The 71,160-nt window shown below is 47.3% G+C and overlaps 1 protein-coding gene and 2 long non-coding RNA genes across 7 annotated transcripts; 1 reads left to right on the top strand and 2 right to left on the bottom strand.

Annotated features, from left to right (window-relative positions):
* Positions 1-13,962: 13,962 nt before the first annotated feature.
* LOC139356733 (uncharacterized) lies at positions 13,963-17,666 on the bottom strand. The gene is made up of 3 exons (XR_011609104.1): positions 17,511-17,666; positions 16,786-16,946; positions 13,963-14,399 (listed from the first exon to the last, which is right to left on the bottom strand). It is a non-coding gene; the product is annotated as an uncharacterized lncRNA (long non-coding RNA).
* A 27,917-nt stretch (positions 17,667-45,583) lies between these two features.
* LOC105479100 (uncharacterized) lies at positions 45,584-48,742 on the bottom strand. The gene is made up of 3 exons (XR_011620021.1): positions 48,644-48,742; positions 47,687-47,830; positions 45,584-46,072 (listed from the first exon to the last, which is right to left on the bottom strand). It is a non-coding gene; the product is annotated as an uncharacterized lncRNA (long non-coding RNA).
* An 86-nt stretch (positions 48,743-48,828) lies between these two features.
* TENT5C (terminal nucleotidyltransferase 5C) lies at positions 48,829-67,422 on the top strand. Of its 5 annotated transcripts, none has more exons than XM_011736909.2 (3): positions 48,907-49,045; positions 52,117-52,185; positions 65,611-67,422. In XM_011736909.2, the coding sequence occupies exon 3, from the start codon at positions 65,638-65,640 to the stop codon at positions 66,811-66,813; it is 1,176 nt and encodes a 391-aa protein (XP_011735211.1). In that variant the 5' UTR covers positions 48,907-49,045; positions 52,117-52,185; positions 65,611-65,637; the 3' UTR covers positions 66,814-67,422. The 5 variants fall into 5 exon arrangements, with proteins under 5 accessions (XP_011735214.1, XP_011735211.1, XP_011735210.1 ...); XM_011736910.3 differs by lacking the exon at positions 48,907-49,045 and adding an exon at positions 49,930-50,066; XM_011736912.2 differs by lacking the exon at positions 52,117-52,185 and having other exon boundaries at positions 48,829-49,045.
* The last annotated feature ends 3,738 nt before the right edge of the window (positions 67,423-71,160 follow it).

The raw sequence follows: 71,160 nt of genomic DNA, 5'->3' as shown, positions 1-71,160 counted from the left end.
TGCTGGCTGTCAGCAAGGGGCTGCTCTCAGTTTCTAGAGGCCCCTGCAGCTCAAAGAAAGGTCTCTCATTCCAGTTGGCTAAGATGGAGTCTTATGCAAAATAACATAATCATAGAGGTGACATCCATCACTGGTGCCATACTCTCTTGATTGGAAATAGGTCATAGATCCTGCCCACACTCAAGAGGAGAGGGTGTAGAGCCAGAAGGCAGAGATCATAAGGACCATTTAGAATTCTGCCTATCTCACCTCATCACATTTCCCGTATGACCTAGTGCTTTTCCTCTGTATTAGTCCGTTTTCATGCTGCTGATAAAGACATACCTGAGATTGGGCAATTTACCAAAGAAAGAGGTTTACTGGACTCACAGTTCCATGTGACTGGGGAGGTCTCATGATCATGGCAGAAGGTGAAAGACACATCTCACATGGAGACAGACAAGAGAAGAGAGCTTGTGCAGGGAAGTTCCACTTTTTAAAACCATCAGATCTCATGAGACTTATTCACTATCATGAGACAACATGTGAAACACCTGTCCCCATGATTCAATTACCTCCCACTGGATCCCTCCCACAACATGTGGGAATTCAAGATGAGATTTGGGTGGGGACACAGCCAAATCATATCATTCCGACCCTGGCCCCTCCCAAATCTCATGTCCTCACATTTCAAAACCAGTCATGCCTTCCCAACAGTCCCCCAAAGTCTTAACTCATTTCGGCATTAACTCAAAAGTCCACAGTCCAAAGTCTTTGGACAAGACAAGTCCCTTCTGCCTATGAACCTGTAAAATCAAGAGCAAACTAGTTACTTCCTAGATACAATGGGGGTACAGGCATTAGGTAACTACAGCCATTCCAAATGGGAGAAATTGGCCAAAACAAAGGGGTTACAGGGACCATGCAAGTCCAGAATCCAGCAGGGCACTCAAATCTTAAAGCTCCAAAATGATCTCCTTTAAGTCCATGTCTCACATCCAGGTCATGCTGGTACAAGAGGTGGATTCCCATGGTCTTTGGCAGCTTCACCCCTGTGGCTTTGCAGGGTACAGCCTCCCTTCTGGCTGCTTTCATGGGCTGACACTGAGTGTCTGTGGCTTTTCTGGGTGCACGGTACAAGTTACTGGTGGATCTACCATTCTGAAGTCTGGAGGATGATGGCCCTCCTCTCACAGCTCCACTAGGTGGTGCCCCAGTAGGGACTCTGTGTGGGGGTTCTGACCCCATATTTCCCGTCCACACTGTCCTAACAGAGGTTCTCCATGAGAGCCCTGCCCCTGCAACAAACTCCTGCCTAGACATCCAGGCATTTCCATACATCTTCTGAAATCTAGGTGGAGGTTCCCAAACCCCAATTCTTGACTTCTGTGCATTTGCAGGCTCAACACCACGTGAAAGCTACCAAGGCTTGGGACTTGCATCCTCTGAAGTCATGGCCTAACCTCTACATTGGCCCCTTTCAGACATGGCTGGAGCAGCTGGGACACAGGTCACCAAGTCCCTAGGCTGCACATAGCATGGGGATCCTGGGCCCAGTCCACGAAACCACTTTTTCCTCCTAGGCCTCTGGGCCTGTAATGGGAGGGGCTGCCATGAAAACCTCTGACATGCCTTGGAGACATTTTCCCCATTGTCTTGGGGATTAACCTCCAGCTCCCCATTACTAATGCAAATTTCTGCAGCCAGCTTGAATTTCTCCTCAGAAAATGGACTTTGGTTTTCTGTCACATTGTCAGGCTGCAGATTTTCCACTCTGCTTTATGCTCTTTGTACTCTGCTTCTGTTATAAAACTGAATTCCTTTAACAGCACCCAAGTCACCTCTTGAATGCTTTTCTGCCTAAATCAGATAGCCTAATAGCCAGATAGCCTAAATCATTTCTCTCAAGTTCAAAGTTCCACAAATCTCTAGGGCAAGGGCAAAATACCACCAGTCTTTTTACTAAAACATAACAAGAGTCACCTTTGCTCCAGTTCCCAAGTTCCTCATTTCCATCTGAGACCACCTCAGCTTGTACTTTATTGTCCATATCACTATCAGCATTTTGGGAAAAGTCATTCAACAAGTCTCTAGGAAGTTCCAAACTTTCCCACATTTTCCTGTCTTCTTCTGAGCCCTTCCAACCTCTGCCTGTTACCCAGTGTCCAAAGTTGCTTCCACATTTTGGGGTATCTTTTCAGCAACACCCCACTCTATGGTACCAATTTACTGTATTAGTCCATTTTCACACTGCTGATAAAGACATACCTAAGACTGGACAATTTACAAAAGGAAGAGGTTTATTGGACTTACAGTTCCATGTGGCGGAGGAGGCCTCACTATCATGGCAGAAGGTGAAAGGCATGTCTCACATGGTGGCAGACAAGAGAAGAGAGTTTGTGCAGGGAAGCTCCCCTTTTTAAAACCATCAGATCTTGTGAGACTTATCATTACCAGAACAGCATGGGAAAGACCTGCCCCCATGATTCCATTACCTCCCACCAGGTCCTTCCCATAACATATAGGAATTCAAGATAAGATTTGGGTAGGGGGGACACAACCAAGCCATATCACCCTCATAGGTATTTACCCAAGAGAAATGAAAGCATATGTCCACAGAAACCTGAACACAAATTGTCATCAGCACTTTGTTCAAAATAGCCAAAAACTATAAACAACTTGTATGTCTAACAACAGAGAATGGAAAAGCAAACTATGACATATTCATGCAATGAAATACTAGTCAGCCACAAAAAGGAATGAACTGCTGACAGACATTTTGATATAGATGAATCCCAAAAATATGCTGGGTGAAAGAAGCTGGCCACAAAAAAGTACACATTATGTGAACTCAATTATATAAAGTTTGAGAAGAGGTAAAATGAACCTATAATGATAGAAATCAGATCAGTGGTTGCTTAGGAGGTGGAACTGACTAGGAGGGAGCATGAGGCAACTTTCTGGAATAATGGAAATGTTCTGTGTCTTGATATGCATTCATTAAAACTGACAAGTTTGAGGTTCACTGTATGTAAAGTATACCTCAATTAAAAGGCACACGTTATTTCAGAGCAAGCATGTATTGGACATGGGATTTTGGCAGGGGTCATTAAACTTTAATGTATATAGGAATCATTTGGGGTGCTTTTTAAAAGTGCAGATGCTCAGGCTTCACCCTAAAGATTCTGATCTAGGTCATCTGCAGTGGTGCCAGGGATCTGCATTTTTAATAAACAATCCAGGTTATTCTGCCACTGTTGGCCCCTGGAAGAACCTTGGAGGAACACTGTTTAAGACATGTGCTCTCACTCGCTGGCTCTTTTCCTCCCTCATTCTCATTCTGAGCAACGGCCTCTCATAGCTATCATGCCATGGCACGGGGACCCAGGACAGATTGCTCAAATCTCAAGCAGAGAGAGGAGGAGGGACAGCTTGTTGTGCCTCTGGTGGGCCAAGGTACTCCTTACTCCCTGAATTTTTATATGTCTTGGAGGGGAACTCTCTTGCATGAAGCCTCCCTGGGCACCAGTGAAGAAAGCTTGGGTGTGTACTGCCTGGGCTGTGCCTCAGACAGGCTGGAGAAGGAGCGACTGCCTCCTGCCAGCTTGCTCATGACCAGCCCCAGCCCTGACCTAGGGGTACATTGTTGTTCAACATCAGCTGAACTATAGCTGGGCCCAGCAAGTCTCAGAATGGGTGCTCTGAGAGTGTCTTCTGGGGAGCCCTGAGGCTCCCAGGGGCTCGATGGCTACTTTTAGTTTGGCACAAGATTAAGTTTTACTGTTGCTCCACAGTGCACATGAGACTTTTCTCCATGAAGACTCCTCAAAGGTAGAGCCATCTTTTCAGAAACTCATGGCAGATGGCAGTGGGTGGACAGGGGTTGTGGGGCCCTGTGTCCATCTGCGATGACCACAAGATTGAAAGTGATAAGCCCAAGCAGGTGTTGTGTGAGTCAGATTCAATGTGTACCTCTCATCCCAAGGCCACTCTTGGCATCAGATGCAAGACTTCCACCTGCCCCAGGGGGTTGATGGCTCTCCCTGCGCCCTGCAGGTATTAAGCTGTGCACCAACTCTGGCAGCCAAGCCAAATCAGAAGCCAAAGATGGAGGATGGAGTAACCGGAAAGCACTCTCTACTGTGAGAGCTTCCTGTGTGCCAGCAAAGAAGCCTCATGGTTTCTGGGGCCCAGGCTGGTCTCACCCAATGCACAGACCCATGTGTGAGTGGAGAGGGTTGTGTTGGACCAGGATACGCCAACCACAGGAGAGAAGAATAAGTACTTGAGAAACACCTACTAAGTGCCAGATGCCCTGCTGGGTGCTTTACATGCATTATCTCTAAGCCACACGACAGCTCTGTAGGCTAGGCCTTGGTCCATCTTGTAGATGAGAATCTGAGGCTCAGAAAGCTTAAGTAACTGGTCAAAAGACACACAGTACGAAGTGGAAGATCAAGGATCCATCTACCTTCACAGCCCCATATTTCTTCACTAACATTCCCCTGTCCCCTTACCAGGAAAAAGCGTGAGGTGCGCAGCTGCTGGAGGCTGAGAGCTAGTGGTTGGTGCAGAGATCACAGGGAAAAATATTCTAGAACGTGTGTGCTCTCAGATCACAGCCACAAGACTGGGCTAGAGGCTACTCAGCAGCACAGCAACACCTAGGAAGCTTCAGCAAATGCTTTCACCTTCACCATCATTGTTGTCATTGTCATTATTGTTGCTATGCTGCACAGCCTGACTGAGGAAACCTGTGCACATCCCTTCTTTTATTTGAACTTACCCTGGGAAGTAGGTGTTACTATTCTGTTCATTTTTCAGATGCACAGATTGAAACTCAGAGCAATTCTGCCTTTCAGATCTTTCCTTCCTAGCAAGCTACCTTTGGGCTACAGAGCTGTCAGACAGCCCTTCTCAGGGATGGGTGGAGGGCCTGGAGCAGGCTCCCCATCCCCGTCAGTGAGGGGCCCTGCCAAATATGTGTGGGTGTGAGCCCTCACGCAGGTGAGGGAGGAAATGGACAGGCCGAGTGGATTACTGAGCATTTGAACTCGGCCTCAGAACAGCAAATATTGATTCAAGAAGCTGCCCAAAGGAGCTGACATTTTTATAGTCAACAAATAAAGCTGAGCCCCTCCCTGGCCCCTCAGTCAAAGGCCCTTTCTCTCTACAGGTGCCAGGGTACATTTCTGTTACCACGTGTGAGAAGAGAAGGAAGAGCTGGTGGGAAATGTCCACAGGGACCTGGCTGACCTCCTCAGCTCACCTTTAGAGAGAAGTGGGAGTCCCAAGCCCCAGGGTGGGACCTCGGGGAACCAGCCAGGTGTCTGACAGGTACCAGAGTCCCTGGGGGTAGAGCAGAACCTGGCACCGGAGCCCCCAAAGACAACACACACCTCCCACACACAGCTTCCTAATGGGGTGGCTTTTGACAGCCTACACAGTTCTGGTTCCCTCATTCATGGATGAGGACCTGAGCTCCAAAGAGAGAGATGACTTTCAAAGGTAAACAGCCAGAGAGCAGTGAGGGCTGCCCGGCTCCTCTGTTTTAAGGCAAAGGGAAGATCTGCCCTCACTAAGCTACTCAGCTGGGAATGAGAACTCATCTGCCAGACAGCTGTCCCTGCCCTCTGGGCTCGGCCAGCATGACCCACAGCCTGGCATTCCTGAGCCTGCCTTCATGCTTTGTCCAGCAGGTCCCTTCACCTGAAATCCTCCTACCCAAGCACATTTGCAGGAGGACTCATCATGCATGACCCTGCTCACTTTTCACCTCTTCAGGGAATCTTCCTAACCCACTCCCCACCCTCACTCCCACCTCTGGCAGGCAGAAACCACTGCTTCTTCCTTGGTGCTCCCCAAGCACCTGCTTCCTTTCTGTCTTGTGGCATTTATGCTGTTTTGCCTTGGGTGGATCATTTCTTGGGTACTTGTCTCAGTCCTTCTTGGTCAAGAGCTCCAGCAAGAGGTTGGTTCATTTCTGTTGCCCCAACGAGCCTAGAAAAGGCCCCAGCACTTGGCAGGTGCTCAGTCAATGCTTGCAGCGTTGAGTTAGAACAATCCAAAACACGTGGCTAAGAAACCAGAGTTGCAAATTCAGCTGCACGTAGACCAGGGAAGGAAGCTGGCCTTGCCTCAGGCAAGCCCTCCCTTAGGAAGGAGATTTGTGCAGGCCCCAGGAACTCTGCCATTATTTCCTTTACTGGCCCACCCCGCCTTCTATTCACTCATCTATCCATCACCTAGGGGATGAACTTCTACTCTGTGTCTGGTCCTGGTTGGGTGCTAGGAAGGCAAAGGCAAGGGCACATACCCGTGAACTCTGCCTGGAGCTGCTGGAGCGCGCCAGGTTATGTAGTGAGGGGAATCTAAGAGGCCTCTTGTGTTCAGACTGGTCTGTGGGTCAGTTGTGGTGAGCTGTGACTCCAGGGACTGCGGCTTTTGGGCTTCGGGGAAGAGGGGGCAGCTCTTCTCAGGACTGGCCCCAGGCAGAACTGTGGAGTAAGCCCCATTATCATTATTGCTATTCCCCAAGAGTCCTTCCCCTTCTAGGCATGTGGCAGGATTAGATTTCTCTGCCCCTGTGGTTGGGTGGGTCCATGGAGCTAGCTCAGGGCAGCCGTGGCACAGATCACTTCTGAGCTGTACATACAATTGGCCAATGTAATTGCCCGTGTAAGACCCTCAAAGGTGCTTTTCTTTTAGGTAGGCAGCTCTGCACCTGGAGGTTATTCAAGAATCAGCTGTGGGTCCCAGCAGTGGATCTCTGCATCCGAAAGTGTCCAAGGCAGCTCCCCAAGTGGCACCATTTCCCAGACAGCAGGAAGGGGAGCCAGGCCTGCAGACCAACGACTTGTCTTTAGGAAGATGACCCGGAGGTGTCTTAGTTCACGTCTTTCAGCCTGCACTTTGTCATATGACCACGCCCACCCACAAAGGAGCCTAGGAAATGTAGTTTCTGGTGGAGCAGATGTGTGTCCATCTTAAACTCAGCCATGTTCATTACTAAAATGAAACAAGGGAGAATGGATACTGGGGATAATTCGTGGGCTTCAACAGAGTCACTCACTGTCTCTCTCTAAACAAATGCCTGATTCTCCCAGACAAGCCCTGGCTGCCCACAGCCCCTCCCTGAGACCGGCTGAGCTGCCGACCTTTTCTCTCCTCTCACCATCAGCCTTCCAGCTCTGAATGGCCATGAGCAAAATGCCTCTTCCTAGGACTTCCTTTCCTTATCTGTCAAAGAAGAGTTTAGAGCAGTTGATTTCTGAAGTTCCTTCCAGAACTAACATTTGACCACTGTGGTTACGGGCAAGTCCTTTAACCTCTCTGGATTTCTATTTCCTCATCTAGAAAACAGAGATAAAAATAGTTCTTACCTCCAAGGGTTGTTGTGAAATCATCTATGGTTACGCCTGACATTTAAGAAATAATCAATAAATGTCTGCTGTAATCAAAACAATATGAGTTTCGTTTGTCACTTCCTTGGAAAGAATCTGATGTACTCATTCATACTAAGGCCTAAGGCAGAGTCAGCAGATATCTGGCCCAAGGGCTGTCTAACCCTCCCTTCTGTTACCGACATCACTGATCAATGAGGGCATTCTCTGCACTAAGTGAGGATACAGTCGCGGACGCAGCCTCCTGGCCTTTCTCAACCTAGGGCTGCAGCAGCCTCCTCCTCTAGAAAGCCTTCCTGGTTCAACCCCAGGCATGATGAAAAACAAGAAGCCCACACATACCCCTCAAATGGCTCTTGTTGCTCCGTATTATATTTTCTTTTTATTTGTTAGTGCCCCAGCTAGACTGTGAGTTCCATGCTAGAGGGACTACAGTCAGTTTCTCTATAGCCTAGGTCAGTCCCTAGAACATGGTAGATGCTCAAAAAGTGGATTCTAGATCCTGTGGCTGGCACGTAGGGGATGTTTGGGGGACAGGCGGTGTGCTGTGGGATGGCTTTATAGAAGCCCACGTTTCTTGCCTCTGGAAGCTGCTGCAGGAGCTGTGGAGAGGGTCGCCTTGCCTACATTTCCCCTGCAGGGCTCCCTGGGCACCTCCAAGTGAGCTGGTGCAGCCACCACATGTGGGGAGAGAACAAGGCCAGCAAACATGGAGGCCCCACGACTGCCCCGAGGGAGATGCCCTCTCCAGGCCCTGTGGGTATCTGCTTGCCCCGCAGGCTCCCAGCTGTAAGGCAGTTCCAACTTAGCAACTAATGGACCTGGGAGAGTTCAGGCACCTGCCTTCTGCTCTTGCAGACCCGTGCTCAGCATCACCTTGGCGATAGAGTGGAACATGGGGTGGAGTGGGGGGAGCTGCCATCTGTCCAGTCAGTGCAGAGAGGTGCTCCCTGTGGGACTCAGGAAGGCCGGGAGCGGGGGAAGGGCTGTGACCACACTGCCTTTGGGGGATCCTGTGGAGCTGCGTGGAGTGCTCATGGACACGGGAAAAGCATGGCACCTGAGACCTGGTTTCCAGTGTCCTGGCTCATGGCCAGACAGCATCATCTGATTTTTTTGTCTGTGGAATATGGTTGCCAGACCTGGGTCAGATGTGACCCACGCATAGCATGTGATGAGAGCCCCGGAAAGGCCTGTGTGTGCCGTCTGCCTACCCTCTGGCCTGTCACAGGCCCTGAAATACCAGAATCAGGACAAAGCCAGGAGGATCCCCTTGCTAAGAAAACTTCCTGGTTATTCAATCTATTATTGCAGCTGAAGAATCTGAGACTCAGGGAACATTAAGTGACTTCCACAAGTCACAGAGCTTGGAAAGCTTGGAAAGCAGGGCATATACCCCCAAGCATAGGGCTTGCCTCACTCTCCCGCAGGACTCTGCAGCAGGGACCTCCATTTCTCTGCCAAATCCTTGATACCACACTCCTGTAGCCGACACGGAATCCGATGGGTGAAGGGTCACATAAGAATAATATTTTTTAAATATTAAAAATTTTCTGTCCATGAACTCAAGTGATCCAAACAGCACCCCTGGGCCAAGTGCTGGGCAGTGGGATAGGTGTAAGCTGTGGACTCTGACCTCCAGGACCTTGGGGCTGGAGATGGACTCACAGCTACTGGATGGTGGCGCCTCACGTGTTCAGTGATGGGTTGGTGGCATTGCCCCTGGCATCCTTGGATAAATAATAATATTAACACAACATACACCTGTTGTGCAGGGAGAGTGTGTGTTGAACTGTGTTTTGGGCTTTCCCTTCACTCCCACTGCTTCCATGTTTGCACCAGCCTTCTCCAAGGTCAGACAGAGCCATCCATTGCTTTCAAGAGGATTGGGATGTTACAGCAGGAATACAAAGGAAAGAAATTCATTACACAGATTTTTTACTTCCAAAAGAGATTTTTAAGTCCCCCTTTTAGAAGCAATAGTTATGAAAGCCATTGCTTTTAATTTATAAAATCAAGGAGCATTGAGAGGTAAAAAAGATTTTTTGCTAATCCAAATTGATCACACTCACTTATTCAACAGGTATTTCCTGAGAACCTGTTTTGTGACACACTGTTCTGGATGCTAAGGCTGTTGTTTGTCCATATACATAGTGGGAAAAAGAACAGATAAGGAATTATTCTGCCCCAGGAGGGGTTGGGATTACCCTGCCTTGTGGGCTTGAGGATGGGGGTAAAGTTGAGGTGGGGAGTGTGGAAGGAACCGATGGAGTCCAGTGGAGCCTCCCAGACCAGGCGTCTTTGGGAAGAAGAGAGGGTCAGTGTGGAGGACAGTGTCCAGCTCTGCCCAGGCACCTACAGGCTCCCATAGATATGGCATTGCCCCTGGAGGGAGTCTCCATAGTGCATGGAATCTGTGCCAAGAACTGGCACAGCCCCTGACATCTCATGGTGTCCTGGGCCTCCGGGAAGAGAAGTGTTCCTCCACGCCTCCAGACTGGACCCTGCATGGCAACACTTCTTCTTCAATGACCCGGGACTCTAAAGCCATGCCCTCGTAGAGGATGGGACCCAGGCTGGCCGGAGGGGACATACTTGGATGGAATTGAAGAGAAGTAGTTCAGAATTTCCCTCTCAGCGCACAGTGGGGATCACACGTCCATACTGGCACTGTCCGCCTGACACCTGTTACACTTCCCTGTGCCAGGTCACTGCCCCCTGCTCATGATGCTCCCTACCTTTGGGTGCTAGGTACTGCCACTGTTTCCATTATGGACAGAAAGTTAAAATTCCAAGTGCGTGGCTCCTTTACCCAAGGCCTTATGTTAGCAGGTGTCAGAGCTGGAATTCACCCCCAAATCTGATTCCGGTTCTGAGTCCCTGGCACCATTTCACTGCTTCTCACAAATGTTCCTGTCAATGGACTAATACGCTGGACTGCAGGGTAGAACATTTGTTGGTGACAGAACCAGGGTCCAGAAAGTTTTGTCTAGCCAGAGTGACGATGACTCTAACAAGATGAGTATGAATCAGGTCCAGCTACATAAAAACCCAATGTCCAAGGCATGATCGGGTGGCAGCAGGCCCAGCGCTCCCCCTGGGCAGCTGTGCAGGGTGTAGGGGCCCAATGGGATATGGAGCCAAACTGGCCCTATTTGATCCCTGGCCACACTGGAGCCCAGAACAAAAGAAAGAGAAGTCACTTTCCCTCCGCATTCATCAGTCCGTGCAGAGAAGGCAGAAAACCTGGGACCTCTTCAGGGAAAGAAAATGTAGAAAGAACCTGAGCTCAGGCAGGCCTGGGTTCCCACATCCCTCCACCATGTACCTGTGTGTGACCTTTGGCGAATTACTGATCTCCCCGACCCAGTTTTCTTGTCCTGTGAAATGGGTTTAAGAGTCTACTTTGCCTGGTTGTTGTAGGAGTTAGAGCTAAATTAGCTGTAGAAGGATACCTTCTAAATGGTATTATTCAGAGGAAACTGATCAAAATGTTGATAGCTGACTTGTTGAAAATCAGTCACCAGGAAAAAATGAAACTTGTTCCATATCCAACCGGAACCAAAGAATGATTAGAAGTGGCCAGGAAATAGATTTTGGTTGGACTTAAGGCAGCGATTCCTGGCCTGGGCTGCATCAGGGACAGGGAAGCTGGTAGACCCAACAGCTGCTTGGCCCATATAGGAATCTGGAGGATCGAAGGTGATGTTGGGCCAGAGCACTTCACAGCTCTTTCTCTTGAGGAACTTAACATAAGCTAGTTTAGAAAGGAAATTAATTTAAAAATCCTTTCATCTTCACATTCAAGAGAAGATGTCTGCACATGAATCTGTGTCTTCATCTGTACTTATCCGCAGAATAGATCAATAGAAGTCCTGGGTCAAAGGGCATCGGCACTTTTAAGACTTGTCCTACATGTTGCCAAGTCGTCTTCTGGAGAGATGGCACCCATTAAAAATTCTACTAGTACTGGGCAAGAGTGCCCCGCTCCCTGTGTCCTCCTCATCATGGAGAGTTAGCTTTCGAGATCGTGTCTGAGTTGGTGGTAAGAAGGCACCCCATTGTGGAGATTAAGCATGGTGTCTTGGTTTAAGCTCTGGGGGCTCTGCCCCTTACAGGCTGTGTGACCTAGGGCAGGCTCCTTCGCTTTGGTTTTTTCATCTGTAGGATGGGAATACATCATGGACTTGTTGTGAGGCTTAAATAAGAAAATGTCAGCTGTGCACAGCATGATACCTGCATTATAATATATAATATATAAACGATGTATAATCATAAATGATATACAAATTATATAAAAAGTACATTATTTGCATTCCATGTACATTACTTGCATTCCTTAGTTAATAGTGAAGTTGAACTGTTTTTCATTTGTCTTGCCTAATAAAGGAGAAATCTGGCAAAAAAATTTTGCTTATTTTTGCCCACTTTACTGTTGAAGCACAGGACTTTTCTTACTGATCTTTTCACACGTCTTCCTCTGCTAGTTATGTAATATCAGACCCTCTAAATGTTGTCACTAGATACACATCAGCATCATCTGAGAGGTTTTAAAAGTTAAATCGATGTCTGCAGGTAAAGCCGGGGCATCAGAATGGTTGGCTGGACTTGGGACGATTCTCCTTTGCAGCCAGGGCTCAGATGCAGTATTCTATTTTAACATTGTCATTTGCTTGCTAATTTTGTTTATATACACTTGAGGTTCAGAAGTTTAAATGTTTGTGTATGTTGCCATATTTCTCTTCCTTTTCTTTTATGATTTCTTCTGTATCCTTTATGTTTAGGAAGTTCTCTCCCACGCAAAAAGTCACAAGCTTCTCCGGCTTCCTGTGCTGCGATGGCTTCCCCTCTCACCTGCTTGTGTGATCTTGGCAGGTTGCTGAACCCTTCTGGGCTTCCGTTTCCCCTGAGGGAGGGAGCTAGACTAAATCAGACTTTTCCAAAGTCTTCTGAGATGCTCTTTTGGAAAAAGAATTTCCCAGCCAAATAAGTTTGGAAAAAGCACATTAACATGTCAAAAGTTCTGAGAAATATTACAGTAAAGAGAGATTACCCAGCCTTTCCACTCCTGGGTATATGCCCAAGAAAACTGAAAACATATGTGTGCACAAAACTTGTCTATGAATGTTCATAACAGCATTATTCATAATAGTCAAGAGGTAGATACAACCCAAATGTCCATCAACTGATGAACAGATAGCAAAATATCTATACAATGGATATTATTCAGCCATAAAAAAGAATGAAGTAGTCATTCATGCTAACCTGAACAAACTTTGAAAACAATACTAAATGAAAGAAGCCACTCACAAAAGATCACATAGTCTAATTCCATTTATAGGAAATGTCCAGATTAAGTAAATCTATAGGGATAGAAAGATTCGTGGCTGCCTAGGGTGGAAGGAATTGGGAGGAAATGGAAGTGACCGCTAACGGGCATCTCGTTGCTTTTGGGGTGTAAAGATGTTCTGTAATTAGATCGCATTGATGGTTGTACAAGTCTGTGAATTACTAAATACTAAATAATACTAAAGACAACTAAACTGTCTACTTTGAAGGGGTGAATTTTATGGAATGTGAATTATATTTTATAAAGCTATGTAGAAAATAAAAGAAAAATTAAGACTTTGGAAGAGCTGGGTCCTTCCCAACTTTGTCTCTGGCTAATCCCAGGACCTTAAGAAAGCTTTCTTCCCAGCATCTTCAAGCCTTGGTTTCCTTATCTGAAAAACATGGCCCATAACGTCACTTTGCATTGTGCAGTTGAAAGAACACTTCATAGCTGCTCTTTGCAGCATCTGCAAGAAGTGGTTAAAACAACAAATGACATCTGAGGTGCTGTGAGGGCAAGTTGCCTTGGCTCGCACAGCTGCTAAGTGGTGGTGTGTGGATTTGAATTCGTTTCCGTCAGGCTGGGCACTGTGAGTAATATCTGCCCGGCCTGGGTCACTGGGTTGCTGAGAGTTCGTAGCAACACTGTCCGAGAACCTGTTCTGAGAAGTGGCAGGTGCTCTGCCGTGTGGTGTATCGTTTTAGCCAGTGACGATGGGAGAGGTGTGGTCTGGGAGAGTCACTCCACACCCACTTTTGCTGAGGCGGAAACAGCATTTGTTTCCACCTGTGTAGCCCCTGATCAGCTACGCTGAGCTTTATGTTCCTTCTTGTTAACGTGGGAAGGTTTGTTATTATTTCATGGGAGCTGCTGGGGACTGATAATAACCGGTTTATTGAGTGCTTACCCGGTGACCTGCACTCCACCGGACGCAGGACCTGCAACTGCAAGTGGCAGTGTCAGTAAAGCTCACGGCAACCCTCTGAGTGAGGTGAGGTCACTCTCTTTCACAGAGGAGCAATTGGAGGCACAGGAGCTAGCAGGTTTGTGGCCTGATTTCTTTCCATTAAACTTTACATTCATTGTTTGTCTTTGACGAGATTATTAAAGGCTATATAATACTCTGTCATAGACATGTAGCTCCTTTAATCATTTCCCTTGTATTTGACATTTGCTCGTACGTTAAGACACAAACAGTGCTATGGTGGACAAACTCATAAAATTCTGTGCACCTCTACGCTTATTTCCTTGAGGTAGATTCCTGGAATTGGAGTTACTAGGTCAAAGGGCATGAACTCATTTACTGCTCCCTGTGTGCTGCCAAGCGGCTTTCCAGAAGAGAAAAGCTGAGGTCCCGACACTCCCACGAGAGGCATACAGGAGATGGCCATGCAGGAGGATTGGAAACCACGCTCAGCTCTGTTTTTTCTCTCATCTGTTCAGATGATCTCACAAAGACGGGTCTTATCCAGCCTCAACTTGTTAAAACGTACGGTAGCAAGTAATTTGGAATAGTCAACTCTATGGGCCTATTCTGTGGATCTCTGAACATCCACAGGCACCTTCCCACGGATGCTGCTTGGCCAGGTGGACGAGTCAAGGGGGAGTTAGTCCTGCAGGAGGTCTCAGGCCAGAGACTCTGTGGTGAGATCTGAGGTGTCATCTGCCGCATGAAAATACTAAGCCTATGTGTAAGAAATACAAGACTTGTCATCAAACCTGCCAGTAATGATACATTCTAACATTTATTATTTACTCAATAAATTATGCATATTTATCAGTGTAATCCTGATATTAATCTTAGGAGGTGGACTTTATTAGTATGCTCATTTTAATAGTGGGAATGAGGAAACTATATAAGATGCAGAAAGTGGTTTGTCTGAGGTCATGCAGTTAGTAAACAGGTGGTGGATCCGGACCGATTCTGGTCAGTCTGACTCTACGGACCACACACCCACCCACCATACTGTACTGCTCTACTGTTTGACTGATGGGCAACAGATACTCCAGGCCAACCAGTCTTGAGTTCCTGGTAAACACTGCTGAGAACAGCACTGAAAAGAAGCTTTGGCAGCACCTGAGGCAATCTGATGAGGTGCTGTTGTCCACTGGATGAGACAAAGTATAAAATGCAGATGGCAAATGGTTTTTATCCCTTTCCTTGGCATCTGGTAAGGGGTCCTGTATCCTATACCTCTTCCTTGTACCTCTTCCTTGTACCTATTCCCCGTGCTACCAAGAGTGACCAGGACTAAGAATCAATGTGGCCACCAAGACCCTCTGGCTTCTGCTTAACCATGCCCATCTGCTCTCCTCCCTCCTGCGCAGGGCTGTGAGGGGTGTGGTGTGCCGGTCACGTTCACTTCCTGGTTTGCTGGTGCAGCAATGTGCAACACTGAGACCTGGGCCCTGCGTGGCAGAAAGCATTGTGCTAGCCCAATGTGGTGGGGACACAGCATGTGCTCCAAGAGATGGATGGAGAGAGGAAGGGTCAGGCATGTGCATGGATAGAAAAATCAATAAATAGATCAATAAAGAACTCAGGCCAGGTGCAGTGGCTCACACCTGTAACCCCAGTACTTCGGGAGGCTGAGGTGAGAGGATCACTTGAGCTCAGGGGTTCGAGACCAACCTGGGCAACATGGTGAGACCTCGTCTCTGCAAAATATATGTACATTAGCCAGACGTGGTGGCACATACTTGTGGTTCCAACTACTTGGGAGACTGAGGTGGGAAGATCCCTTGAGCCCGGGAAGTTGAGGCTACAGTAAGCCTTGTTCGTGCCACTGCACTACAGCCTGGGTGACAGAGCGAGACCCTGCCTCTAAATAAATAAATAGATAAAGAGCTCAGCACCATTTTTTTTCACTAGTCTGCACTAGATTGTAAGCTCCATGAGAGCTGGGGCCCTGTTGCTTCATTAACTGTGGTGTATCCAGGGTCTAACACTAATTGATGCATGGTTGGTAGGGGACAAATGTTAGATGAATGAATGGTGGCAGGTGCTGTAGGACTGTCAGACATTTGAATAAAGCATTCCGTTTTTTGGAGTTAGGAAGGATGTCCCTGCATGTGGCTGTGCCCCAGGCCCCAGCCAGCTCTGGGCCTGTGGGTCTGTGGAGGAGCTGAGGCACTGCTTCCACCATCCAGGTCCAAGAAGCCAGGCTGCAAAACCCAGCAGGACAGCTGCCTTTCATCTGTGGGGTTTCCCTTCAGGCAGGGCGTGACTCACAGAGGCAAACCATTCCAGCTTCCTGTGGCCCTGAGTTCTGCTCAGTCTGGCTCTCAGAGGCCCAGTCTTACCGGCCCAGCCTGCCCTGATCCCAGCCCTCGGTAGGATGCTAAGGCAGGGGTTGTCATGTCAGGGATTCCATTAGTCTCGTGGTTTTTAAACTTGAGTATGCACGGGAATCCCCTGGAGGTCTTGGAAAAACACAGATGCCTGGGCCCCACCCCTGGATTTCTAATTCAGCAGGTTGGAGGTAGGACCCAGGAATCTGCATTTCCAACCAGTTCCTGGATGATTCATCCTTTGAGAACTGTGTTAGGCCCACCTCTGCCAGGCATTCTCAATTCCACGTAAAAGGGTGCTGAGGTCTGATGTCACCAGCAAGGGGCTCTGGGAGCCTCTGTAGGCTGGTAGCTGCTGGGTGGCTCAGCGTGGACCCTCAACACCCATTGCCGCTGCAGCCGCTGGTATCTGTCATGGCTCTGTCCCCCCGGCCCTTCCCTTCCACCATTCCTCCCCAACCACCTCTGCTTCCTTAGCCCTCTGCTCGGGAGGGTGCTCATACCTGGACTGAGCTTGGGAGCTCCCTGCCCAGTGGAGAGAAAGAACCACTCACCCTCCTCTCCTCCCTCAGCCTTTGCTAGAACCCAGCTCCATCAGCCTTTGGGGCTCCTGTGGAGCTTCCTGTCCTGGCCAGGCCCACCATGCCCCGCAGGATTGCCTCCCACCTCACAGGCCTGCTTTCACAGGGGCCTCCCTCACTGCCTCTGAAGCCCCGTCCTCCTCATCCTACAGCTTTCCCGCCTGTCTGTCCTCCCTTCCCACATACACCCAACTCTAACCAGCCTGGGCCTTTGTCTTGCTGGGCCCTGTGTTTGACCAGGACAACTTATTTGGAAATTTCCTCCAACTTTGCGAAGGTGACAGTAAGTAAAGGATTCAGGACCCAAGGCTCAGGAATGTGTTGGTCCTGCTGGGAAATGCTTGCTTCCTGTGGACCCAGCTGAAAAGTACATAGGAAGCAATTATTTAATAAAGGGAAAGGTAATAAAGAAGCTCAATAAATATCTGTTGAATAAGGGAACACAAAAGCTGCTTTCCAGATGCACACCCAAAAACACCTCTTTAACAAAGCACTTTGATTCTGTGAGAGCCCTGCGGGTATGTGTGCAAAGCCCTTGATCATTTGACCCCCAAGTGGGGAAATGAGAATCCCCTACCGGGACATTTCTAGGTTGGAAATTTCTCTGGCACAGTGATTTCTAGTGAGTTCCATGGCAGCTAGTGCCCTAGGCTAATAGGTGCTAAACATCAAAAAGCACCCTAGAGATAATAAATTTGGGAACCACTGACGTCAATAAATATAAACTCGTCCATGCACTGGGGGACTTCTCTGAGCATGGGGTAGGGAGGGGTTGCCTCAGGCCGTTCCCAGGTTCTTAGACCATGAGAACCTGCCCCAGGTCATCTGCCCAGGGGTTTGCATCTGCTCGCTAGGGCTGGGAACCTGGTGGAGGGTAAAGGTAAGGGGTAGGATGGGAATGAAGGCAGTTTTTCATTTTCTCACCTAGCTTCTAATTTGTGCGTAGGAAGGAAGATTTCCTTTTCTTCCAGGCTTCCACCAGGGAGGCCTTAGAGAGGCTTCCCCCTTCCCTAGACTCCACAGAGATGCTGAGGCCTTGGGGGGTGACTGCCAAGGACACTGAGGAGCCTGATACCCGGGTCAGAGGTCTCTCTGTACACACACACACACACACACACACACACACACGCACGCACTTGCACGTGAGCCTTGTAGCCGCAGGCCACTGGAAATGGAGTCATGGTCACCCCACATGAGGACCCTTGATATAGAGGAAGACTCGCGGGAATATGGGCAGACAGCTGGACGAGAGTTTAGAGGAGCGTTCCCAATGCCCTCGACATGCACTCGCCTCCTGTCTGGACACAGGATGGGCTGTGTTCTGACAGTCCAGGCATGTGAGGTCAGGAGCACAGAGCAGGGTGGAAATCACCAATAAGAGAGTGAGCTGGAAGCTGGCATTTGGGGGAAGGTAGTGCCATCCCATCCTCCCTCTTCCCAGCTTCATGGCAGCCAGTAAGCTTTGCCCTCTTTGAGGACCTGCATCCCCCTGGGACCTGGTCAAGGCAGGGTGGGCGTGGGTGGAGCCCCTGTCGGGGAGAGCTGGGCTATGCCCAGGCCCTGCATGGGAGATGAACCACCAGGGAGGGCATCTGTGCCCAGCGTGGGAAGCTTGGGCTCCTGGTCCTGCCAGTTCAGGTTCCTCTTCTAGAGAGATGTTTTCTCTGGAGCTCTGGGAAAGAAGTTTTCTGGGACACCTGTGGAATGTTACACCCACCCACTGTGGTTAGAGGAGAGGGCGTGCAGAATCCCTCGCCACCCAGCTGATCTGAGACAGCAAACGCCAACACCAAGCCTCCTTGGCCTCGTGCCCTGTTGGGGGACACTCAGAGGACGGTGTCCCAGCTCCACTCCAGTAGAGCTGCAGGAGGAAGAAGATGACAGAGCGAATTTGACTCCCAGGAGGGGCCTCTCAATTTGAGGCCAGAGTAGGGTTGGAGTGGGGTGGGAGGTAGTCCTAAATTGCTCTGGAGAGAAACTCAGAGATGGGGAGGAGTGGGGATAGAGCAGAGTGGACGTGGGGCTAGACCAGAGTCTCCTGAACACCTGGTAATGGCTCACACCAGCCCAGAACCTCATTCACCTCAGTCCGTCGTCATCCAGTGAGAGCCCCTCTGGCCTGGAATGGGCCCTTTCCCCAAAGTGGTCTCAGTGGGTGTATGGCTGTGGGGCCTCTGTTTATGTCTTCCCAGGCCACTCTCCATGGGTACAGTGTGGCCACAGGTTAGGCCTGTCCGTCATAGCAGCCCCCATCCCTGGAGACCACTGGGGAGCTGTTCCTCTCTTTGCCCCCATTCATCTGGCACCCACCTGGGACAGGCCCTGCCCCAGCGTGATCTCCCACCTGCCTCCTTGGGCCTCTTCTTGCCTACAGCAGTCCCAGGGCTTTCACCTCCTCTTGTCCTCATCCATCCTGTTTGCTCCATGTTTGGAGTCTTGGCGGGGAATCTTCACGCTTCAGAAGTGAGTGGGACATTGAGAAAGACAGACTAGTGCTGATGGGAGTCCCCAGGCTTTTGCTGAGAGGCAGCGACACCTCATCAGACAGGTACGGACGGTTATTCAGGGCCCCCTTGCCTTCTGCCATGGCAGTGCTGGCAGGGAGGACCACATGTGTCTAATAACAGCCAGAGTTCCAGCTGCCTTAGCCTTTCCCTTCCGGAAGCTCACTTTAGTCCGTCCTTCAACTCTTGGTGGCCTTCATTGCTTCAGCTTGTGGCCTTCTAAAACCATGGCTTCCCTGGCCGTCAGTGGTGAAAAGTCTACAAAACCTGGAGCCCACAGAAGGGTTGCTATGTCAAGAAATTGTCCCTGGCGTCTTACAGTCAGAGAATCCATCTGCCCTTGGCCTCTCCATGGGTAACTGGAGCACAGGTACTGTCCTGGCATGGCAGCCCTTCTGGGATGGTCTGATTCTCCCTGAGCCGATGTTGGCACTGGTTTCTAGGTTTCCATAAAGCTGTTCAGGTCTAATTGTGCAGAATAGAGGGGAGAGTGTCATTCTCCTGCTAAGAATCTGGGGTTACCTTTTCCCCCTTCCTCCTTCCCAATAGCACAATGTCCTACAACAGTGATGGGCAAGGTGGGGAAAGGTCCGTGTTGTCCAGTCATCTCCCTTGTGGCCTGTGGAGTGTGGGATTTGGGGCTCAGCTCTGTGCCTGGCTGAGCCTGAGGCCTTGAGCATTGCTCATTCAAATCTCCAGAATCTAAGTCCTCACCTCTGAATCATGGGGCAGGGATGGGACCTCTGCCTACCCTCTTCACTGCTGCTGGGAGGTCAGTGTGGGCCCACCCAATGTGTGTTTGCTGTGGTCACAGAGATCCTGGGCACTCCAGTATCACAGAGATGGTATAGGAAGCTTTCAGGCAGTAAAATCTGAGAGCTGGCCCTTTAAGAGATTAGTGGATTCCTAGCTTAGCCCAACAACCAGGCCAGGACCAGGACGGCTGCAGCAAGAAATGGGAAAACACTTCCGCCAAGCTCTCTACCTAGGATTGCACCCTGTTTCCAGGTTACTGGAATGTACTGGGGCCTCAGCTCACCTGCACATGCAGGGAAGTCCCCAAACCCTACAAATTCTATCTATTTACCCTGAGTGACTGCAGCTGGACTGTGTGGGGTGTGTGTGTGTGTGTGTGTGTGTGTGTGTGTGGTGTGTGTGTGTGTGCGCGCATGCAGCGAGGCCCCTCCAGGCCCATGGTTTGGAGAGCCAGGCAGCAGGACACTGAGCACCCTGTGGGTAGTGCCAGCTTCTCAGCAGCTGAACAGGTTGGTGCTGGGAGACCTTGGAGCCAGCTGGCTCTCAGCACCGAGACTCCCAGGGGCAGGACCTCTTGGAAATGTAAGCCTGAGCTCCTAAACCTCTACTCAAAGCCCACAACCACTTTCCTCTCCATTGTCTTCAGAAGAGTGAAGCCCAGGGCCCTGCCTGGTCTGGCCTCCCGGGCTCTGGCTCACTGTGCTCCCCACTCCTTCCCATTCTCTCAGCCCAGCCACACTCACATGCCTCTGCCGCTGTCATTGACATGCTGCTGCACACCCCAGGAGCCTTGGCAGGTGCTGTTCTCTCCTAGTGATCCTTCCACTCCTCTGCTCATTACCTACTCTTCCCTCAGACCTCCTCGACCAGGTCAAATCCTCATTTTAGAAGGCTATGTCTTTGTTCTTCGAAGCGTTTTTTGTTGCTGCAATTTTGCTTGTATTGTGCTACCCAATTAAAATCTGCTTCCCTGACTGGGTTGCAGAGGTTCAAGATGATCTGGCTTTTGCCTCCCAGAGTTCCCCGGTGCCAAGCTCTGAGCAAGGCTCAGTTTGTTAGATGAATGGATGGATAGATGGATGGATGGATGAATAGAAGGAAGGAAGGAAGGAAGGAAGGAGAAAGGAAGGAAGGAAGGAAGGAAAGAAGGAAGGAGTGAAGAAAGGATGGATAGATGAATGGATGGATGGATGGATGGATGGATGGATGGATGGATGGATGGATGGATGGAAGGATAGGTGGATGGATGGATGGATGGATGGATGGATGGATGGAAGGATAGGTGGATGGACAGATGGATGATTTTCACTCTGCATGTTTGCCATCCCCAGTGCTAAAATGAAATGCAGCCCTCAAACCAAATGGCCATTGACTGAACTCAGGACCATTTGCTTGGGTCAACTCATCCCTTAGCCCTTAGCCCTACGGAGCACGGGTGGGGAGGGGTGATATTATTCCTCCAAAGGCTGAGATCCTGACGTCCTTGGCCTGGTTTAACTTTCCCACCTCCCATCCAGGGCAACCCAGCCTGGTAATTCAGGCCTTCTGGAGGCACACAGACCATTGATACAAGTGGGCAAGGGAAAGGATATTGTCCTTTGATGGGCCTGCTTGTGCCTTGAGTTTGCCATTTACTCTCTGTGGGACCTTGAACAATCACTTAACTTTTCCTGGGTTTAGTTTCCTCACATGCCCTGATAGATTTACAAGGCAGCCTTTGCAATGGGACATGGTCATGTATGAACATCCGTAGGTATTGTGAAACATGGCACCCTGCCAAGACCTGAGAGGCTATGTCTGTGGCCCTGCAGTGGAGGGCTTGCAGGTATGGGGGCTCACCACACTCAGGTTGAAAGTGAAGTCTCCCAGCTCCTCTCTCTTTTGTGCTCTCTTCCAGCCCCTGGCTTGAATCCTATCCTGGGACCTCTTCTGTCCCCAGGCCCCTAACAGGTTTACTGACCCTCAGCCTGGGGCAAACATGGCCTTCTCTGCCCGGAGCCCCAGGCTCACCCCTTGGCTTCTGGCCAAAACAACTCTCTTGCGGCCACTGGGCCCCCTCACCCCGTCCCTCCCAGCTCCTCTAGGGGGCGCCTTTCCTCCCAGCGCCCCTTCCTCACTCTGCCTCTGAGGGCGCTGACTGTGGGATCAGAGGAGACTTGGACTGAACCTCAGTTCTGCCACACCAGCTCTGGGCAATGACTCAGTTGCCCTGTGACTCAGTTTCCACATTTGTAAAACGAAGACCCAGTGCCCCTTGCAGTTTGCTGTGAATGTGCGTCAACGACAGAGGTGAAGTGCTGGCTCAGTGCCTACAACATGGCGTTTGCTCAAGAAACGTGGGGTTTCCTCTCCTCTCAAAGTCTATCTTTTCCTCACAACTCTGTTCTCCAGAATTTCCAAAGTGGTGTCGCCTGCATCTCCAGTGACAGATGCAGACACAGGCATTCAAGGCCTCTGCCAACCAACCTCGTGTGATCTCCTGAGTTGCCTGGCCGTCTTTTTCTATCCTCTTTCTTTGTCCCTGAAAACAGACGAGGCTGACAGGCCCCAGGCCTAAGGCCACTGAATACAGGCCCAGGCTGGGGCCTGTGGTGTGAGGGCAGAGTTGGGGGAAACCTAGCGTCCTTGAGGGTGTGGAGCCGGACATGACTGGCAAGCAAAGTGAGTCTAGCATCATCAACTATATTTGCCTCAACTATCCCTCCTCACACATCGCCCAGGAACATTTGAGCCTGGAGGCAGGGTTATCACAGCACAAAGCCACAGCGAGCTTTGCTGGGCCCCGCTCCTCCAGCCTGGGGGGACTCCCACAGGCATAGACAGTTTCAAATCCTGTCAGCATGATTCAGTTTGAATCAACAGCATTTAAATCCACCCACCATTTACCAAGCACTCTTCAGTGCCAGGCACGGAGGGAGACCCTGGGGATGCAGAGATGGCCCAATCCCCACCCTCCATGGGCTTTCAGCATAGTTGGAGAGCCAGCTACCAATAAGCTCTATCCACACTAGTGGTGCTCAATCCTGCAGAAGGTTGTGAGATTGATACCTAGGCCCACTCAGAACATGGAACTGGAATTTGTGCCCCCTCCATGATCTGCACACACACACACACACACACACAAACAGGTGGACACATGCACAGACACACTCACTCATGCACACACATGCATCTGCTCATTCCTCTCCACAGTGGCCAGCTTGGGACTTCTTGAATCTGCCTGAACCCACCCAGTGCACTGCTGCCTCCATGCTTCCTTTTGACTCACCCCTTCTCAAGAGTGGGCATGTCCTGGTTCCTCCATGAGGCCGTGTGATGCTTGGAACCTTGTCTTGCTGCCTATCTAAGATGTCCAGCCCCACAGAGGGCTTGGACTGGGAATAAATTTGTTTTGCTAGGAGGTCATGAAAGATTGGTCCAAAGGTGTTGTCATCCATTTCGTCGTATTTTAGCTGAGCCTCCACCCAGTGCCAAGCTCTGTGATAGGAGGTGGAGATGTAGAGATGGACAAGACTTACTCCCTGACCTGATTAGAGCAAGGGAAGATGACATATGAGCCAACAGGGCACAACACAGAGAAGAACCAGAGATGCAGAGGGCTCTGTGAGACACCACAAGAGAGTGTGATTAACTGTGGAGGGAGCGTTCAGGGAAAGCCTCCTGGAGGAGGTGACATTTGAGCTGGGTTGTGAAGGATAAATAGGAATTCATTCGTGGTGTGTATTAGGAAAGGTTGGCAGGCATTTTACATGCGGGAAACAGCTTCCGCAGGGACAGGGAGGACTGGAGAATGAAGGGTCCAGAGCTATAATCACTGACAATGTCCTTACTGAGTTGCTAGAGTTCAGGAGCAGCTCTGGGAAGCAGGGTGCTCGTCTCACAACGTGGGCAAGTCTACACTGATGGCTTTGCAGCCTCAAGCTACGTCTTGTCGGCATTCCCCCAGGTTCTGCTTCATGCCATTCTTTTCCCGGGCCCTTCTCTTTTCCTTGAATTCCCCTGCCTCTCTGGGTGCAAGTCACTATGGGACTTGCTCAGTCACACAACAAGGCCTGGAGAGGTGAGGTGCAGGGCAGGGATCCCAGGAGGCAGTTGATTCTCAGGGGACAGGTTGGAACCTGTCTGTGGGTGGCAGGCCCCCAGTCATGGGGACAGGCAGAGGGAAGGACGGGCAAGCACCCTCGCTGCTCACTGATCATCAAGTGGAGCTTAGCGCAGGGTTCTACCTGAGAGGGCAGCTGGGGTATGAGCAGGGTGGAGGGTGCCTGGTCAGAACCAGCATAGGAACTGGGATAGAGAAAACGGAGCAAACCCAGGTGGTGGCGTGAAGGCATCGGTTCCAGATGCCTGGTCCTGGGGAGCAGCAGAGGGGTTAGTGCAGAGTGGAGCTGGGAGCCGCATGGTGGGGCTTGAGCCCACTGCTAGCCGTTCTTCCTCTAGCATAGTTGGCTGAGACCTTGGTGAGGCTGGAGCCTACAGGCAGGAGGGAAAACAAACTCAATCGCCTCAGGGAGGAGAGTGTCACTTTGGGTTGTGTCCTCAAAAAAATGTCGATGGCTTGGCAGGTGTGACAAGCCTAACATTTCACAGTAATACCCCATATTTATGTGGAGCTTCCCATGTGCCAGACACCGTGCTGTGTTTGGAAACCTTGTCTCACTTAATCTTCACTCCAACTCTGTGCAGGAGGTGGTCATCATCCCTATTTTAAAGGCAAAAAAGCAAGGCATGCGGATGTTTCTAGACACAACCAAGGCCAAGCAACTCCAAGCATGGAGCAGCTGGGAGCTGTGCCCCTAACCACTGCACAGCCCTCCGGCCTGTCCCCGGGACACTGAGCTGCCCGGCTCTGTTCCTCCCCTCTGCTCCTCATTTCCTGTAACTTGGTGATGGGGGTGGGTGGGCTGGGCTGTTGTTGTGGGTGAGGGTGAGAAGAACAGGGCTGCTCTAAGCTGAGCCATCCTGTTCTGTCCTCTCCTCACCCCAGCAAAGGAGAAGCTAGGGCCTGGGCATCTGTAAAGTGGGCCGGCCCTCCTGGGGCTGAGGAGCCACTGGAGCTGAGTCACAGAGGATTTCCTTGGGATTAAGAATCCTCTGAAGTCCATGGTACCTGGTTGTGGTGGAGGCAGTTGGCTCTTCCAGTCAGGCATTAATCCTAGTGAAATACTTGGTATTTCCAGTCATTCCAGCTGGAATTAAACTTAAATCAAGTCCAAAAGAGCACAGCCAGGAGAATGTGAGTGAGCCTGCCAAAGACACCAGGCGTCCGGCCTGCTCTGGCTTCTCCGATGCTGGCCTTGCTTCTCAGGAGCTGTGGGCAGTGGGGGAGAATGGAGTGGAGCACCCCACTGCACCCCAGGCCTTCCTATCCACCATGTGGCCTGGTAGCAGGCATCTCAGCCAGGTGAGACAGCAGAGTGAGGCAGCCCAGGGTCAGAGGGCTGGGATGGAGCCCTCGCTCTGCTGCTCTAAGTCCCTCTGCCCAGCTCACACATATAGCTGTTGGCAGATAAGCAGCACAGCTCAGTGGGCAGGAGCAGAGGCACTGCAGCCAGTGGGTCTAAATCCCACTCTACCACTGGCTGTATGACCGCTAACCAATGACCCCTCCATGTCTCAATTTCCTCCTTTGGAAAACAAGTATAATAATAGGCACCTCACTGGATGGTCATGAGTATTAAATGGGTCCATACATACAAAGAGCTTAGAACTCTGCCTGGCCTACTGTGAGCACTATGTGTTACCTATTGTTATTCTCTGGGCCTCAGTTTCCTCACCTGCAAGATGGAGCTGAGGGTAGGACTTGACCAACAAGGGCGGTCTTCATGCTGGGGTCCTCTGGCTGTGGGAGCAGCATGGGGCTCCACAATGAACAAGGCCCTGCCCTCAGGAGGGCACCTACCCTCCAAGGAGGAACTGGCTGGACAGACAGCGCTACAGGTCCCACAAGCCACACACCCCCCTGTAGCTGTGCAAGTAAGGAATGTGTGTGTGAGTGTGTGCATAAGTGTGTGTATATGTATATGTTTGTGGGTGTGTGTGCATATATGCATGAGTATATGATATGTATACAGTTGACCCTTGGACAACACAAGTTGGGGCACTGACCCACGTGCCCTTGAATATCCACATATAACTTGTGACACCCTGTATTAGTCTGTTCTTATGCCGCTAATTAAGACATATCCAAGACTGGGTAATTTATAAAGGAAAGAGGCTTAATTGACTCACAGTTCCACATGACTGGGGAGGCCTCACAATCATGGCAGAAGGCAAGGAGGAGCAAAGTCACATCTTACATGGCGGCAGGCAAGAGAGCTTGTGCAGGGAACTCCCCTTTATAAAACCGTCAGATCTTGTGAGAGTTATTCACTACCACAAGACCAGTATGTAGGAAACCACCCCCATGATTCAATTATGTCCACCTGGCCCCGCCCTTAACACATGGATAGTATTATAATTCAAGGTGAGATTTGAGTGAGGACACAGCCAAACCATATCACTCCCCAAAAACTTAAGTACTAATAGCCTACTGTTGATGGGAAGCCTTATCAATAACATAAACAGTTGGTTAACACACATGAAATGCTGTATTTTTACAATAAAGTACTTTAGAGAAAAGAAAGTGTTACTAAGAAAATTATAAGAGAGGAAATATTTACTATCCATCAAGTGGAAGTGGATCATCATGAAGGTCTTCATCCTCATTGTCTTCATGTTGTGTAGGCCCAGGAGGAAGAGGAGGAGGAGGGCTTAGTTTTGCAGTCTCAGGAGTGGCAGAGGCAGAAGAAAATTCATGTATAAGTGGACCCTTGCAATGCAAGTTCATGTTGTTCAAGGGTCAACTGTATATGTGTTTGTATGTGTATGTACATGTGCATATATGAGTTGGTGTGTACATGCATGTACACATATGTGCATGTGCATGTGTTTGTGTGTACATGTATGTGTGTGTTCATGTGCCTATCCATGTATGTGTTTGCACATGTATGTTTGTGTATATGTATATGAATGTGTATGTGTGTGTTGGCATCCTTGCATGTATGTGTTTGTACATGTGTATGTGCATATACATGTGAGCATGGTATTTGCATATCTGTATGTGTGTGCATGTGTCTGTGTTTGTATGCATGTGTGTATACGTTTGTGTATGCATGCGAGTTTATATGGATATGTGCCTTATATATGTGTGGATATGTGCCTTGTATGGGTGTATTTATGTGTTTGTATGCATATGTATATTTGTGTATGCATGTGTGTATACATGTTAGTTTACATTGATATGTGCATGTGTATGTGTGTATATATGTCTAAGTGTATATACATGTGTGCATATGTGTGCGTGTGTGTGTATGTCAGAGTTTGTGTACACATTCGACTATGTGTGTGGGAATGTGTGTGTGTGAGTGTCCATGTGATGAGCACAGAGAGTCAGCCCATTTGGGTTCTTTGTTAGAGTGCAGATGGGAATGTGCCTCCACCTCATTTCACACCTTGGCATGAACCTATCTGAGTGGGCAGTGGAAGTAACTCAGACCTAAGAAGGAGGGATGGGGAAGATGGGGGTGGCAAGTAAGAAGAGGTACAAAAATGTTTTGGCCAAAGAAATTCAGCAGGATTTGGGTTGAAGGGACTGAAGGATGAAAGGAAGACCAGTTACTCTTCAGTGGATGCTGTACTCCAAGCTCTGGGGCTCTTATGTCACAGCCAAGGAAAGAAAAGTTTAGAGAGGTCGAGAAACCTGCCTCGAGTCATCAGTAGTAGAGCCAGGACTCGAGCAAGAGTCTGTCTGACCCCGGGGCCTGGGCTCCTTCACCACCCTGACTGCCTCTTAGGGAAAGGGAGACAGATGGGGTTAGTGCAGTCACTGGGCCTCACTCGGCATAGCTGCATGTGCAGAGGATGCATTGACACCTCATATTGGGGATGGCAAAACTGGCTCCAACGTGGGGAGTGGTCGATGTTGGGCACCAAAGAGCAAGACTCTGCAGTGCTGGATGACAGTGCCCCAGGCCTGCAGTTTGGGAGGAGTTGCTGAGCAGAAGACAGCCCTGAAGCCTTTGAAAGCCAGGGCAGGCAGGAGGGCTCCAGGAGGCCAGTGGGTGGATAGAAAAGGGACTCGGCCTAGACAAGGGTGTTTAGTTCTGTTCTAAGATATGTATCTTTGGACGAGTCAAATCACCTTCCTGAGCCTCAGTTTGCATATCTGCCAAATGGGGCCACAACCCCTATCCAGGCCCAATCCTACCTTATAGGAAAAAGCAGATTAATATTGGGGTTATAAGTGCAGCCTTTGATACCTTTAGATCCTTAGTTGTTGGTCAAGTCACTAAACTGCTCAGTCTGTTTTCTAGTATGTGAAATGGGGATACCAGTGATCTCTACCTCATAGGGCTGCAAGGGTTAACTCAAATAATGCCTATAAAACACTCGGAACCACACCTGGCATAAAGAAAGGGGCTAGTAAATATTAATTACCATTGATAGTGCTTTTTTATGAGACAGAGTCTCACCTTGTCACCCAGGCTGGAGTGCAATGGCATGATCTTGGCTCACTGCAACCTCTGCCTCCTGGGTTCAAGCGGTTCTCCTGCCTCAGCCTCCTGAGTAGCTGGGATTACAGGCACCTGCCACCATGCCCAGCTAATTTTATATTTTTAATAGAGACAGGGTTTCACCATGTTGGCCAGGCTGGTCTCGAACTCCTGACCTCGTGATTCGCCTGCCTCGGCCTCCCAAAGTGCTGGGATTACAGGCGTGAGTCACACTCCCAGCCAATATTGCTATTATTTCGTAAGATTCTTACAAGAACAAAACGAACTTGCACAGAGGAGACTGCTGAGCTATAGAAAGGTCTGTTGGCCTGCAAGTAGACTATATTGCTATTTGCAATTGTTCATGCCCTTGTTCCCATTGAAAGTGACATTCTTCCTCACCCCTTTGACTTTGGGCTTCACTGCATGGCATGCTTCAGCTCACAGAATGTGAAAGCACATGACACACGCTAGGTCTTAGCAGAAGTTGTACCACCACCATGCTTGCTTTATCCACTGCCATGAGAATGGCCTGCCCACTCACTGTGATGTCAGTGAGAAATAAATGCTCATAGGTGTGAGCCACTGAGACTTGGGGGGTTGCTTGTTACCACAGCCAACCTGACACATACAGTATGAAGAAGGAGAAGGGTCTCCAAGGAAGTGTCCTGTGGCCTACTAGGGAGGAGAGGTGCTTAGTCCTGTCATCTGAAGTCAAGGAGAGGATTGGGGTAGGCAAAACACACATGAACCACATACACAGAAGCCCTCAACATTGTCTGCCCTTTATTTACACAAGTCACTGTCAGACTTAGCAGGACACAGGAGCTAGCTACCTTTCCCACAAGTTCTCCTGGTCCCCACCTCAAACCCAGGAACCCCTCTCTTACTCCTGGCCTTGATTCCTGGGTTGTTCTCACTGAGGAAGGCCAAGAAACCCTTTGCATTGGCTTCTGTTTTGTTTGCTCTCACTTGTGCCATCCTGTTGTGGACAAGAAGGAAGCACGCCAACATCAGCCCCCACCACAGACCAAAGGAAACATTTCCTGGCCTCCGGTTGGCTGTGGCTCCCTTCCCGTGGGTCTTCTTTCTAGAGCCAGGTCTGTAAACTTAGGGAGAAAATGGTTTGTTGTCCTACTTTGTCCAATCCAGAAGTGGGAACCCAAGAGGGAGAGGCCAAGGACTATGCTGTGGTGCTGCCCTCTGGCCAGTGGTCCTCACAAGTGGTCACAGAGGGTCTGGCTGGCAGACCCCACCATCTTGCTCTGTGGAAGAGGGGCTGCTCATGGATTCTGACCTCACAGGGCCGGGAAAGTTTCTATGTGGAGTGCTTTCTGTCCAGGAGGCAAAGCAAACATCTGGTTGCATAGTTCCCCTTTCCCTGCCAGCCACCACGTGGGGATTCCAGGCATTGTTCCATCGTTTCTCCATTTGCTTTCCATACCATCTCGCTAAGCTCTGGTGGCTTTGCTCATCCCTCCCAACCAGGCAGCCATTCACAGCCTCTCACTCCTCGTGTCTGCTGCTGGCCCTGACAAGAATTTTCCTGTGGCTTTCTGTGGTCTCCAGTCCTGTCATTTACCACCCAGTGCTTGCAGGCTTTCACTGCGCTGAAGACTTTCCGGGCAAATTTTGGTCCGTGTGGTCGCTCTAGGCAATTGTCACAGAAAGCCTTGGAGAAGCCGCCTGTGCAGCCCAGCAGCACCCGGCCCCCACCCAGCTCGTGGCAGCGTGTGCTGTGTTGTGTTTGGTGCTTTCAGGGTGCAAGGACCAGAGGTGCACTCAGGCACTTTTGGGGGCTGCCGGCAGGATGTGGGGAGCAGGAGCAAAGCTTAGCCACCTCAACAGCCTTGGCCCTCCCTGTTCAATCCACAGCGGTACTCCTCAAGAGCACGCAGCTGGGGTGATCATTTCTTTCTGGCTCTGAGTTCTGTGTCAGACCACTCACAGGTTTCTGGCATCATCATCATGAGCCTGTAGATGGCTCTCTTTGAGTCAGGTGCTGAGCCACAGATCAAGTGGTTATTTATAGCTATAGTTGCAGGGTCACATGACCCCCAGCATGGGGTATAAGGAGCTGCCTGGGAGTGCTCTGCTCTGAATAGGGTGCGGGTCTGGTGGGCACCCATGGACTTTCCAGCCATCTGACAGCACCCCACTGCACCGGGCTTCAGGCCCCAGTTCCCAAGTCAAGCAAGCCATCGTGTGTCCCACTTGAGACCAGCCCTCCATTCTCCTACTGTTGCACAACACACACCTCCAATGGCTTCTCATGGGTGGCCCTGTTAACCCCTGGACAGTCCCACCTCCTTGATTCCATCCACCTCCTGCTCAACAATTCCAGCTCTTCGTCAGTGTTCTTCAATCACCTTTTCCTTCCAGGGGGCTTGTTAACCCTGCAGAGGGATGGTCCTTGCACAAGCTTTGTCCTGCACTCTTTTCCACGTGTCACCTCCACACTGCTCCTCCACTGGGGCTGGAGCTTGATAAGGGCCACTGTGGGGTGTCAGTCATCAACACTGTGGCATCCCACTAACCGTCCTTCTCCCTTCCCTGTGGTCCAGCCTCTGCAGACGCAGAGAGGAGTGAGACAGGAGCTCTGTGTCTAGTGGAAGTGGAGAGATCAGACAGGAACCCAGGAATGGTTCAAGAATAACAGCAGTATTTGTGAAATCAGATTATGTCACTCCTATGCTTAAAGCCTACTAGTGGTTTCCATTTGTACCAAGAGTCACACTGAGCCCTCTGTGTGGCCGACAAGCGCCTGCATGACCCAGCCCTGCTGACTTCTTCAACTTTCCTCTCCAGCTACACTCCCCTAGCTCACCCCGCTCCATGACCCTGGCTTTTAGTTCCTCAGAGACACAGAACTCTGCTTCTTCAGCTCATCTACAAGCTCCACAGGACAGGCACTGGGCTCTTTGATTTTCATAGTAGCTGAATTGATCCTTAGCTCATGTAGGTGCTCAATTCGTATTTTCAAGTGTCTGAATAAGCAGTTTCCACATGGACACACTGATGTGAACGGAAGTGAGAAATCACTAGGTACATTATGAGGCACAGGAAGGAGGCTCACCTGGACAGACTGAAGGGGTCAAGGGCAATGTGAGGAGACCAGCCTGAAGGGAACGTGGGTCAGTCTGTGAGGCTTTAAATGCCAGGCCTAAAGTCTGCCTCTGACCCTGTACCTTGCAGTGAGGGGCTGGAATGCCTTGCTGAGGATGGAGGAGAAAATCATTCAGGAGGAGACCTTTGGCAGCCACCAGCAGGACAGATGGAAGCATGATAAACTTGGAAGCTGAGACCCAGGTTGGGAGGCTTTGGAAATACTGTCGGCCTAGCTACGGAGTCACATGGACTAGCGTGGGGTCAGTGTGAATGGACTTGCCGAGGCCTGGAGAGGAACCAGCAGGACTTGCTTGTGGAGTACAGAAGGAACCAAGTCCAGGAAGATGGGACTTCGGGGCTCGAGGTTTGCAATGGTTCATTTTATATGTCAACTTGACTGGACTAAGGGGTGACCAGATAGCTGGCAAAACATTATTTCTGTGAGTCTGTGAGGTTGTTTCCAGAAGAGATTTACATCTGGATCCATGGACTGAGTAAAGAAGATCACCCTCACCAATGTGGGTGAGCAGCATCCAATCTTTTGACGGCCTGAACAGAACAAAAAGGCAGAGAAAGGATGAATTTTTTTTCTCTCTTCTTGATCTGGGACATCCATCTTCTCTGCCGTTGGACATCAGAGTGCCAGGTTCTCAGGTCTTCAAACTCTGGGACTTAAACCCAGCAGCCTCTCTTGTTCTCAGACCTTCAGACTCAGTCTGAATCACATCCCTGGCTTTCCTGGTTCTCCAGCTTGCAATTGGCATGTTGTGGGATTTCCTGTTCCTCATAATCACGTGACTTTATTCCTAGAATGAACATATGTGTGTATATATATATATATATATATATATCTCCTATTGGTTCTGTTTCTCTGGAGAACCCAGACTAATACAGGGTCTGTCCATGGATGACACACCCGGGTCTGTAGGAAGGCAGGACTCTGGGGCGTGGGCAGGATCTGGAACGGAGGGGCAGATTATCAAACCAGGGACACAGGATGGTGGCCATGTCAGTGTAGCACAGACTTTACCGTCCAGGAGCCCTGGCTTACTCCCAGCTCTGTCACTCACTGGACTTGGCTAATCACTTAATATCTCTGTACCTCAGTTTCCTTATCTGTCATATGGGAATAATAATGGTTCCAGCTGTGATGATTCCCTATGATAATGCAAGTAGAGCACACAGCACAGTGCCCAACAGCCAGTCAGTCCTCAGTTAAATATTAACATCTCTTTTGCAATTAATATTATTCATAAAATAATGTATGTTACACAAACTGGAGACCTAGAAAGACTCATGCTTGGAGATTTAGGCACAGGAGCTCATTTGCAGAACGGGAGTTCCCAGGAATACCAGTTGGGCCATGGGTATACTGTGGCCTGTGTCTAGGCTCTCAGGAAGGTCACTAAGCTTCTTGATGGGAGCTGAGGCAGCTGAAGGTTGGCCTCTCAGGCCAGTGTGGCTTGAGGGCTGGGTGGAGCAAGTCTGCAGATGATGATGTTGACTCAGCTGTGAGGAGCTGGGAGCAAAGGGAACAGAATCAGCATAGGAGGCTGCTCCAGGGCCATGATCTGATTCGAAGTCTCCGTGCTCCCTGGTAATGCTTCAGACAAAACATATAATGGGAGGCAGCAGTTGAAGCCACTGCCCACAACGTGGCCTCAGGTTTGGCTGAAGATTCTAGTCACCCTGGGGTTCCCTATCTGCAGGCTGGGATACATGCAGGTGGGCTGAATGCCCGAGGTGGCGGTTTTGATCAGCAGGAGACGTTTCTCAGGCTCTCCTGTGCGTGGAGTGGTTCTTATGCCTCTGCTAAGCATCTCTGCTTTGTCTGATCTCTAGAATGCGGGGCTTACCTCACAACGGGTACTGGATCAGCATGACATTGCATTTGTGCGAAGCCAGTATTTGGAAGGGAAGTTAGTTCTGATTCAGACTGAGCCAAGAGCAAGCCTGGGTCCTGCTCAACTTCTAAGCAGTGGGACCTTGGGCCATTCCTGAGCTTTCCTGGCCTGTGTGAATGTCTTAAAAATGGAGATAATTTGTGTCAAGCCCTAAGTTTGAAAGTTCAGTAATTGTTAGCTAGTTACCAAAGTTCATGAAAAAGCTGTTGCATACATGATCACAGTTCCCCCTCCCAATAAAGCTGTGATGTGAATGAGGCATTATTATTGTCCTCATTTTACAGAGGAAGCGAAGGTTCAGAGAGGTTATGTGGAGGGCTGCCTGCCACACATGCCCAGGTCTTTTACCCAGAAGCTGGGTGCTCCATTCCCTATTGCCAGGGGTTCCCAAATATTCTCCCCAGTTGCTTAAAATTCTGATTTAGAGGGCTTGAGGTGTGTTCAAGAAGTGATCTTTTTAGCAGTCGCCCCTGTTGGCAACCTAGGGGCGTTCCTAGAGATGGTGCTTGATGGGCAGAGGCTCTGCCCACTGCCTGTGGCTCCCAGCTGAGGCTGCTACACCCAAGTCCCTCAGAGAAAAAGGAACAAAACAGGTTGTACTGTGTAAACAATAGAAACTTCTCCAGGTAGAGGTCTGCTTCCCTCCAGGGCTCAGCATTAAGCTCCAAGAAAGGAGGGGGAAAGGAGGGGGAAAGGAGGGGGAGCGGAGGGGAAGAGGAGAGGGAGAGGAGGAGAGGAGGGAGAAAAGTGGAGAAAAGGAGAGGGAAAGGAGGGTGCCAGAGCTACCCAGGAGCTGTCCAGGGGTCAGCATCATCCTAAAAAACACACTGCTCTTCAAGAGTGGCCAGCTCTGGAGCCACCTGGCCTGAGTTCGAATCCTGGCTCCTCGGCTTCCTAGCCCTGAGGCTTCAATAGGTCATTTAATCTCTCAGCCTCACTTTTTTCCTTATGAAACAATAGATTCTACCTCCAGGAAACAGCCCTGGGTACAGGCCCCAGCGCACATGGGTACTTAATAATTGTTGGCTGCTACTGTGACTATCGCTACCAGACCAGGCGGTCTCTCCTCACTTTCAGCTGCAAATTCTCCGGTGTGTGGCCGGATTCAGCCAGGAAGAAACAGGCACGAGGACGAGTGTGGAGATGAGGCAAACCCAGCAGAGGTTAGCTTTGCTCAAAAGGCCTCAGCAACCACCCTCCAAAGCCTTTCCTCAAATCAGTGTGACAAGGGGCCCACTGAGGCAGGCCAGATGAAGGGACAAGCCACCTTCCCAGCCAGACCTTCAGGCTGACATTGCCAGGTGCCACTTTGGAAATGACAGATGCTAAGAAGCCAGCCCTGCCCTCTCAGACATGACCGTGCAAGGCCACTTCTTGGCGCCCTGTGACCAAACAAGCGGCTGCCCAGAAGAGCTGTCCACTCTTCCTCTCACTGTCCTGGCATCAGGAAGACTCGGCTATTGTTTCTGGTCCTGGAAACTACGTCCTCATCTTGGGCTTTCTCCATGACCACCAACCCCACTCTGCTTGGATGGCTGCCCTGGGGAATTTGTTCTGTGCAAAACAAATAAAAATGTATTTTGAATTGGATCACTGGCAGCAAGGGCAGTTCTAACTGCCCTCTAACCTGTTAAACTAGAACCAAGACCAAGTGTCATTCCATGGAACCATGAAGGCCAGTCCCCCACCCCTCAAGAGATACAGACTATGGGCCGGAAGGGGCATGGGACCTAGGGATAACACCTTTGCTGTGTGAATGGGAACCCCAAAGTCAGAGTGGAGAAGCAGCTTACCCAAGGACATACAGCAAGCTAAGGAGAGCCAAGACTGGAACCCACACCTCTGAACCTCTCTCTACCTAGGTTCCCCAGCTGGTTTTGTATGGGACAGAAATAATTCTTAGACGCTTTCCAGAGCTTTAAGCTCAATGAAGTAGAAGCTGGTTTGCCCTGAATTCTAACTATTAGAAATGCCCATTTAGGAATTCTCAGATATAATGATAATGGTTATCCATAATAAGTACAGCAGAGCTCTGGAAGATTTAAAAGTAATTTTTTCATCTTCAAAGATTAAATTATGTTGAGCAGAGTTTGGGAACTGCCAAATGCTCAATATAAAAGTAGACATCTTCAGGCTGGATGCAGTGGCTAGCACCTGTAATCCCAGCACTTTGGGAGCATCATTTGAGCCCAAGAGTGTGAGACTAGCCTGGGCAACATAGGGAGACTCCACCTCTACAAAAAAGAGAAAAAATTATCCAGGCCAGGCGTGGTGGCTCACGCCTGTAATCCTAGCACTTTGGGAGGCCAAGGCAGGTGGATCGCAAGGTCAAGAGATTGAGACCATCCTGGCTAACACAGTGAAACCCCATCTCTACTAAAAAAATATATATATATATATATATACAAAAAATTAGCCAGGCATGGTGGCGGGCACCTGTAGTCCCAGCTACTTGGGAGGCTGAGGCAGGAGAATGGCGTGAACCCAGGAGGCAGAGCTTGCAGTGAGCCGAGATCGCGCCACTGCACTCCAGCCTGGGCGACAGAGCGAGACTCGTCTCAAAAAAAAAAAAAAAAAAAAAAAATTCCAGGCATCATGGCACGTGCCTGTAGTCCCAGCTACTCAGGAGGCTGTGGTGGGAAAATTACTTGAGCCCAGGAAGTTGAGGCTGCAGGGAGCTATCATTATGCTACTGCATTCCAGCCTTGGTGACAGAGTGAGACCCTGTCTCTAAAAACAATTAAATAAATAAAAGTCGGCGTCTTCAAAGACTAATGTGCATAAAATCAGTGAAGCATCTAATTTGTACCTCTCTCAGTGTGCCCGGATATTTGGCAATGCAGAATATCCTACTTCTCCAATGATGGACATGGGTTTTTGGAAGACTGAAAAACCAGAAGTCTAAGACTTAAGAGCACTCACGGTGGCTGCATGGGCATATGCATAGCTGTGATGTGAAGGTGGGGGACGTGCTCCTGGCTGAGGAATAGCCTATGCAAACAGGTGTATGGAGCACTGCGGACTTCCAGGATGAGTTGGAAAGAGAAGGAAGGAGGGCGTGAGTATGCCCGGGGATGAGGGGTGTTAGGGTTGACTTGTTTATCAATGAAGATTCTGAATGGAACTGCCTAAACTGGCATTTCTTCAGGACATTAGAATTAACACTCATTCCTGCAGAACGTGGGCTATCAGGGGCTACTTATAAAAATCAAAGACCCCTGGGTCCCATCCCTGAGCTACAGAATAAGGGGTTGAATAGGGCTGGGACATGGGAATGCACCTTTATAACAAGTGCCCCCAGGGGGTTCCAATGGTCTCAAAGTTTGAAGAACAATGTCTTCAATGACGGAATAAACTTAATGCTCACAGATAGGCCTCTCTTGACCCTTCAGGTCAAGACTCAGGGGAAGGACTTCCTCCCTGGGAGCTCTGCCCTGTTTCCAATCTGAGAAACAGCCTTGTATCTGGGTGACTGACACCTGGAGACGAGACCCTCCATCCTCTTCCAGGGCAGCCTTGTCCTCCGTGTGGGTCCTCTGTCCAGATATAGCACAGTGATCAGAGCATCTTCTGTCAGCACTCCCCTGACTGCTGTGACTTTCTGCTCTCTACTCTGTCTTGCCCTCTGCCCATCTCCCCCAGTAAGCAAGAAAGAGAGAGAGCTGTCACCTCATTCCGGTTTACATGGCTGTGAACCTGATGGTTCAGAAATAGAAATAGGTTTCTAAACACTGTTACGGGAAACCTGCACCCCCAGAGGCCAGGCCATAACAGGCATCTCTCCCTCCGCTTTAGCTAATTTGGCACAAGTTGGGGCCAAAGTGGTTATAAAACCTTCCCTGTATGGTCTGCAGGTGCCAGGCCTGTGATTATTTTACTCTTTCATACAAAAATGAACCACTGGGGAGACAGCTACAGCAGCTCACAGACTCAGAGCACAGTAGTCCCTTTTGCTTTGGGAATGTCACCAGCTTGGTTGGAGAGGATCTTTGGCCCGGGATGGCTCTGCCCAAAATAAAACAATGAGAAAGGAGGGAGGGAGAGTCCAAAGCCGAGTAACAGCTGCATCACCTGGCTGCTTGTAGACACAGATGTGTCCGTGGAGCTGACAGCTCAATGCAGCCATGAACCCTGGGGCTCTTGGCATCCCTTCTGCTGAGAAAAGTTTCCCTGGGCTGTACCTTAATCACTGGTGCCATATTCTGTGCCCTTTGATCCCACCCCCATGCCCTCAGCTGAGCACATTTGGATGAGGGACTAGAAGCTACCAGAAACAAACTTCATTCCCAAATAAAATTGCTGGTACCAGCTTCCCCTGTTGGATTCTCTCTGGGAGTTTGAATTTTAGATAGCAAAGGAGGCCGAGTGTGGTGGTCATGTCTGCAATCCCAGTACTTTAGGAGGCCAAGACCAGGGGATTGCTTGAGCCCGGGAGTTCAAGATCAGCCCTGGTAACATAGCGAGACCCCCCATCTCTACAAAAAAATAAAAAGAAATGAGCCAGGTATGGTGGTACACACCTGTAGTCCCAGCTACTCAGGAGGTTGAGGTGAGAGGACCGCTTGAACCTGGGAGGTCAAGGCTGCAGTGAGATGTAATCATGCCATTGCACTCCATCCTGGCCAACAGAGTGAGACCCTGTCTTTAAAAAAAAAAAGGATACCAAAGGAGTTGAAAATTTGTGGTGGAAGAAGACTCTAGAAAAGAAAGTAGTCAGATCTTATTAATAATCAGAAATCATTAATATGCTGCTGAGAGGGCCATGAGAAAAATGGGTTCCTAGATTTGCCAGGACACATTTGAGTCCCCAGATTCAGTCCTGTAGACTCAGCTTTCCCTCACCTTTGTCCGGGGTCCCTGTGAGACTCCTGTCTCCTCATTAGGCCAGCAACTTTCAAAAAATTCATTATCTGAAGCCAGCTGTAAGAGCCTATTCTGTTGCAACCTAAGGTAGAGCTCTGTCCAACTCTGTTCCTCATTGCAGTGGTAGCTGGTGGCCTCAGGTTCCAAAAAGAGGAAGGAAAACAGATATGCACCAGGCGCTGTGATGGGACACACTTTCACAGGTCACACAGGTTATCTTATGTAATTCTCATGGTCACTCCAAGTGACAGGCAGGGTGACCCTATTGTATGGATGAGGAGCCTGAGCCCCAGAGGACGACACAGTGTCTTAGACTGCGTGCTCAGCCCTGCTCTTGATATTCTATGTATGTGATGATCACGGTGGACTTGCCCTGTGTTTCTCGACTACAATTTCTACACTGAAAACAAAACAAAAACAAAACTAACATCAGTGTCTTCCCTGAGGGGCATGGGGGCTGCCTAGCAGATAGTCCCTGTGGCCTCACATGGTGAATAGTGGGCAATGGCTGGTCAGGGTCCCTTGCTCCTCAATGAGAGGGTCTCTGAAGAAGCTCCTGCCTCAGCTCCGTTCTCTGCCAAGAGCTGCATGTCAGGCTGGTAGGGGCCCTGAAGATTTTCTGGAACATTCCCTCCTTTTTCAGGAGAAGAATCTCAGTCCCAGAGAGGGAAGCCTCCTGAATAATATAGCTGACATTTTTTGAAAACTTCCTGTTTGCGAATTAGCCCACTTCATCCTCAGAACATCCGCATGAGACAGGTATTCTCACATCACCATTTTATTGTGTTGAGATGGGAAGTTACTGTGTTCTAGGACCTGGAACATGTGTCGGCTTGAATGCCCATCACGATGCATGTGGGGCTGCCCATCTAGGTTCCATTTTCCTCGTCACTTGAGAAACATTGATCGTGGAGGCTAAAGTTTCTGTTGCTTGATCACCACACAGTAAAACAGGGAGGGAGGGTTTATTTAGAAAGAAAAACAAAATCGTTACAGGAAATGCCTACATGGAAGGTCAAGTAGGGGAATTTTTTTTTTTTTTTTTTTTTTTTTGTTGAGACAGAGTCTCGCTTTGTCACCCAGGCTGGAGTGCAGTGGCCGGATCTCAGCTCACTGCAAGCTCCGCCTCCCGGGTTTGCGCCATTCTCCTGCCTCAGCCTCCCGAGTAGCTGGGACTACAGGCGCCCGCCACCTCGCCTGGCTAGTTTTTTGTATTTTTTTTTTAGTAGAGACGGGGTTTCACCGTATTAGCCAGGATGGTCTCGATCTCCTAACCTCGTGATCCGCCCGTCTCGGCCTCCCAAAGTGCTGGGATTACAGGCTTGAGCCACCGCGCCCGGCCAAGTAGGGGAACTTTAAGTCAAAGAAGGCATCATTTGGGAGGTCAGCTTCAGTGTGGATGATGTAAAATCAGGGTTGTCCTGAACTGGTCAGATTTGATAGTTTTTTTTGGGTCAACATCACAGTCCCACTTTTTCCCTGATTGTATTTGAATTGGAAAATATATTTAATTATATCAGACACTCTTGGTTGCTAAGCATCAGAAAATATAATTAAATTGGCTTAAACACTTATAAAGAGCTGAGCCGTGGGCTTCTGGAAGATGAGAGTCTGGGGGCAGTATGGTCTCCTGGCTTGGTTGTCCTTGAGTTTTTCGTTCTGCCGTTGCCAGTGTGTAGAATTCATCATTCCCTGGCTTTTCTCAGGGCAGGAAAACAACACAGCCCTTCCAGCATCCTGCCCAGACAAGATGAATGCTCTCTGCTTCTCTTTGTCCAACCACTGAATGCAGGCATGAGATACCTGCTCATCCTTGAACGATCACAGGGCGAGGGGATGGAATTACACCGATGGGCTTAGGCCAGCGAGGACCCAGCCTTGAGGCTGGGGATGTCAATTCCACTCAAGCAGCCTGGCTCCCCAGTTAGGGAAGGCAAAATGGATGCTCGGCACCAGCCTAGAGTGCCCATGACATACATTTTCCTATTTTTCCCTCTTAAGTAAGGAACACCAATTATTTTATACCCTACCTAGTATCCAGCCTTTCCCTAAGAGTGTCTAAAATTCATTTGTTACAATTCCCAATATGTACTAATAAAAATCAATTGCTATTATTTAACTCGTCATTTCATAGACTGAAAAAACTAGAGCGTATTACAAGCATGTTTATAATTCTTGACAAATAATCAAAATTTTACTCTTCTACTGAAAAATGCAAAACCATAAACTTCAGTCTGCATCGCAAATGAGAGGATAAATATTACTGTTGTGTTTTTTTTTTTTTTAAATATATACTGTTGTGGTCTTTAAACAGGCAAAGGAGATACTCTCAATTCCCTTGGGAGATTTCCAACCCTGACCTGATGTGGACTTGGCCCAGAGGTCTTGGACAAGACTGGCAGGGCCATCCTGGCCACCAGCAAGCCCACGAGGCAGCCAGGGGAAGGGAAGCCCACAGTCCACTTGGAGTCACCCTCCCCAAAGCCAGGAAAAAAGGGCCTGATGACTTCTCCATGTTCCTGCAGACTCTGTAGTTTTCTAATGTAGAATCTGCTTTGTATTCATCTATGATTTAGGAAAGGGAACTAGTGATAATCAGTTTGATCCCATAATCTAATAGGATCCTCCTGCTCTGAACCCCCACAGGAAAAGAGTAGTGCAATGGTTCTCAAACATTTTGGTCTTCAGACCCCTTTTTACTCTTTTTTTTTTTTAATTTTTATTTATTTATTTATTTATTTATTTATTTATTTATTTATTTATTATTATACTTTAAGTTCTAGGGTACATGTGCACAACGTGCAGGTTTGTTACATATGTGCCATGTTGGTGTGCTGCACCCATTAACTCGTCATTTACATTAGGTATTCCTCCTAATGCTATCCCTCCCCTCTTCCCCCTCCCTCGACAGGCCCTGGTGTGTGATGTTCTTCTTCCTGTGTCCAGGTGATCTCATTGTTCAATTCCCACCTATGAGTGAGAACATGCGGTGTTTGGTTTTCTGTTCTTACGATAGTTTGCTGAGAATGACGGTTTCCAGCTGCATCCATGTCCCTATAAAGGACATGAACGCATCCTTTTTTGTGGCTGCATAGTATTCCATGGTGTATATGTGCCACATTTTCTTAATCCAGTCTGTCATTGATGGACATTTGGGTTGGTTCCAAGTCCTTGCTATTGTGAATAGTGCTGCAATAAACATACGCGTGCATGTGTCTTTATAGCAGCATGATTTATAATCCTTTGGGTATATCCCCAGTAATGGGATGGCTGAGACCCCTTTGTACGCTTAACAATTACTGAGAATACAAAGAGTTTTTAAAATCTAAGTTTTTCCATTATTGTTTACTGTATTGGAAACTCATAAACACACTTAAGAAGTGCACTGAAACCGTCTCCATTTGGCTATCCACACCCTGTCTAGACAACGTTCTAACTCTGCTGGGTCTCCAGAGGCTGACTCCTGATTGGGTTGTCCCAGTGGGAGGCACACACAGGCAGAGGGCAAGAAGAGTTCAGGTGTTTCTCCTCTGGCTCCCTCCCTGCTGGGAGCAGATTAAGGGTGATCACAATCTTCAACCAAAGGCGGCAGCTCCTCGGAGCCGCAGTGAGTCTTCCCAGGTTCTGGTAACTTCTCCCCTCTCATCCCATTAGGCCTAAGTGGAAATGGTTCCCCACTGGTTGCCAATCCTATGGGGCCGCCCATGCCTTAAGTTTTCCCTTAACCTTGCCCTCACTAGCTCTCCTCAATCCCCGGTTCCAGTATTTGCCCTTCGTTTCCTCAGAGACCCTGACTGAGACAGGAATAGAATGTGTGAGTCTGAGTGTGAGTGTGCACACACACTCATGTGTGGATGGATGAACACCAACACATTAATAGAACAGTTGCTGTGGGGTTAGTCATGATTTATCTCTTCCTTTTGCTTCTCTGAATTTTCTGATTTTTCTGTAATGTAATTTTACATATCATTTATGTAAAAATTTTTTAAGAAATAAAGTAAAAGTTTACAGATTTAAAAAATAGTTTCCATGAGGATCAGGCTCAGGGGAGACTAGAAGCCCTCAGATCCAATCCTTTGGGGACAGATCTGAGCCCAGATCTAATTCGGTGGAAAGAAACTAATGACACTAGACACTACCCCTGGCTCAGAGGCCATGAGGATTAGTGAGAGGAGCGTGTTGGCACCTCTGAATTCTTAATGTGATTAGAAAGGAAATAAGCAGCCCATTATCATTCCCTGACTTTGGGAAGGCCCTTTAACCTGGATTGCCCTGAATCTCACTGCAGCCTGACTGTGCTGTAACTACACCAGGTACAGAATAGATGCAAGAGGGAGAGTCTATCACCAGCAGGAGGGTGGCTTAGCCTGGCAGTGTCCAAGCTTTAGCATGCATAGAATCGTCTGAGAATGCAGATACGAGGGCTCTTCCACCATCGGTTCTGATTCAATAGGGCTGAGATGGGGCCCTGGAATCTGCATTTTAAAGTGACTGGTTCTCCTCCCTCCCCTCTCCTCCCACCACGCACATCATGAGGAATAGAGGTGCTTGGGCCACAGAGTTTGGGGTGCAAGTCCTGTATCTTTTGGCCCCTCATCGCTAAGACTCAGTGCACAGAGGGAGTGGAGAAGGGAGAGAGGAGGGGGAGCACCAGGCTGCTGAGAGGGGCAGGCAGAGCAGGCCTAAACCAACCTGGTCGTCACCCAGGAGGAAACCCACAAGCGGGACATTGAACCTCGCCTGGGTGATTAGTGCTCCGGAAACCACGGGGAACCACTGGAGGCTTTTACTGATGCCGTGTTCTTTTCCATTTCTTCTCTGATTACATTGATCCTGTACTTTTGCTGATGTTGTGACAGTCTAATTATAGACTTCTCGGCTGCTGAGCAAACAGTCGTCCCCTCTCGGTAAATCCGCCTGTTACACAAGCGCCAGCTCTGGGACACTGTCATTATGTGCAGCCAACCCCATGAAGCACCGTGGGCGGCACAGCCCCACACCCTTTAGCTCCTTGACGCTCACTGCTGGAGCTGAAGGCACTGCAGGCTAGTCAAGCTGGTCTTTTTTTTTTTTTTTTTTTTTTTTTTTAAACAGATGGGGAAACTGAAGCCCACAGCAGTGAAGTGAACCATATCACACAGAGCCAGGACCTGAGGGAGGGGTGGTTACCCAAGTCCTCTTTTTTTTTTTTTTTTTTTTTTTCCATCAGATATTCGCTGAGTGCCTATTCTAGGAATTCTGAAGAGGAAAAGTGTCACCTGGCCAAGAGCAGAAAGTATTGGCAGGGCAAGGTCAGCTGGATGGTGTCCCTCCTAGGAGCTTCCCAAGAGTCCATTTTTCTGGCCCTCAGATGCAGAGGCTTCGGAATCCTGTCTGCATCTGTGTCCCACAGCTAGCTGGAATAAAGAATGCCAATTTGTTTAGGCAATGCTCACAAGAGATTGTGGCGGAAGGCTGGAAGGGAGATGTGCGTATTCTGGCCATCCAGCATCTGAACCTCCTTCCTCTATTTAGAGAATCCTCTACCTTTAAGAGGCAAAGTCTACTTCCCAGAGTTAAAGCTCAAAATATCAGATGATCTGTTCACCAGCCTTCTTTGCAGCCAAGCCAGGGCTTGGCCATACCATCTGGGCTTTGCTGATTTGAGAGAATCCCACCCACTCTGGGTTCGAATCAGAAACCAGTGATGGGAAGAAGCAGGGACACAGGTTCACAGAGACTCCCACTATTTACAGGTGACAGTGTGGTGGCAGAGACAATTACATCCAGTTTCCAGAGACAGGAGTGGCAAGGCTGCCTATGTCCTTCATGGTGTTTTCCTGGGCCAGTGCCACAGTATGAGTTTTCGACCTTGTTTCTGGTGGCAGAGTCAATTGGCCAAGTTCTCCAGCTATTCTGCTAATTCTGTGGGCTCACCAATATCTTGGAACTAAATTCCATTTTGCTTAAATCAGCCAGAGTCATTTTTGAGTGCTGACAACTAAGAATCAAGACTGATACGAAGACTGGAAGACCAGCGTATGAACACTGAGAATGACACATGTTAGGGGAGATTGCCATCCCTGGCAGTCGGCTGTACTCTTCCTCTGGCAAGCTATGTGGGAATGACCAGAATCTCTTCCCCAACAGGAATGGACTCCAGGGCTGGGAGCTTCAGGCATTCTGGCAGGATGGTGGGAAAGACATCCTGGGCCTAAATATAAGGCAGGTTCAGAGTGGACCCAGTGGCTGGTCATGAGATATAATGAAATAATCAATTCACAATTTGCATTTTTATGAAATCCCTTTTCCCAGAAGGGAGATTTGAAAAAATGTTAATCCTTAGATAAGAAATCTGGGGCCCTAGAAGTGATGGTAGCCACAGCAAGGTATTCAGAATCTCCCCTTTTCTGCTCTTATCCGACTTGCTTCCCAAGGTGTCCTGACAGTGAAATGAGAAAGGGGTACAAGGTTGGCAACCAGACACCACGAAGCAGGTAGGCTAACTGCTGTTATCATTTCCATTTTTGGATTAAGAAGCTCAGACTCAGAGATGTTAAGCGATTTGTCTAAGGTTTCACCTTGCCTGAAAAAAGGTTTGCCCGCTGTCTCATTCAAGTCTACATCCTTTCTCCAGGGACATACTGCTAGTGGGGTGGGCAGGAAAGGAGTCTAGAGACATCTAGATTGGAGGGATAAAGTCAGCACTGTTTATATTTGGCATCATCTTTTCCCTGGCACTGCCACCATCACTCCCATTCCCCTTCTGGATCCCTACCTTACCCCTTCATGCTGCTCTGGTGGCAGTGCCTCTGCTGCCATGCTCTGCTTCAGCCTGCTGCTACAGCCATGCCTGAAGATGCAGCCCCTTCCTCTCTTCCTGTCCCACCAAATATGACCAGCTCTAGGCTCCACTACTTCTGGAATCTGTCCAAATAAAACTTACACCATTTTATTCCAAACCCACTTGTCCTTCTGCAACACCCGAGAAAAATATCGGACTGCAGGAGCCAGAGAGGAGAGAGAGATTTACTGGTGAGAGTTGTAGGTGGGAACTGAAAAGCCAAGTCATGTCTTTGCCCCACCAGAAACTCACTAGGATGTACACAGTGCCACTGTGACGGTTTTAAAATATGTCCACAAATGCTTTGATGTTCCTTTGTTTCTTGATCTGTATGCTAGCAACACAGGTTCATTCCATTTGCGAAAATTCATTGAGCTGTGCTCTTATGAGCGGTGTACTTCTCTACACGTATGTTAAATGTGGATAAGAACTTCACGTAAGAATCATTTCAAGAAAGATAAAATATTTAGATGAGCGCATTTGAATAAACATTTGTAATGTTTTTATTACAAAAAAACTCAAGACTTAAGAAATAGCTCAAAGAAACTGATAGATCAGGAGATAACTAGACACTATACAAAAGGTCTTTCTTGACTTACAGTAGGACTATGATAGAATTTCTTTGCTTTTCTGAAGTATTTAAAATCAGAATCTATTGAGACAGAAAACTGTTTCAGGATCATCACTACAAGTGAGGTACGCTTGCATTTTAAAGACTGTTTTGTCCCTCGGTTTCCCTAGGTATAAATCAGTGAAGCCAGTGAATCACTCAGAATGCAAAAAAGGTCTTTAAACCATTCTGATTGGATGTGCTCAGCAGGGGCTGGAATTTGGCAAGAAGGAGGCACCAATAATCCAGGAAGAAGAGTTTCAATATGTGGTTCCATGTCCAATGGGCAGAACTTGGCCACTTTCTAAGACTCCTTCCAGCTCCAGGATGCCAGTTTTATGAGGCAGAAAGAACACAGTGTATTAAAAAAAACAAAACAAAACCCTGAAACAAAATTATAGAAAAGTCCATTAATGCATCAGGGATAAAAAGAGGCCCAAGAAAAAAAAAATACATATATACATGTATATATATTTGAGAACTCATATATAATGAGTTTCTTTTCTGGCTCTTAGCTCTCACCTCTTACCTACCACAGAATAATTTTGTTCAGGAAGTTGAACAAAATTTCACCCAGGAAAAGGCAGAACTAAACCATGCTGGGTCAAACGTTAGGTTAAGAATTTTTGTCCTGTGTTCTACCTTGAGGCGAACTGTGTTAGGTTCCTAGTTTTGTCCTGAAAGAGTAGAAATGGTCCGAAGGCCAATGTAATAATTTGCATTAACTTTATTGTGGTTGGAAGTTCATGGAAGGATGGTTGAGTTACTTGCCCAAGGCCTTACAGATAGTGAAAGTTAAAACAATGAAGTTCTTAGAAGAAAACAAAGAAGATTATTTTTAGGGGCTTAGGATTATTTTAAACAGGACATACCAAACACTAATCATAAGAGATAAGATTAATATTTCAGATGTCTTTAAAATTAAGGGCTTCTGTTCATCAAAATATAACATTAAAATAACTAAAAGTCAACACCGATTGGGAAAAGATATTTGTTATACACCTATTGGGCAAAGGGCTCATATTCAGAATATGTAAAGAACTCATAGACATTAGGACAAATAACTCCCCACAAATGGGCAAAAGACTTGAACAGACACTTTATTAAAAGGGTATTGAAATGAACAATAAGCATCTGAAAAATTGCTCAACATCCTGGATCATCAAAAAAAAAAAAATGCAATTGTAAATCACAGTGAAATACACATCCTCCCCCAGTTTCTAAATTAAAAAGACTGAAAATACCAATACTGGCAAAGATGTGAAACAACGGAAATCTCATGTCACTGGTTGGAACATAAATTGTTATATTTGGCAGTGTATTTAAAGTTTAATATGTGAACACTCTATGAACCAGGAATCCAATCCTAGGTATATATATACCCAACATAAATGAATGCTATGTCCACCAAAAGACATGTGTAAGAATGCTTGCAGCAGCTTCATGAAAGGCAGAAACACGAAGCAACTCAAATGTCCACCAACAGTAGGATGAGTACACAAATCGTTGAATATTTATATAATGAAGTAATACACAGTAGTGAAAAAGAATGGACCATTGTTACACACAACAGTATGGATGAATCTCGTAGACACACTGTTGAGCAACAGAAGCCAGAGATAAAATTGTACGTGTTATGTATTTCATCCATATCAAGTTCAAATATTGGTAAAACTAATCTATGGTGACAGAGGTTAAAATAGTGGTAACCCTTGTGGGATACTGAATGGGAAGGGGCAGGAATGAGCTGGAAAGGTTCCACATCTTGATGTGGGTGGCAGTTACATGGGTGTATGCATATGTAAAAAATTATCATTCTGGACACTTTAGATTTGTGCACTTTACTGAATGTTATACCTAAAAAAAAAAAAAAAAAAAAGGAAAACAAAAAATTAGATCGTATGTCTTGATTTCGTGTCTAGCAATAGAATCACTGACTTTCCCTGTAAGCACTCATATTGATGTCCTATCCCATTAAGTTCCTGGATACTCACTCACCTCTCCCTCACTGGGAAAGACGTATTTGAGAACTCTTCAAAGTCTGACAGACAGGAGGACCACACTTATTTCAGGCAGGGATGGGAGAGGAGGGCGGAGGAGATGTAAATACTGTATCTGGGAAGGAATCTTTTTCCCCAGCACCTAGTAGAGGATCAATACAAGACAATAATGTCTATTGATAAATAACACTGTCCAACATTGGCTACTATCTGATACATACAGCATTTGCCACACACTTTCTAACAGGCACTAGCCACTGCACTAATTGTTTCCCAAGTATTTTCTTAATACTTATATAACTCTACAAAGCTGTCCCATTCTTAGTCTTGTCCTACAGATTGGAGATGCAGGTTTTTGGAGGGTTAGTTAAGTTACTTGCCTAAAGCCTTACAGAAAGTTTAAGTGGTGAATGGAGATCTCAAGTCAGATTAGTCTGAATTCAGAACCTGGGCTGTAAACCACTAGCTATGGAATGAATGGATGGTGTCCAAGCCCTGCCTGCATGTTATGTAACACACTGGACCAAGTGCTGTGGCATTCCGAGTGGGGCCGAAGCGGCTGCGGCTGTCGACATTGGCGATGGACTCCCCGAGGCCCTTCGTCCCACTAACTGCACACAGGTGGTCCCCGGGGCCAGAGAGCCACCGGCGCTCTCTCCCCGAAGACCACGCCTTCACCTCCAGCCAGTTTGCTTGGGGAATCTGAAAGGTGCCCAGGGCCCAGAAACCATTAAGTTTTTTCCGACCTCGCAAACACACACCCGAGGTAGGTGTGGGCGTTAGCCGCCTCACTCCTGGGGGCAGGGAGAACCAACGCAAAAATCCCCAGAGAGGCGGAAGAAAAACTGGCCTGCGAGAGAACAGGATGGACATGGGAAAAGCTTGGGGGAGAGAGAGTTATGCGGCAGGAATGGCAGAAAAGCGTACTAAGCAAAAAGAAAGGTGTCCCACTAACTCCGAAGTTAAGTGGTTGTCGACGCACCCCCTCTGTTGCGCTTGCTCAGTGCTGCCTCCCTGTGCACCCCGCCCCTTCCAGCCGCTGAGGATTTACTCGTCTCTTGGCAACCATTCACCCGAGGAGCCAATCAGAGGGCAGCCCTCGCCCCGCCCCCGCCGTCAGGACCCGGCGGAAGGGTCCCGAGAGGACTGGCTCCGCCCCGCCCCGCCCCTGGCTCCCCCGGGAGGGCGGCTCAGGGGCGGGGACGGGGGCGTGGTCCCGCCGTATAAGAACGGAGGGGGCGGCGGCGCGGCGGCTCACTTGGTGCCGCTGCCTGGGGGCTGTAGAGGTCGCGCTGCTCCTGCTGGGGCCTGCCCACGCCAAGGACCTGCCTCTGTTGCCTCCTCTTCCATCGCCCAGGTGAGTCCACGATCCCCTTCTCTAAAGGTGCGGGGATGCGGCGGCAGCCCCAGTGAGCCGCGAGCTCTGCTCTGGCGGGGGTCCGCCCCCCGCAAGCGGTGCTCAGGTCTTTGCCGAGCCTGGTAGGGGGCAGGCGGACCCGAGGGGAGCTGCGGACAGGTGCCGAGACCCGGTGCTCCTTTCCCCTCCTGCTCCCTCGAGGACCCCCGCCCCTGACACAGCGGTCCCAGAGGGCCAGAAGAGACGCTCCGAGAGGGAACTACAGCTTTCCAGAGACCTGGGGCTTGGCAAACTCCAGCGAGCTCCTGCTCCGCGCGTCCTGCGGGCTGCGCGCTGGCTGGGCGCAGGCAGGTCGTCCGAAGAGTGTGTGATCTGCGTCTCCGCTCCTACCTGGATCAGACGACGCCCCCCGACGCCCCTGCCCCCCTTCCTGGCTTGCAGTCCCTCGGGCTCGTCCCGACGCTCCCGCTGGCGCGCACACCTCCGCCGGCCCGCGGAGTGCGAATTCGAATTCGGCGGTTTCACTAGGCGCAGTTGGAGACGCAGCGGTCCGGGGCTTGGATCTGGTTGGGGAGGGGAGGGGCGCTTCCTAGGCTCATTGCCAAGTCCTGGGTTTTAAGGAGAAGGGCGGAGATCCTTAAGTTTAATGCACTCACTCGACTATGGACACCATGAGCAGCAAAGGGATCGAAGCCAGCGACTTGTGCGCTGCGCGTCTCTCGGAAACTTCTTGGGAATGCGTTGTCTGTGAAACCTGCTTCCTCCCCTTTTGAAAATGAAACTTGCTTACTGCGTAGGTGAAAAGCCACGGCGAGAGGGTCGACTCGGACGGATAGCGGTGCGGCTGCCCCGTGAGGTGTCGCAGTTCGGGGACTCCCTTCGCACTGGTAGCGAGGCAGGAGGGAGCAGGGTGGGAGGCGAGTCTCGGAGGAGGGTGACTTATCTGAAGAATACAGGTTGGTAGCCTGCACACCTGAACTCAACGCCGGCGGGCAAGAGAACCAAGCAGCACTACCTCTAAGTAAGGGCGTTCCCCTGGAGAAATGAATGCCTGGCGAGCTTCTGGAGAACCCACTGTTAGGGCTGGACCCTGCGGGAGGGATAGTGTCAGCTGCCTTCCCCTTCAGCCTTTTTTTTTGTCCGGAGGTTGGCGTTTGTAGGGCTCTAACAAATTCCCTGGCTTAATTAAGTCAGGGCCTGCTTCCTTTTTAACATTTGTTTTCTTACGGAGATATAAAGTGCATACAAATGAAGTGCTTAAATGCGCTTATAGTAAGAAAGCTTTTATAAATACTATGTGCATAATTATTCGTATTGTGACAACTTGGTCTTCAGGTTACTTTGTAGGTGGGTTAGGAGACTGAACCAGCCCAGGAAATAAAGTTAGGGTGATTAGATCCTCCCAAAGTACACTCCTGGCTGGCTCAGCTGCCCTCTGCCTGCAGGAAGGAGGGTGACCGTTGTTGGCCACAGCAACCTTTCAACGTGAGTAACTTGGCAAGGAAGTGAGCCAGGAAGTAAGTTGGGCAGCCGCAAGAGTGGTAGGAGAGCTTACCCAGAATTTTACTGTCTTAAATCCCCAAGGGTATCATTGAGGGTGTGAGACCAGCCACGTTTGGCCCTGCAGTGTTAAAGGGGGAGGGGAATGGGGAGTAAAGAATGCTGACTTTTCTCTGGGCTTTTAGGGAAACCTCTGAGCTGGGCTGCAGGGGTTCTGTCCTTTGACATTCTTGTTTGTGAAGATGGAAAATGATCTCTGGAGTCAAGCTTAGTTTATTTCAGATAACAAACTTTTTCTCTTAAGGTATACCCATAGCTTTAGAGTACATATATTCCCAATAAAGAGTTTTGAGGAAGATTTTGGTATATTGTATATAATTGTTCAGGTAGCTATGCGGGGCGGCGGGTTGGGGGGGGTGTGCTCCCATAACAAAGTTTAAAAAAAAAAAAAAAAACTCTGCCAGGAGGCCTCTAAATTGTTACCAAAACAAAGGCCCCTAATTTCATAAGCAACTTTAGTGAGCACATAGGATTAACAGCCATATTCCTTATGCTGTTTTTTCCACAATACCTACCTTGTATCCAGGGATTAAATTCATGTAACTCTAAAGGAAAGGATTTGGCTCTTGGCCTGCTTGGCAGAGGGAGCATGACTTAGTTGTGCACCTGTGGCTGTCTCTACCTGGTTTCTTCTGTTCTACTGTGAGCACAGGTAGGCACTGAAATCTCCTGAGTTCCAGAGGCCCGTCCCCACTCAGCTGTATCTCCCCATAGTGCACACATTCAGCCCACATCTTCCTGTGTTCAAGGCCGGGGCAGATCATTCACATCTTGCACTGCCGGTCAGACAACAGAATTCCTCATATTTCTGAAAGTCCAAGGAACAGCGCAGTGGTAAAGATAACTTAAAAGTGGACAGGAGTGCACGTATTTTCACAGTACCTTTAACCAGACACATTTGATAGAAAATTTAAAAACTTCATTAAAAAACTTGTTTTTACTGCTAAAGTACATAGGACCCTGTCTTCATCTTTTGTCTGCGATCAATGTTGTGTTCATGGAGTTACCTACTAAAGAATGGCAACCCAAAGCCTCTCGGTGGATGAGTTGAACCTTTTTTTTTTTTTTTGTATTACCGAGAGAAGTCGTGGAAGCCCAAAACTAGTTTCACGAGTTAAGCTAAACTTGTGTTTTGGGATTTCTTGGTTTCACACCTGTCTCTGCGTGTAACATCTGCTATTTTGTGTGCATGTGTGTGTGTTTAGGAGTTAAGGAGTAATGTGGAATGTGAGGTTACTTGGAATAAAACATTATTGGGTTAGATAAGGTCTGTTGCTTTTTGTGTTGTCATTGAGGTAAACAAGGTACTGTAGGAAAATGCTTCCTGCCATCTTGATGTTTTGACTATAGTACATTAAATTGGCATAAATTGTATTATAATGAAGCAGACACCTCTGTGTTTAAAGAAATGTTCATGTGTTTAAAGCTGCTTGAGTACATTAGTACTGCTGATTTCTTGTGATGTTTTCAGGCGGTAAGATCTCTCAAACGTTTTTACGCTTTCATTGCAGGCCTCATAAAGAAGCTTACATTTGGAATTCAAATAGTTTAGAGGAAGCATCTTTATATAGCTCAACTAGGTAAGGAAACCTTAAGAACTGTTTAGAATTAATAGATTTTGTACAGCTGGCCCCTACAGTCTGTTCTAGAACGGTTTGAAAACTTCTTGGAACAACAGGAAAAAAAAAAATGAAAAAAATATTGCTGATGTTAAACAACTCTCTCCATGTAGTATGTTTTTTAGTTTCGGAGCTTGAGACTAAAGTCTTGGAGTCTTGGTCACAAAACTGCATGGAGTGTTGTTTATTTCTTGGATAACCGTGATTGAGTCAGTAAGTAGTTAAGTGCTTCCTAGGCAGTAGTTAGTGCCAGGTGCTGAGGACGCCAAGGCAATGGTGTTTGGAAATGCCTCTGGAAGAGCTCTGGATGCGAGAGGAGCTGGGCTGGCTTTATCACACAGTCGAGGCACTCCGATTTCTCTCATTAGTCTCAGCCACTGGCATATGAGCGCCGGAAAGCGGGGTCTGTGCTCACTGCTGACTCCCCAGTGCCTGCTTGTAGAGCTGGCCTGGCACACAGAAGGTGTTCTGTCATTTGGATACATGTTCAGTTGGCGGCTTGCAAAGAGGGAGGTGTACTTGAAGTGGGTATTCTCCTGGTGGACTGAGGCAGGCAGGCCAATGGCTGAGTCCTTTTAAGTAGAGGCCACAGGGGTATAGGTTTGGAGCTGAGGGGCAGTGACTAGCTAATTGACCAACAGCTGAAACTCCTCAAGCTGAGCTCCAGACCCACTCCCTTAAGCACTTCCCATCCTTCCCACCCTCCCTGACACCAGCCTCACATGGCTCACTCAGCCTTTTCTCTCTGTTCACTCAGTTGCTAGTTCTGCTGATTCTTTCTCTTTTTTATTGTTTCCCACTGTCATCACTGACCTGGTTTAGGGGCCCGTAGACAGCAACTTGATGAGGGCAGTAAGTGAGTCCACCTCCTCTGCCTCTGGCTAGTTCTACAGTCCGTGCATTGGGAACTCCATCCAAGCGCACAGGGACTGCCTGCACCTCTGGAAGCTGAGCCTCCTCTTCAAGACCGTGCCTTTCTTACTCTTTACTCTTGACCGCCCCCATGGCGAGTCTCCCTAACTGCCCTTCTTTGCCTCACAGAACAGATACTCATATCTGCACAAAGGAATGCTACTCCTTTCTCGCCAAACGTTGAGTCCAGCTTCAGGCCCTTCCCACAGGCTTCTGATTGAACTTATCCCATCTGAGGACCCGCTCATTTCATACCTCGCTTCATTAATACTTTGTTGTTGTTGTTGTTTGTTTGTTTTTTTGAGACGGAGTCTCTGTCACCAGGCTGGAGTGCAGTGGCACGATCTCTGCTCACTGCAACCTCCACCTCGTGAGTTCAAGCGATTCTCCTGCCTCAGCCTCCCGAGTAGCTGGGACTATAGGTGCTCGCCACCACACCCAGCTAATTTTTTGTATTTTTAGTAGAGGTGGGGTTTCACCATGTTGGCCGTGATGGTCTTGATCTCTTGACCTTGTGATCTGCCTGTCTCGGCCTCTCAAAGTGCTGGGATTACAGGTATGAGCCACCGCGTCCGGCCAATACTTTCTTACAGTTCTGCCTTCTACCTTCTTTTCTAGTTCTTAAATTTTATCTTTGATTGGGTAAGCACGAAGTCCCATACTGTTACCATACTTAGCGTCCTATAAAAACATTTTGAGAAGAAAATTATCCACGAACCTGCCCACACCCTCTTACGTTGCCGTAAGTGTCTCTCAACTTGTTTAGCCCTCATGAAGATAGAAGAGATAATCCTCCACCTTGCCTGGCTGCCTGCCCCTGATCCCCAAACACGGTCTATCCATCACTGCCCTCTGCTCGTTGTAGTTAGAGATGGGTATTAGGATCTCCACAGCTAGCCAGTGCTGTATGGACTTGGGTAGTTTCAATTGCCATTCCTGTGGAATAACTGCAGCGCAGCAGTAGCAGAAAGAGGACTGATCCAGAAGCAGAGATGACGCATACACTCATCGAGTGCCTGATACGTGTCTAGAGGCTTGCTTACAGCTAGCTCAGCTAGAGCTAGCGTTGCTGCTATCTCCTGTGCCCAGGCTGTTTGTCATCTTTTTACCTCCTCTGCCTCTGAGGCTGACTTTAGCTGTGGGGAGACCTGGGCTCTGGTCCTGGCAGAGCCTTTACCTCTTCAGTCTTCGGCTTCTGCATTATAATAAGGACAATAAATTAGATCAGTGCTTTCAGTAAAAATATGAGAGACACTATTAACTTCCTAGTAGTCGCATTAAAGAGTAGAAGTAGGTGAAATTTGGCTGGGGCAGTGACTCACACCTGTCATCTCAGGACTTTGGGAGGCTGAGGCAGGTGATCCCTCGAGTCCAGGAGTTCAAGACCAGCCTGTATGACACAGCAAGACCCCATCTATATAAAAAAAAATTTTTTTTTAATTAGCTGAGTGTGGTGACCACATGCCTGTGGTCCCAGCTACTCAGGAGGCTGAGGCAGGAGAATTGCTTGAGCCTAGGAGGTCAAGGCTGCAGTGAGCTGTGATCGAACCACTGCACTCTAGCCTTGGCAATAGGGTGAGACCCTGTGTCCAAGAAAAATGAAATCCATTTTAGTAAGTGTATTTAATCTACATATCAAATTTCATCATTTCAGTATGTAGTCAATGTAAAAAATCTAAATGAGACAGTTTACATTCCTGTTATCATATCCTTGATAATTCACTGTGTGTTTTTGCACTTATAGCGGTGCCTACTGTATTGGGCAGCATAAGTCTAGACCATCAGCAAAAATGTTTCACTCTCAAGTTCTGATTCTGCGTGTGTGGGAGGCAAGAGTTAACAACCCAAAGTTATGGAAGGAGAGTATGAAGCAGGATATAAGCTCCACAGGGCCAGGGATCTTTGTCTCTTTCTTCCCAGGATATCGCAAGCTCCTGGAGCAGTGCTCAAAACACAGTAGGCACGCACATTTTTGAAAGAGTGAAAGGAAAGTCAGTTATGCTAACTTACTGACATTCATTCACCCTGTGCGTCAGACTTGACACTAAAACACATGGTGTTGGATTCCTAGCCCAGTGCCCATTCTCTCGTTTTTTATAGTTTCTTAGAGAATAATAATAAGGCAATAGAATTTCAAGGAACTGCTGATAAAAATCTTCTGAGACTGGCGGGGGACCAGGACTCAGTTTATCAACAATTAAATTTTATCAACAATTAAAATTTGAGTGAAATTGCAAGAGGAAATAACATTCGAGTCAAAGGTGTTTGAGCTGTCTAGTGACAGCACATTCATTACTTGATAAATGCTAAACATGGGCTGCTGCTGTGCGCAGTACCTGGAGGCCCGGAACCTGCAACTTGAATGCCAACTCCTAAGGGAAGGACCCATGCAAAACCCAAACCTGGACGGAACTGTGCCCGTAATTAGCATCTGCTCTGAAATGGAGGTCAGCCCACACTTAGACACGTGTGAACGGGGTATGTTTATGGTCTAACGTATGATAAGGGTGGCATTTGAGGAACTAAGAGTTGCTTGTCCCTTTCCTGATAAGGCCCAGCCAGGGAAGCTGCTAGTGATTAGACAGGACTTTTAACTGACTGAGGTCCTTCCTTTTGGACAACTGTTTAAAGCTGTAGGCTGGAGAGTTAGATGGTAAAGTTGTCCGTGGAAGCAGCCTTTGATGAAACCCCGAGGGAGGCTGTCAGCTCTTAAACCCTGTGGATTGCGTGTAAACTGAGTCGTTCTTACGGTAAGCAGTCTCCTCCGTAGGAATCATCTCATTTTTCTCAAGTCTAGGCGATCTCTAGAACAGAAAGGCAGGCTCTCTTTGGGGAGCTCTTTAAATGAATTCAGACCAGTAACACCTTTGATTTAGAGAGAAGCAGTTGATGGTGGGAAGGTGGTTACCAAGTAGCAACAAGGATTATTTCCATTTCGAGTTGTGTGTGTAGCACTTCATGCTGACACCTTGGAAAAAAATCAAGGCTTTTATGCCCAGCTTCCATCTAAAGATGTCTGTGTTCTGACCTTGTTAATATTTCCATTTGCAACCACGTCAGAGTATTCCTTTCAACACTTGAACTTGTGTGGCATCCCCTGTGGTAATATCTGGGCCAGTGTTTTGATTCTGTTTGCTGTTTTGCGGCCACAGCGTTGGTTCTTCCAGCGTTATCTCTCCACCCACACTTGCTTAAGCATCCTATTTGCAAAGGTGGGAAAGAGCTTTCCATTTGGAGTTGTCATTGGTGGGTGTCTGTGGACGGAGCCCAGTGATAACCTTTCAGACAGTGTGTTGGCTTCTCACTTCTCAGAAGTGAGAATTTATGGAGGCACCTTAGACAGCCGAGATCACAGCCTGGTTCTGTGGCCTGCCTGGGTTTCAGTCCAGGGCTGCTTTCCACAGCTCATGTGGGAATCTAACCAAATTTTTTGACTCTAGTAAACATCATTGGTAAATGGCTGGAGGATGATGATAACCTTGAGGAAACAGAATGAGACTCTGGCTGGATGTCATGGAGCTGAGAGTGAGAAAAGACCAACTGTGGGGTTTGTTGTGTCACTGACTTAGAAATGTTTTCTCTGGGCACAGCTTTGTGGCCTGGGGCAGTTATTTCTTTAAACTCAGGTAGAATGTGTTGCGGGCATTTAAGTGGGCAACTGTAAAAATAACATCTTGGAAAAATAGCATAGGATATATTTTATTGGCCTTTTAAAAAGTAAAGCATTGTTTTATCTGGTTTTATTGCTTCAGGCCATTCATACTCTGAGCTCCTTTTCCATGTATGTGAAACACTTGAGTGTCTGTTATCTGTAACTTTCATGTGTTTGGGGCTGTGGAGGAGTCTCCAGAATGTGGCCCCCTCCCTTACTGGGGGGTCAGGCCCTAGGGAGGAGCTGTCAGACAAAAGGCTTCCTCAGACTGCCTCCAAACCCTTCCTAGATAACTTCTGGCCTTCATCCCACAAGGAATTCAAGGAGTAAGGGAGGATTATTTTTTTCAGAAGGCCATATCCATGTTGACCCTGGTTTTTCTCCTTTCTGCCCAATTATCTGCTGCTGCACATGCCAAGCAAAATGACCAAGGTCCTTGGTCATTCAAAGCGCCTGGCTCTTTTCTTATGGGTGAAAGGGTCAAGGGTCAAACTACATGCGGGTGGGGGAAGTGACAGTGTCCGGTCTCAGGTTCAGCATTCATGAGGTCCTGTGTAGGTTCCAGACTTTCTGCTTTCAGTTTTGTTCCAGTTCTCCTTCCTGGGCTGGCCCTTTAAGTCCTGGTCACTTGCTGCAAATTTATCAACCATTTCTCTGTAGCTCAGTTGGGTTATTGGCTTCTTTGGTCTGAGAAGGTTGCCATCTTGACTGCAGCTTGTGTCCTGTTCTGTTGCTTCATCAGCCTATCAACACTCTGATCTCCCAGCCATCAGAGCGAGTCTCAGTAGTTGTTCCTTTATTCCACGAGCAAAGCAGCGTGCCTTTGTTTTCTGGATCAGGATCAGCCCATTCCTGATCATCTCCCTCCTGTGCCATTAATTTTTCCTCTTGTTACTGGTTCAGCAAGGCGATTGTCCCAGCACCTTCCACTCTTGGGTTCTCTCTCTCTTCTGGACTTGGTTTCTCTAAAACCACTGCTCTGCAACGTAGCCAGCATCTTGGAGTGCCCTGGGAAGTTAGGATCCTAGGCCTTCTTCTCCCAGCCATTGTTCCTTTAAAACAAATAGTAGCATAACAATGAGCATTTCTACACTTAATCACTTTCAGTTCTGGTGGCTCCAGCCTGGAGTTTCTGTGCTGACAGTTGTTAGATACTTCAGTTCTAAATGCTTCTCCGTTGCTTTCAGAATTTGCCATGTGGCCTTACCTCACTCAGGTGGCCTTAGTGGTCTAGCCAAACTTCTTTCCTAGAATGTTATTTTTAAAAAATCTTTATACCTTCCTTCCTTTTCTTTCTACTTATTGCCATCTCCTTCCTCTGACCACCTAAGCGCAACCAGCTCTTCTTCAAGCTCCCTGCCCCACCAAAGCTATCCACCTTTTAGGAAGTCTCTTAAATACCTTTTCTGCTACTCACCAGCAGTGCATCTTTGGACAGTTTACAATTTGCACATCCTCTCTGTTCTCCAGTTTTCCCATCTGTAAGTGGGGGAGTAGGGGGAATGGTATCTTTTATAGGGTTGTTATAGGAATCAAATGATTGATCCAGATAGAGCCCTGAAAGCACTGTTTTACTGCCTATTTGTGATGTTGTAAAATAATTTGGTGGCTCATTAGGGTACCCGGCTAAACATCTAGTCACATTTGGTGTCCCCTGGCCGTGGCTGTGGCTGCCGCTATATGAAGAGCCCTTGGAGGGCTCTGCATGTATTAGCACCTGCTGGAGAAAAGGATGTGGGCAGAACTAGACGTTTATATTATGAAACAATTGATGTGCTCCCCTACTGAGAAGTGGGATTTCCCACACACTGTGGCAATATATTATCTTCCTTGGTGTCTCTGGCCGGGTTGGGGGGAGCACCTCTAAGCCACCTGGCATCTTTTGCTTAACTGGAATCTGCACAAAAGGAGAGAGTAAAGACTGACTCCAGCTTTTTGTTATCTTCAGTGCATATGGTGGGGATGGGGCAATGGAAAGATTAAGTGTCACGGTTACATAGTGAACAGAAGGTTGCTGTGCCCTTTTTTGTTAGGACCAATAACGTCTGTTTTAGAAAAGATCACTTTAGTGGCTTTGAGAACTGGTGATCCCAGTGCACATGTGGGTTGTGACATGTGCTTGTCACTCTTGTGTCCACCTCCCATCCACCATGACAGACCTTGTGCTTGGTGGGAGGGAGTCACCAATTCCCAGACACTCGTCTTGCAATTGGGGACCTGGGGTCAATTCGCTTAATCTTTTCTGAACCTTATTACTTAATTTGTGAAAAAGGGACAGTTGTAGCTTCCTTAGAGTGCCTATGAGGATTAGATGGGAATTGATGTGAAGTGGCTCATACTGAGTACTATTTCATTTGCTTTGACACACACCTCTACACCCTTCATTTCACGAGTGAATAAGAAATAGTCTCAGAGTCGTGGTTCTCATTCATCTTGCTAAGGGAAGAAGTGGGATAGGATAGCATGAAGTATATTGCCACCACTTTTACTTCTGCTTAAATTCTCCAGGTTTTCCTATATAATGGAATGGTCTCTTTTTGTCTAAAGCTCTTGTACACGGTGCAGCGGTTTGTGTGGAAGATGTGTGGGAAGAGCCACAGGTGCACGGGTCCCCTGTTGGCCGGGAGCCAGGGCCCACAGGTGTCTTTGTTCCGTGTGCACACTCCTCTTGGAGTCTGCCACCAGGCTTGGTCCATTGCCCAAGATTCCAGCTGTTACCCTGGGTTAGAAAGTTTTACTGGGAAGAACCACACATTTGAGGTAACATCCAGAAACTGTGAAAGAGAATTTGTCACCAAAGGAATGCTGAAATGTGTTTGGTTTTCTTTTGTATTCGTAAACCCTCAGGAGAGTCAGAAGAAGGTAACGCTTAGTTGCCTCTGGACTGCTGAAAGCCCTCCATAGCTGAGAGCCTTAGTTCAAGCCTGAGCATTTTCCTGAAATTTTCTAGACAATCATTTCTATAGCTTTCATGTTAAAGATCACAGACCTAGACTTAAGATATATGCAGTCCTTAACTTGATAGATGTATGTCTCCACACATACCAAGAACCTTGTGGACAGTTTCTATGTCTAATGCCAGGCACAAAATAAGAATTAGTGTTGCTTTGACCAAAGACCTGCGTGCCAATGTTATAAATGCTCACAGTTACCTCCCCTCCAGCTTGTGCACCTGCCTCTCCTGCTCGCCCACCTTGGGTTCCTCACACTTTCATCTTGTTTCTGGAGTTCACTGGCTAGTCCAGAAATCTAGATAAGCTATGAAGCAGGACTAGAAATAGCTTTTTTCCCCCCTCTATTTAATGCTCAAACGTAGGTTTTCAGACCAATCTGCGTTGAGCAGCTCTGTCCTGAGCAATGGGAAATGATTAGATTAGACATCAAACTTTTTCTCAGGGACCTTGGTTTAACCTTCTGGCCTAGTTTGTCTTTTCCTTTTTTTGCCGCTGTCTCTGCAAACCTCTTTTTTTTTCTCCCCCACCTTCAGTGTGTGTATTCTACCTTTACTGCAGTCAGATAACCGAAGAGAAGGGAGTTCGAAAGTACCTGAGATAGTTGGTCATCTTGAATTGTCAAAAACAAAACCTGAATTCTCAAATCTGTAGGAACAAATGATGGTTTCCACCTTTCCCCATTTCTACTGTGCAAATAAAATTAATCTGTTTCTCAAACAGTAAAAGGGAAATCAAACACTTTAGTTTGAATTTACTAGGCTTCAAATTAATTTGTTCTCTATTTTGTTAATTCTGCTAACTAGAATTTGCCTTTAACCAGGGCCTTTCATGAATTGGGAATGTGTGTTCCACGTGATTCTTTTATGTGGGGATTATATCAGTGTTGATTTAACGTGGTTAATTAAAACTAAAAACTGTTGGACTAAGCACTGATGTGTTATCTAAACACTGAGGGCCTATGACTTGGATTTATTCTAGTAATACCAGTGTTTGTCTAAGTAACTTAAAAATGTACTTTTGGTATTTGAAATTGTTTGGATGAGTGAGGGACAATGAAGAATCCCTTTCTAATAGGCACAAGTGACTTATTTAATGCTCTTCTAATGAGCTAAGCACTCAGCCTAAATTTGTGTCTCCAGTGGCTTAAACTCCTCTCTGTGTAAATCACGGTAAATTGAGAAAGTGAAAAACTCCACCATGGACTTGGCATTCATCATGTCCCACACTGTGCTTTTATACAGACTTTCTCCCCCAGAATTTAACTCCAGTATTCATATATGTATGAGAAGAAGTTGGCATGGAAGATGCTAACCACAGGCATAATGTATTTCTGAAAAAAGTGTTTGTTAAAGTTTTTGCAACTGTAGCCAGTAACCAACTTAACAGTATCACAAGGGTAGCTCCATGTTTGAAGTGAGAAATAGTAATTCTGTGAAACTGAAAAAAAAAAAATTTCTTTTGGTTAACAAATGTTGAATGAGATGAGAGGAGATGGATTTGCATGATTTAGAGAGTTTGAGGGTTTTTTAAATGAGCATCTTTTAAAAAGGATGAGTAGAAACTTGATAGAAAGGCATTCTAGAGAAAAAAGTCTCTCTTCCCCTGTTCATCCCCTTATCTGTAGAGATCAACATTTATGTCTTGGAGATGAAGCTTCCAAGTGTATTTAATTTTGGCACATGGATGTGGGAATGCGGAATGTAGGGGGGAGGGGAGGAAAACGGGAATTGAAGAAGTTACGTAAGGCAACAGATGAATAGAAGGCTTCTAAGGGAGAAGCTTTAGGACATGGATCATAAGGTTTTAATTTTTCTTCAACTAATACATATATAGATTCCAAATTCAAAGGGTACAAAATAAGTTTTATTCTTCTAACTTTGAATCTCCTTCTCCCAAACTAGAGGAAGTATTTGGTACAGGCTATAACTACTACCTGTGTGTGTTTTCAGAGAGTTTATATGCTTGTGTAAGCATAGACTTTAACAGTTTTGCTGTTAACAGTTTTGCTATTAACTTGTTTTTCTATTAATGAGTCTTGATGAGCATTTCACAGTCATACAGAAAGAACAGCCATCTTGAATTGTCAAAAACAAACCCTGAATACTTAAATCTGTAGGAACCACTGCATGCATTTCTGTTTTTTTATAAACACATCAGCTCATTTAGCCATCTTCTATTGGTGAATACTTACAGCTTTATAAATAATTCTCCAATGAATATTTTGTGTATACTTGCAAATATACCAAGGATAAAATTCAAAGTAGAAGTAGAATCTCTATGTCAAAGAGTGTATCTCCTTAAAATTAAGTGTCTTATGTCCAGAGAGAACCCACAAGCAGTATACTAGTCTGATTCCCACACATCAGACTTACTGATCTTTGCCCATTTGATAGATAAAAATGATACGTTGAGGTTTTAATCTGCCTGTCTCTTAAGTAAGGTTGTGGCTGTATTATGTGTTTGAGATGTAGTTTGTGTCCTTTGTGTCTTATCTGTTGGGGTTCTTCTGGTATTTCTGATTTGTTGAAGCTCCTTATTCATTAAGAAAATGAGTACTTTGCCTAATGTTACAAATATTTTTCTGACTTTTGCCTTCTGACTTTATGGTGTTTTTGAATTATATAGTCAAATATAGCCATTTTTGAGGCTTTTAGAGTTTACGTGACTTATAAAAAAAAAAAAAACTACCCACTGTGTGTAAGTATATATAAACGCATTTCCCCCTCAGTACTCTTAGAATTTCATGCTTTTACATTCAGTCTTTGATCTGTCCAATCTAGATCTTAGTTTGGCATGAAATAGGGAGCCCCTTTTATTTTTTTCTTTTTGATAATTTAGATAACCATCCAGATGTTTTTCTTCACTTTACTATTCTAAAATGCCTCCTTTAATTATATACTAAATCCATTTACATATCTGATTTTATTTCTAGATTTAAAAAATTTTGTTCCATTGATTTGTCTTTTTGGGCCAATAACATGCCATTTCAATTATTGTGGTTTTGTGATATCTGTTACAGGCTAGTTTGTATCATTCCTATTTTTCACAATGTTTTCTGGCTATTTCTGCCTCTCCTACCATATGAACCTTACAAATTCTGTCTAAAACAAATTCTAACTTTGAGTCTACTAGAAGTTCACATACTTTAAAATATATGAAAATTCTCAACCTGGTGTACTTCCCCCCACTAAAAAAAAAGGCTCATAGCTTCCAGACTATCACCAGTCTCAGATGTCCCTCCTCTAATGTTCAGAACCACGGTTCTAGCATAGGCGTAGTCCTGACTTTAATCCTACAAGTCGTCTTTTTGAAGAACTCCTTAAAAAAAGACTTGAGTCAGAATGTATTCCTATAGTTATTCTCCTCTGTAACATTATTGAGGTTCTGGCTGGAGATTTAAAAAAAAAATTGTTGCTTGTATCTCAAGTACTGATTGCATTACAGCCTCTGGTTGCCGTGTGACTTCTCATGCCTGTGTCATAAAGATGAGCCTTGAAAGCATAACAGGTGATTCACAGTAGCAAGTGAGTTGTATTTCTTTAGGTAGACCAACGTACCTGAAATCTATAAAACCCATGCCACCAAATCATAGTCTAGCTGTGGTCACAGTAAAGCCAGTGCCATAACTTTCTGTAATTATTTGAACTTAATTGTGTAGCTCAGGGTTCTCCATCCCCCAGACCACGGGGCAGTACCAGTCCGTGGCCTGTTAGGAACTGGGCAGCACAGCAGGAGATGAGTGGCAGGTGAGCGAGCATTACCACCGCAGTTCTGCCTCCGGTCAGATCAGCAGCACATTAGATGCTCATAGGAGTGTGAACCCTAGTATGAACTGAGCATGTGAGGGATCTACGTTGTGCCCTCCTTATGAGACTCTAATGCCTGATGATCTGAGGGTGAAACAGGAACAGGTTCATGCTGCAACTCTCAACCCCCACTTCCACGTCCGTGGAAAAGTTGTCTTCCACAAAACTGGTCCCTGATACGAAAAAGGCTGGGGACCACTGGTGTGGCACATACAGTGGACACAAATGTACTGTGTGCTAATCATGGGAGACCACAAAGAACTGCTAAGTGTTTAAAGGATATGGCAAAAAGAGAACTCTACTATCCCAAATCTGCCTTGAAACCAAATGCCAGTCACATTATTCATCACAGATTTTGCTTGGGATCCATAACCTACGAGTGCTTTGTAAGATGATCTAGATAGCCTAGGACTTTTTAATGCTGTTCAGAGACACTTTTGTCTTCCCCTCCACGAGTACTCTGTAGCAAGCAATAGAGCACTCATCCCCAGAGAGGTCCTGCAGATCCTGCTGTGATCACATACTCAGCCCACTGCTTTCTGCCTCTTGGCCCCAACCAAGAGCTCATGTTCTCTTTCTGTTGGCTTGTGTCCCCTCTCTATAAGTGAACTCTGTGGCCTTCCTCTTCACCCCAACCAGGGACACCCTTTCTTCTACTTTTATATTACATTTAATTTCTACTACTAGAGTTGTCTACACCACACACTGCCTCGTATTGATACCTCATATTTTCACTACCTTCTTGATGGGAGAGCCTGAAGAGCTCATCTTCATGTACCTAGCAATGCCCTGACAACCAAGTAACAATCATAGGGGATCCCTGGCACCGGTGCAAGGCCAGAAATCCATGTTGGAACCCTAGGAGAATGCATGCCGACGTGTGTTCAGACACAGCAGCTTCCAAACAATGAAACTGCAGAAGTCATTGGGATGGGTTTTGTGTGTGTCTAGCAAGTCAGAAAGGCGGAGGGGGTGGGAAAACTGTTCACAGTGAAATCTGAGGACAGCACCTTGACTCTTTGTTTTGGGTTTTACATCCATCTAGCAAATATTCGACTCGTGGCTCTACAGGCACCTTGACATTTTAATATATGAGTATTTGCTTTTATATATTAGGATTTCCAGGGATCCATTGTGTTTTATTTTTTGATAAGTATAACGTAGCTGAAAATTACTTGGGAAACTTTGTGGTCCTAGCAGATGAAGTGGTGGTTTTCTCCTAGTACTCAGTGCCAACTTTATTCTCCTCGGGTAGCTTTAACGTACTATTTTTTTTTCCCCAAGTCCACTTAAAGGTACACACTGCCCTGAGGAAGTTGGCCATGTCCTGTGTCGGGCATCCATCCTAGGAAGAGTGGTTCCACCACATAGGTGACCTAACCTTTTGTTGACTAGAAATTTCGTCGTAAAAACAACTCCTTGCTTCTACCCTAGATGACAAGTACTTGTTAGGACAGACTTCTCCTGTCATGAGAATTTTGCTAAAGGAACATGCTTTATTCCAGTAGAAGGGGTTGGACTCCCACTTATTGGTGAGATGGTAGCCCAAAGTTGAGAATCCATCTACTTGTGGAGTGAAGGAAGTCGTGTGTGTGTGTGTGTGTGTGTGTGTATTGTATATTCTGTGTGTGAGTGTTGTAGCCTAGGTGTCAAACAGGTCAAGATGTGGTTAGGGAGCCAGAAAGCTGGAGAAGTAACTAATTCTTCTGCGGTCCTATACGGTTTGCTAACATTCTGTTTTCAGCACATTCGAAACACACTCTGTCTCAGCACACTCCACCCTCACCCAGAAAAAACAAGCAAAACAACACAACCCCAAACAAAACAAAACTATGAAGTAATCTAAAGTAATATGGAATGAGTTTGTGTGTTTTTGTCCTTCTCTGCGGAGTCACTGTTTTTTACATATTTAACTCATTGAGTCCTCACAGCAACACTGAGCAGTAAGTGCTATTTATCACCATTTTATAGGAAGATGTTCAGAGATTAAATAATGAGTTCCTTGAGCTGCTTTGCCATGTAGAAGCGAATCCTAACTCTGTTTCTCACCCCTCACTTTCAGTTTCCCCAGCCAGAACATCCCCCGAAGATGGCAGAGGAGAGCAGCTGTACCAGGGACTGCATGTCCTTCAGCGTGCTCAACTGGGATCAGGTTAGCCGGCTGCACGAGGTCCTGACTGAGGTTGTACCTATCCACGGACGAGGCAACTTTCCAACCTTGGAGATAACTCTGAAGGACATCGTCCAGACCGTCCGCAGTCGGCTGGAAGAGGCAGGCATCAAAGTGCAGGACGTCCGGCTGAATGGCTCTGCAGCTGGCCACGTTTTGGTCAAAGACAATGGCTTGGGCTGCAAAGACCTGGACCTAATCTTCCATGTGGCTCTTCCAACAGAGGCAGAATTTCAGCTGGTTAGAGATGTGGTTCTGTGTTCCCTTCTGAACTTCCTGCCAGAGGGTGTGAACAAGCTCAAAATCAGTCCAGTCACTCTGAAGGAGGCATATGTGCAGAAGCTAGTGAAGGTTTGTACGGACACTGACCGCTGGAGCCTGATCTCCCTCTCCAACAAGAATGGGAAGAACGTGGAGCTGAAGTTTGTCGACTCCATTCGGCGTCAGTTTGAGTTCAGTGTGGACTCTTTCCAAATCATCCTGGATTCTTTGCTTTTCTTCTATGACTGTTCCAATAACCCCATCTCTGAGCACTTCCACCCCACCGTGATTGGGGAGAGCATGTACGGGGACTTCGAGGAAGCTTTTGACCATCTGCAGAACAGACTGATTGCCACCAAGAACCCAGAAGAAATCAGAGGCGGGGGACTTCTCAAGTACAGCAACCTTCTCGTACGGGACTTCAGGCCCACGGACCAGGAAGAAATCAAAACTCTAGAGCGCTACATGTGCTCCAGATTCTTCATCGACTTCCCAGACATCCTTGAACAGCAGAGGAAGTTGGAGACCTACCTTCAAAACCACTTTGCTGAAGAAGAGAGAAGCAAGTACGACTACCTCATGATCCTTCGCAGGGTGGTGAACGAGAGCACCGTGTGTCTCATGGGGCATGAACGCAGGCAGACCCTGAACCTCATCTCCCTCCTGGCCTTGCGTGTGCTGGCAGAACAAAACATCATCCCCAATGCAACCAATGTCACCTGTTACTACCAGCCGGCTCCTTATGTCAGTGATGGCAACTTCAGCAACTACTACGTTGCCCATCCTCCAGTTACCTACAGCCAGCCTTACCCTACCTGGCTGCCCTGTAACTAACCTTGAGACCTGAGGGTTTCCACAATGGCAACCCCAATAGGGCTAGGGCTCTCAGGTAGGGGAGCCTCCTTCTAGATGTAGGTGTTTGGCTTTTAAAGGGGAACTCAGCTCTGATTCTGCTTTTTTTTTTTTTTTCTTTGTGTACCCATTGGAATGGGTCTACAGTGTATCATGAGCCAACCCTAAAAGGACCCATATTACAGTGCCACGTTGGAAAATGCTACGGGAAGCATGACCTAGCCACATCTTTCCAAGATAGACACTACCATGTCACGTCCCAAACGTTAGCATGTGGGGGTTGAGCTCTGTGCAGTAATCGACATTGGGAGAGTTTGGGCAGCGCATGAGAAGTGCTAAGCTACTTGTTTTCTCACTTGAGCCTGAGTAGGCTGCGTTGGCCCTCACTTGGGATTCTCAGCAGTTACGTGAAAGTTGTGCTGACAATCTCTTCTCTGGTATCAATTTTAGTCAGGCAGAAAATGGTAAACATGAGGGTGCTCTTGTGACTTAATTTTTGTTCAAGGGACTGAATTGCTTACGTTTATTCCCTGTCAGCAGAGTGGAGAATGTCATTCATCAATAAACCAAAGCCAATAGCTGGAGAATTGAGATCTGGTTGAAAGTGGTTTATGGTTTACATGCTGTACTATCCTGAGGAATTGCGAGATATTGCTGAGGAAAAAAAAAATGACCTTTTCTTGAAATGTAACTTGAAAACAAAATAAAATGTGGAACATAATGTTTAATTAGAATTGTGCTGGTGGTAGTGGAAGGGGATAATTGTAAATAGGAAACATGAATGTTCATTTTTTTCTTTAAAGAATTCTTATTAAATGACTCCCTGCCTTTTTTTTTCTTTTTTCCTCATCAGCTCTTTCATGGCTGACTTTTGTTTTATTCTTTCTAAGACTAAGGATTGTGCTGAGTCCAGAGTCATTGTGGTAACTGACATGAGGGTCTTCCCATGTTTTAATTGGAAACCCATTTTGGTCACATTCCAAGTATGACACAGCTGTTCTTCTGGAGTACTTTGGCTATTTTTTGTTTTTGTTCTTTTTGTTTTTTTTCAAAAATAGTAACTTCCTTCTCCAGGTGTGTTTGACAGCAACTCAATTCAGGAATTTCAGTAGAACTGAGTGACCTGTGGAACTGCTTTAGAATCTAACCTGCTGTCTTCGTGCTGTGTGTGAAGGGGAAGGTAGGGGGTTAGCATTAAGTTTGGCCTTGTGTGCATTGGTGCTACCAAGGCACTTTGAAATCATTCCAGTATATTTGGGAAGAATTGAGTGAATGAGAATGCTCTTCCTTATTCTGGTAGATTTGACTTGTTTATATTCTGCACTTTAGAAGGAAAACAGTGTTAATCTCTAGTCGAAAGAAAGCTTAGTAAATGAGAGAGTTCTAGTGGCTTTTTCCAGTAGATTTAGATGAGATTATGTGTTTTGAAATGTTTTGTGGGGTCCCTTAGCATTACTTTAGGGCAGAGACACTCAATGTTGCCAGCCAGCTTGGGTTCCAAAGTGATTTAATCAAATTCATGCTCCTGATTTTTTTTTTCCCCTTCCTTTGGCTATAAAAACCCAAAGCCCGGAGTGATTGTTTTCTCCTTGCTTTAAGCAATGAAGTTTATCCTAATGCAAAAGAGCTTAGTAGAAAATGAGTGGTTCACCTTTTTCTAAAAGTATATTTTCAAGTTTATTCTGGAATGTGATATCTTGGTCGTCTTAAAAGCGGATCAGACATGACTGAAACTCAAGGCTTAGCTGGTATCTATGTTGTGCTGCATTAGGTGACTAGAAGCCACTTATTAGTGTAATCAGCTCCTGTTTCGCTGCGAGCCTTAGTTATATTTGAATTCAGCCGCTTTGAGTCAAGGCCGGTTCTAATTGAGGGGACCCAGGGTGCTTCAGTGTTAAGAGTGGGGCGATGAAGAGTGAACCCCGATGAAGAGTGATCCCAACTTGAAAACTATCTGGTCATTCATGACCTTAAAAAGCTGCCATTGTGGTCAAATGGCATGTGTTTGCACAAAAATGACAGATGTGTTTAACCAAAGCTTTGAAATGGGATGAAGCCATCAACAGAAGCACTTGCGTAACAGAAATCAGTATTTCTTCTACCTAGAAGGTTTGGGGACCAGAGTAATGAGGCACCAGATGGAGATAAGATCTGCATCAAGTAATTACATTTCCAGTTTGTCCTTGGGGTTCTTTCTGCTTATTATTATTCTTTTTTTCCTGTCTGGTGATAGTCCTCTTCTGAGGATGAAAGGAGGCACAGAAGTTGCAAGAAAGACCCAGTCCCCAGTCTTTGCCACCATTGCACCATGGTAGCCTCGGAGTCCCTTCACCTGACCTTTCTAGTCAGCTCAGATCTTTTTGTAGTTTGAGAATAGACATGTGTTCAAGAGCTATCAGGGTTAAAAGCTTCACTGACCAAAGCTGTACTTTTAAAACACAACCCCTGGGCTAGTAATGTCTCCACTTGCTCTGTGAGCCTTTTGCCAGCCTCAGAATAGGCGAGGTGACCTTGAATTTCAGGTCCCTGGAAATTCTAGCTGAAACCTGCCTTTCCTAATGCTCACACAAGCACCAGGTACCCTGAACTTATACTGCGTCCAGTGGTTCCTATTTTGTGTGTGTGTGTATGTGTGTGTATGTTGAGGAACATGAAACTTGGCAGTAGCAGGGGGGCACTGAAGTTCACATGCAAGTTCTAATCTAAATTTAAGCAGTCTCTTGTTTGTTTCGGGACTCTGGTTTGACTGTTTTCTGATGGTTTCGGCATGTCTGCAGCCTGTTCTCCTAGCCTGCTGCTTGGAGTCAGGTTGAGCATCAGTGAGATGAAGACAGTACCTTTTCCTCTAACATTGGCAGAACAGCACGCACGGGATGCCTGACCTTGAGCTCTAGTCTCCCCTTTAAATCTTACCTTGGCAGTGACACACTATTCCTTATTCCATAATCTCAATGCTGAAACTGAACTCTATTACTAATGCCTTCCAGTCAGAGTTCCTGATGGGATGCCTATGGGATGTGGTATGGCCCACACCTGGGGGACCTGGCAGATGGGGTGAGTTGGGTAAGGAAGATGATGCTTAGTTCCTGATAGATGCTACAGATGTAGTTTGGCATTTCAGCTTTTTCCAGTTTGATTTTTCACTGGGGTTTGAGTCACAGCAAGCTGTGTATGAACTTGTGTTTTGTGGTGACACATTAATAATCAAATTGCTAAAGCCCTGAATCTGCTTATTCTTCAGCTTCACCTCTGCACTAACCCCTCACCCTTATGGTACGTTAGGATAACTAGTACTGCTTTGTTGACTTTGGGAAATGGTGCCACTCAAAAGCAACTTCCTAACTTTAGGAATAACTCCTTTGTAGTTTACTTTCTGGTACTGGTTGGTGCCTTGTATTGGGATACAGCTATATTCTTAGCTCAGATGTCCTCTTTTAGAGAGCAAAGTAGTTATCCAATGGTGAGAAGAGACCCTGATACTCATGGGGGCCATTCCTTCCTGGGTGTCTGACCAGGGCTCTGTGTCAGGCAAAACCTTCTGGGTGGATTCTGTAAGAATCCAGTTTCCAAGGTTAGATTCACATCCCTAATCTTGCAGAGACTAGAATTTCACAGCTCACTTTGGAACATATTCGAATTCAACCAGTTAAAATCAGAGGACCAAGTCGTGGGGCTGGGGGGCGGTGTTGAGGAGAGGTATTTTTAAAGATCTGGCAACTTTTCAGGATTATTTGTTGAGAACTCTAAGGTGAAGATCAGGAAAGAAAAGACTGTGTGTGTGTGTGTGTGTGTGTGTGTGTGTGTAGTTCAAGTGCCTAAATCTTGTTTACCTATCACTTTTTAAAAAATAATTGAAGTGTAAGCTAAATAAAATGCTTGGAGTTTTGCCTGGGCTTAGTGAGACTTGGTGCAAATTCTCGTGTGTGTTTGCATAGGAAGGTGAGATGACCATCTACTAAAGAGGAAGTAGCTAAATACGGATCTGTGGGTGTTTTTTAAAAAAACTCAACCTATCTGGTATTTTATTTTAATGGATAAAAATGTAATTTTCCTAAGGTAGCAACTTATTTCCAAATTAATATAGATGAAAAATAGATACCCATTAGACTAAATTGAAAGCTTTTTGTTCTATATTTGCATAGCCTTTGAGATATTAATTTCTTAGCAGTGCCTAGGAGGTCTGGGGTTTCCTCTTTGGTAGTGGTCACTAACCTTACTTGATGCAGATAAAATCACTTGTCAATGCAAAATGTGTTAGAACTTGATAAAGCTTTGAGTTTGAGAAATAAAAGTATATTTAAAATTTAAATAAAACTTGTCATTTATGCT

This window comes from Macaca nemestrina, chromosome 1, assembly GCF_043159975.1.
Source record: "Macaca nemestrina isolate mMacNem1 chromosome 1, mMacNem.hap1, whole genome shotgun sequence".
Taxonomy (NCBI): Eukaryota; Metazoa; Chordata; class Mammalia; order Primates; family Cercopithecidae; genus Macaca; species Macaca nemestrina.
The sequence above is the reverse complement of the archived record's forward strand: the minus strand, read 5'-3'. Positions and strand labels throughout refer to the sequence as shown.